The following is a 72,089-nucleotide window of genomic DNA, read 5'->3' as shown; positions in this document are numbered from 1 at the left end:
TTGCCCAAACAGAGAGGAAAAGAGAGCAGTGTACTGTGACTCCTTTAGGTACCTACTGTAAGGACTGAGGTCAGTGGCATTGGTGCATGTCTGTTGTAGACCTGCAGTTCTAGGACATTATTCTGAACCAGGAGATAGGTTGGCTGAGGAAAACATAGGAAATGGAGGGGCGAAAGGTATGGAGAGTGCCAGCAGAAGGATTCCAGAGCATGCAAGCAGGAACCAATTATAAAGTGAAATTGGAAGGAGGCAAGGCAAGGCAAATAAAATAAAGAAGTAGAGGAAACGGTGAAAGAGCTGAAGTTATGAACTGTGGTGGAACTGACCCAATGAGTGTAAGGATCACTCTCAGCTTTCCAAGATCTGGATGAATGGAGAATGCAGATGAGAGCACAAAGCTGCTCTCATCTAGGGAAAAGCAAAGTTCAGGAAGGAGCAGTTGAAGCAGAGATGTGGCTATAAGGGTGAAGGGTAATTACCCTTCAGCTGCGGGCCACTCTTTTTTTTGCTGCAGTTCTCACCACACATTCATCATCACCTCTCACTGTTTTGTTTGTATGCAGTTTCTCTATGGTAAAACTATGCTCAAAGCACCTTATTAGCAACATTAGAAGACTTTACATAATCAAATAAAACAACTACCAAGATTACTCAGTAACAATTGCCAATCAAGATTTAAATTCTTGTAGAAATATACTAAACACATCCCAGTGATAAATATACACCAAGATTAAACAGCACACTAATACTTCACACTAAAGCCTAACAAAAGAGAAATGCCAAAAATGACAAACATCCAAATAGCAGCAAGCTAAATATTGCCATAGCTAATTTCCAAACTCTGGAGGTTCTAAGTGTTCATTTCAAATTTTAAAGAGGAATAACAGAGCAGCAGTGAGCAGACTCTAGTCTTGCCATATTTACTTTATCTTTTTCACTAGAACCCAGGATCCACCGAGCAAGAGCCAGATGCAGAAGACAGATCCTAGTGGTATTAAGGAAGAAGCTGCTTTGGAACACATTATTTGTCTAGGTTTTGCTTTCAATGCCAGGACTGAACTGACCACACAGAAGTTTGTCCTGAGTTGATGCAAACGTCTCTACATCTCACTCTCTAATTTAAATCACTGCCATGTTCCACACAGAAATGTTTAATTATCCCAGGAAGATGCATTTCAAGTGTCCACACTGCACACGGCCCCTTTATCTCTCTTCCATGATTGCCACCATCTTAACCACTGCTTGTGGCAGCATTCAAACCCCTTCTTTTCTTTTTTAAAAAAAAAGGTTAGCAAGTGAAATAGCGCTGAACTGAGAAGACATGGTAAGCACTTGAATTAACGTTGTATCACGAAATATATTTTCAAAAATACAACTTACATGTTACGTTGTAGTTGTCATTCTTGCCATAACAAACAAAAGGCAGGCAAAAAGAGTCAGGTTCACTCACATACCATGCCTCCGCTCTGTGCATCATCACTGATGTCATCAGGAAATGCCCAAGAGTGGCCTTAAAGGGCCAATATAGGTGATCACACAAGAAAAAAAAATAGCTGAATGAAATAATACCGCATACTCATAGAAAAAGAGCAGATCTACTCTTGATTGGCATAAACATTGAGTAGTGAATTGAACTGAAAAAAAAACAGAAGCATGACAGAAACATCCATCTCTTTGCTCCCTGAGTTTGCAGTCTTTTGATACAAAAGTTCACTCATGGTTAACCCATGCTTACATTCTGTCATGAGCCTAATTTAGGCAGGAAAAGTAATGCTCTTGTCAAACGACAGGGAGCCCAATACACTTGCTGATCTATCAAGAGATCATCATCTATTCTCTGTCTTTCCCTTGTTCAGTCCTGAAGTTCACGGGTGGCAGACAAATCATGCCTGGCAATCATATTCATCACAGGGCATTGTTGGGAGGATAATCCACTCAGATACTCTTATTTGGCTTCATCAAACAATGACAACAAACTCAAGTTCAGAGCTTAGAGAAGTTACTTATTTGGACTACAGCTTTCAGAATCCCTCAATCAACACGGTCAAGAACGAGGTAACGCAATTTTTCCAGACTGTGCATGAGGGTTAAGCTAGAGGGGAAGCTTAATGTATTTTTAGGAGCTGACATCTGATGATCATAGCATATGAACCTCCTCAACTATGCACATTGTATTCAGCAGTATCTATTCTGTGATTGATCCCTAGAAGGTAAACACAAACTTAATTTCCAAGGCCAAAAATATTTCTGAGAAACCTCACTGTTAAAGGAAATACTGTAGGCATTCCCCCAATATCTAAGCTGACTATATTATAGTAATTTAGGATAATATAATAATTAGCCCTTTGCTATAAAAGTAGAGATATCAAGAGCCACTACCTCCAAAACAGTTAATGGCAGATTTTATGTCTATTGTTCACAATTGTTTGAACTTGTGCGTGTGCATGCACAAAGAGAGAGATCCTGCTATGATTCATCTCAGTTTTGGCAGTCCTGAACTGACATTTCATAGGCAAAAAGGCGGAATAAGTATTTTGTTCAGCATAGAGTTTGAATCCAACTATGGGACTGGTCCAACACATTTCATTCTGAACATTTTTGTAGCACAGAAGGACTGGGTCTACATACCAACGTAGCTTAAGTGTTCAAGTAAATAAATTGCATCAGCTGAAGAGGCAACTTCCCCTTTAGCACCCAAGCACATACATACCTATGACTCTTGGACAGGGAATCAGGGATAGATCTGACCTTTCCAGGAGCATATTAGAACAGGAGACCTTTACTGTTCTACAGCAGTGAGAATGCTAAGGGAGATTAAACTGTCACAACAACAAAGGTCTGTCTCAAACGCCATCCTTCGGATGCTTCGTTTAATCAAGAAAGATTTAATGAGCGGATTATTCTGCTTTGGAAAACTGTAATAAAAGATAGAAAGGGGGAGAAGTGCTGATCACTGTTGATATGAGAATATTTTCATTAGCTGAGTAGAGGATCTCACGTCCTAGCAGTGGGACTTTATAAAACAGAAAGCCTTTGAGAAATGAGACAATGGCATATCCCATGGCTACAGAAGAATACGAACTGGGTCAAGGAAATGTCTTCAGATTGAGAGTGAAGACCCAAGTCCAGCTGAAATGCATACGGGACTTCCTCTTCACCGATGATGCAGCCATTGTTGCCCACTCTGCTGAAGACCTCCAACAACTCGGATCATTTTAGTAAGGCCTGCCAAGACTTTGGACTAACAATCAACCTGAAGAAAACATAAGTCATGGGCCAGGATGTGGACTCACCTCCCTCTATTACCATCTCCACACAAGAACTGGAGGTTGTTCATGACTTTGTGTACGTTGGCTCAATGATCTCTGACACTCTCTCCCTAGATGTCGAGCTGGATAAACGCATTGGGAAAGCAGCTACCGTGTTCTCTAGGCTTAGAGTATGGCTTAATAAGAAGCTGACAGCATATACCAAGATCTAGGTCTATAGGGCCTGTGTCCTGAGCACACTCCTGTACTGCAGTGCACGGCAGGAGAAGAAGCTGAATACATTCCATATGCATTGTCTCCGAGGTATTTTTGGTATCACCTGGCAGGACAAAGTTCCAAAGAGAGCAGTCTTAGAATGAGCTGGAATTTTTAGCATGTATACATTACTGAAACAGCAACTTCTATATTGGCTTGGCCATGTTATGAGAATGGCTGATGGTTGGATTCCAAAAGATCTCCTGTATGGAGAATTAGTGCAGAGAAATCACCCAGAGGGAGACCACACCTGCAATACAAGGATATCTGCAAGCGGGATCTAAAGGCCTTAGGAATGGACCTCAACAGATGGGAAAACTTGACAATTTGAAGAGACCCTTGTCCAGCAGGCCAAGGCAAAGAGGCAGACCCGAAACAAGCAAAATCAGGGAGCTGGACAGGGGACAGATTGGATTTGTCTTCAGTGTGGAAGGAACTGTCACTCTCGAACTGACCTCTTCAGCCACACTAGAAGCTGTTCCAAGTCCTCCACACAGAGCACATTACCATAGTCTCTCGAGACTGAAGCATTCCCCAACCTAAACCAAGGAAATGTAAATTTGGACTGATAACTTAAGCACTTTAAAAAACACTTGAGAGGCATTAATACTCTCCTCCAAAGAACCTAGAAAGGAAGGACTGTGTGGAGTGAGTCTCCCAACATCCCCCTCTGACTTCTGATGGCCGAAGAGCTCTGAAGGGAAGTCCCCTTGAAGGAAGTGTTGTGGGGCAGGTAAAACAACACTTCACTTATTCTTTCTGTGTATCTGTAAAGTGAACTTAACTAGTCAGTGGGCCAGCTCTAGACATTTTCTAGATAAGAATAACATAACTACCTATTCATCATTGCTGAATCATCTGCCTCAGCCCCCACCACCTCCATCATCATTCTGGTACCGATTGAGCACTACAAGGCTTACATGTAATGTTGGTCCCAGCTGACATGGAAGCCAGACCAGTGTCTCTGCACATGCCCACGCCTGTCAGCTGATAGGCAGGCACATGCACAGAGACAGCAGGTCCGGCTCCCGAAAGGGAAGCTGGGCCACTGTCTCTGAAGATGGCAGTGTCAGAGGAAGAGGAGGAAGAGGAGGAGGCAGCAGCAGTGGGAAGCTAGGGAGGCAATGAGGGCAGTGGGAAGGGGCAGGTATCAAACAAAACAAGAATTTCATTCAGTCATTTTAAAACTTCATTGGTTTGGTTCATTGTGGTTTGTTGGTTTTGACAAATCCAAACCCATTCGCAAAATGACACCAAGCAAGGGAAAATCTCAGAAGCTGACTCCTTTTTCATCAGTTAACCACTTCTCACCTAAACACTAAGTAATTGTCATGACTATTTTTGAACAAGTATGAATAGATTCCTTCCAAATGTAATGAGAAGTACTTCATTATGTCTTATAAATTACATGCTAAGTCCTTGGAGATACATGGCAAAATGTCCAGTTTTGGAGGACTGTCATTTAAAGTATATCAGGTTGTTTTTAAATTGTTCAAAGAAAACCTATCATTTGTCTATTTCTATGACTTTTCATTGGACTTCAAACATCTCCCTTCCCAGCCCATGAAGCTATAACTACATTTCTACTTTTTGACACTCTTGCTGATAAGCTTATTCTCTCTAAGCTCAGTTTATAACAAAATCACTGTTTTACCCTTTTGAAAAGTCATTTTTGGGGATAAATATTTCAGCTCCTCCAATCTGGATTCTTTCCAAATTAAACAAGTTGATTGGGCCAACCTGTCTCTTTCAAGATAAGGAAGATAGGTGTTTTCAATTTATTTGATCTGTTTTAAATCTGGGGATGTATATGATTGCTTTTTCTCTGCACACTTGAATAAAACAGTTTTACCACAAGAGGAGACTGTCTGTTACATCTGTACCAAATGTGGTGCTGATATGAAGTCCAGTTTCAAAGTTATAAGTTTTGGTCTAGGCTGCCCCCATACTTAGAATTGCTTCCTATAATGTTGATTTGCTGTGCTGCACAATAACATCACTGCATTCCCATGCGGTGATGGTACCATTAAAAAAGATTTTGAGCACAGGGATTGACATTTGCCCACCATAAACCCCTACAGAATTATACTACCTTATGATTTAGCATAATTTCCACAAGTACTGAGAGGAGAAAGGTGATTCTAGTTCTTCTGCCCTCAGAAATGTTGTGATAAATAGTTCAGAAGAAACAGGAACCAACACCTGTGGCATCAACAACAGTAACCTCCAAGCAATCAACTGGCTTCATCCTAATAAGTCTTGGGATCTCTAATGTGATGAAATACTTAAAATTCTCTGCTGCCCATCTCGAGAAGTGAGGGAATCCCCTCCAGTGTTTGTCACCTCCAAGATGGATGAAAGAAATGGAAGGCTCTTTCAGTTCTGCTCTATCATGGGCCACTTCCCAAAGGCACACTGTCCTAGGTCTTTTTATTACCAAGCAACTCGTGCTGCTGCCAACAGTGCAAGAGATGGCAGAAGCACCATATTGAGGGCTTGAATCTTCTCAGCGCTTCAGGCTCACAAAAGTACTAAGGAATTAATTAATAAAACTGAACCCTAACAGAGAGGGGTGAAACAAGGCTACTTGGAGTACATGTGTGGTTTTAGATTATTTCTTTCTAATAATGACTGTTCACACAATGAATTTGTCTCAACTGTTAGACAGAGAGAATGATAAAGAAGGGTGAATAAACAAAGCTATGGAAAGAATCTCCCTTTGGCTTTTTGGGGTTGATTTTTATAGGGCTCGGATTATACAGAACAGAACTTCAGATGTCACTGTTTATTACTTTAGCACTGGGGAGGGGACCTGTAAACTTCACCACAGAATCTTTTTTTCCACAGCTTAGAAATGGCATTCTGCTAGAGAAGGGACTCCCGAAAATTTAGTAATTCCTTCACTTCCGCCTTTCTAGAGAGGGAATAATTATACTTATAAGTTATTTTTACTTTGTAAAAACGCATTGCGATATTTTAATCATCTTCTCATAGATAGACAGATAGACAAGACGCACACACCACTTGTCCTTTTTTCTATCTGTCGACCAACACAGCTGAGCTCTACTGATTCGCAAACTTTTGCTTCCATCATTATCATAGTGTTCTATTGCCCAGTATAGGAAGGCACTGTCAGCCAGTGCAGAGCTTAGCCAGTCTTGATGACCAGAACAGGGTAAAAGAGATGAAGAGTAACATCATGTAATACAACCACCCATTTTATGAGCCAGAAGGAAACTTGCAGCACAGAAAGCCTGGACTATATAACAAACAGATCCAGCAGTTTGGCTCAATCCTATATAATCCTCAGATTGGCAGCTTGATGTGGGGTATTTATAATGATCTGCTACAGACTCTAGCACTCCAACCCCTCCTGATCTGCAGCAAAGAATTCTAAGTACTTCATCAAGCTAGAGATCTGAAGGTTCCTTAGGGTGGAATTAAACCCCACATCAAGCTGCCACATCAAGATGTCAAACTGCAATAAATATGCAACACAGAGACTTTCCTGGTTACAGGATTTAATCTAATTAGGAGCTGACCTGGAATGAGGGGTGAAACTCAATGTCATCAACTAATGTTAAAGCTCCAGAGAGTGGGCAAAGCGCCCTCAAGTTCATTCCTTCTCCCTGTCCTTCCCTTCTTCCCTTCTGTCCTCTAATCCAAGAGCCATGCAGCTTCATTATTGTATTTCTTCAGTTCTGCAATGGAGATGCTGCAAAACACCCAAAGAGACAAGAAACACTGGACTTGATTTGCCCTGAAGGGTCCAAAGGCTGTGGTGTGCAATATCCCTTTAACATGTGTGTCTCTGTGGAGACTGTTTCAAACTATGGGGAGAGAGGCTCCAGAGTTCCCCAAGCACAAGGCAAAATAACAGCAACAAAAAATATTAGGGGGTGAGGATGCTTGTTTGCTTGCTCAGAGAGCTCATTGGTGGGAAAGCCTGTGGTATAAAATAAGAGCATGGCAGCAACGCAGAAGCCTCTTGGGTGGCAGTCTTGGAAAGTGTCCCAGCAAGGCAAAGAGGGGAAGGGGGGAGTTTTTTTGTACAGGGGAAGGAATAATCCCAGGTAGTAGCTTCACTTCCTCAGTCAGTAGAATACCTGTCCTGCCTGGAACATAGGAATATACAGCAGAAAAAGAAAAAGACAGAGTGCTTTTTTAAAAAAAGGCTACAGCAGGCATACAAAATTAAAGTGTAAATCAGGGAGCAGAGAGAGAGAGAGAAATGGCTACTGTGACTTACTGTGCTTAAATCCTACATGGAAAACTCAAGATATCCATGGCACATTCACACACAGAGGCACTCAACTTTGCCTTTTGCTTTGTACCAGGGTGACCTTCAAGCACTTAGAGCTTTAGTGCTAGCACAAATCCACAAATAAATAAACATCTAGCAAATGAAATCATTTTTAAAAGAATTTCCTCAGTGTCTTACCAAAAAGTTGATGTGTGAGATAGCTGATTACCAAAGATGAGGAGTGGCATACATCTCTGCCAGAAAGGGGTTAGATAGGAAGCTTACAAGGTTACCTCAGATCTATAAAATATACATACACACACAAACACATACACGCACCAAAAATATCCCATGCAGAAAATCATTTTTAAATACAGTAGTTTCTTCAACAATACATTACAAGTTGCTGATTTTGAGAGGAGAGGAGGAGAGAGGTTTTTTAGGAGTAAAGGTGGACAGAAACCCCAGTAAGGCTTGCACTCATTTGGCACCAAGCAGCCCCTACCAGCCCAAAGGAGAAAGGAATCCAATGATCTGGATGCACTCCTTGTTAAGCAACAGCCCGGTGCATTTGAATCACCTCTGTTCCTTTCTCAATAAATAATTACAATGCACAGTTCTTCTGAAAGTACAGTAGTATGTGCAAGCTTCAATAGCCCTTGGCATCTGAAGATTAGGAAGATTACGAAAGAAGAAAGAAATCCGTTCATAATCTTCCACCTTTGTTTATATATGACCACAAACTGCTAAAAAAAATCATTTGTTAGAATCTGCTCGGTGTTACAAACCAGAGAACAGAGGAATTGTTCTCTCATCCACTCTTCAGCACACTCACACTCTCTCAAATATCAACTGCTCGAGTAAGTATTCTGTATTCTGTATATAAACAATTGCTGCTCACTTGCCACTTCCCTGACCAGTGAAAAATTCCAGGGGCAGAGTGACCTGGGATTTGGTTTCCTTTAGATGAGAAAGAACTAGAGGCTTAATAGTGTCAATAATATTTTCTTCATTTAGAAACATACAATAGAGTGGAATCAGAAGGAAACAAGACAGATCACCCAAAGGAGAAAGAAGACAGGGTCCTATAGCCCAACAGTGCCTCAACTGATTCACATCTCTCTCTCTCTCTCTCTCTCTCTCTCTCTCTCTCTCTCTCTCTCTCTCTCTCTCTCTCACACACACACACACACACACACACACACACACACACACACACACACACACACACACACACACACACACACACACACACACACACACACACACCAAACTGGACACTTGAATGAAAAAACAGAGTTAAAACTGGTTGTTCTATATATTCGCGAAGGCTTTCACGGCTGGGATCTAATGGTTGTTGTGGATTTTTCGGGCTCTTTGGCCGTGTTCTGAAGGTTGTTCTTCCTGACGTTTCGCCAGTCTCTGTGACCGGCATCTTCAGAGGACAGCAACCTATACTCTGGTGTAGTTGGCTTGGGAGCGCAGTATTTATGGGAGAGTTAAAACTGTAGGGGAAAATATTTTTCTGCAGTCCACTTGGGTTATAAAATATAAAAGTGGTCATTAATGGCTGCACGATGGGCACCACCATTTTAGACATGCCCAGGCCCAGCCTCTCTCCCTGATGGAGGGACTCTGCAGAGGGATGTGCAGTGAAATAGTACGTAAGGGGACATTGGTGAAGGGATTTGGACGCAAACTATTTCTGGTGCAAACAAACATTCCAAGCCTCAATGAAACAAAGAAATTCTGATGCTGAAGCTTTCCTCTTGTAAATATCTGCTACTAATGTACTGGTTAAGAGATTCAACTATGACTCAGGAAGCTCCAGGTTATATCTGCTGTGGTCTCATAAGGTAGAAATATTATATTTTTTGTCTTCACTCTCTGTCTAAAAAATAAGGGGTGTTCATGTTGACCTATGCAGCAGGGTAGTTCTTAAAATTATCATATCACACAAAACATTATATGAACATACAAAAACTGCTTTAAAAAAATAACACTATTCCTTTTATAATAGTATGTTTCCCTCTTGGCCAAAATCCTATTGAATAAATTACACCTTAATTATTATTAAGGGTGCTGACATCACTGGCAGGGAGAAATTGCCATCTATTTTGGGGATCACCCATATTGCCCACAACTTGCCTGCAGTCTCACTGTGGATGAGTTAGCTGAGCCTCAGGACTGAAGCAGGACTCATTAATTAATGGCCATTTCACCCTGCTAGTGATGTCATTTCTTTTACGAAGGTATAATTTTTTGAACAGAATTTCATCCCTTGTTGCTGAAACTTTATTTTTCATTTTTGCTTTAAAAGTGATAGAATAAGGGCTTGTTTTTTTAAAAAATACAAGATTTTAAAGCATTATTATGACCATTCCATGCAGCTCACAAAGAGAAAGTGCCAATAAGGTATAGGACAAAGACCTATTAGCAGAGATAAGTCACATTCTTTGCCCATGTGCTCTCATGAGTATTGAAAAATGTCTATTGTGATAGCATGTGATTTTTCTGCATCCCAGTATCTTGTATTTAGTCTTTGTTTCATGACTGATTATTGGAAGGTTAACATAGAATTCATTAACAAGGCTGATGGTGCATATAACTGTGAAGAAATTCCATTGTAAGAGGGAAAATAGGTCCATTGTAGGGAAAACACACCACGTTAACATCAAGATGACTCTAAGGCCTGGTTCTATTCAAAAATGTCCAAAGTTATGAAGTGTGAGCGTTCAGGTAACACTACACAACAATGCAGAGAGGAAAGAGCAGGATTTTGAATACAGAATTGGGCAAGGAGAGTAAACTTCCCCTCTCATGCCACAGCTGTACTGAAACAATTGCATCTGGACCTGCAATTAACCCTTGAGAGGGAAGACTGCATCGGTAACAACTGGAGGAAACAGATTAAACAGCAGCAAAACAAACGGTTAATTTCTCATCCTGATTTGCTTTCGTTCTCCCAGCTGCTATGTTTCATTTTATTTAACTTATATGCCACCCACTCTACCCAAAGATCTCTGGGCGGCTTACATCATTTAAAATACAATAAAAAGACAAAACAATTTAAATGCAATTAAAATAGATACTCTAAAAATTGCCATCAGGACCCACAGTTGATGTTATTTCAATTAAAAGCCTTCTGGAACAGGAAGGGTTTGACCTGGCGCTGAAATGTCATCGGTGTCGGTGCCAGACGAATCTCAGTCAGGAGGGCATTCCATAGTCTGGGGGCAGCTGCCGAAAAGGCCCTTTGTCTACAAGCCGTCCCTCTTACCTCCTTGAGGGACGGCTCTTTCAAAAGTGCCCCCTGACTAGATCTTAACTGCCAGGTAGGCTCATATGGAAGGAGGCGGTCCTTCAGGTATCCAGGGCCCAAGCCATTCATGTACTGTATTTAACTTTACAGCTTTGGAGGTCAGCACTGTTCAGACCCAGGGTTTGAACGTGCTATTTCTTGGGTCAATGGCTCCCCAAATTCCCTTGCCAGGATGACTGCTGACCATGTTTGTCTGAGGGATTCTGGAAGTAGAGGCCAAAACAGGAATTTTCTAAAGACTTTCCAACTGCAAATTTTCCAAGCAAAATGGTAACATTTCCAAGACACAACAGAGGTCTTTATGCACTTTTCTGCTAAGGATATATCCCAGGGATAGGGATGGGACAAGGAAGGCAGGTGGAAACAGACCCGCCAATATGATGAGGAGACTTCCCCTTGCATACAGTATCTCTTGTGGTACAGCCTTCTCTTTCCATACATAGCTTTAATATCTGCTCTTTCTGAGCAGATAGGCGGGGTATAAATTAAATAAATAAATAAATAAAAATAAATATGTGTCTAAAAGCGGGTGATTGAACCCTCAGTGAGTGGACCAGGTAAAGCGGAAACCACTTCAAATTGAAGCACTAATGGTGAGACAGAGATGAATTGGCAAGAATATGTGTGTCTTAGGGCAGAACAAGGATGTTATAGAAAACTTGGAGGTGTCGCCACTGCTTGTCTCATTCCTCCCTCCTTCTTTGGAAGATCCAGATTAGCATCACATTTTTCACCCAATACAGCCACCTATAATTCAGAAATGTACAGCATGATGATGTCACTTCACAGGCTGTATTAAAAGCCACTTTATGGAGAAAAGAAAGAAAGGCATTTATATCTTCTGTAACGCCACGTTCCACTCTCAGTTTGACAACAATCTCCCTTTCAGAGGTTTAGAACATTCCTCCTAAAGAGTCCCATCCATTCATGTTGTCAACTTTGGCTTCTGGGGTTTACTGAAAACAGGGCATAACATTTACAGGGCTTGAATATGAAAGAGTATTAACCAGCCAGAACTGGAATTTGAGCTACAAAAATAATGTTTTTGGGAGCTTTTCCCTGGGTGAATTCCCTGGATCAAGTCTGGGACGGGCCCAGTTTGGAAGAAGGAGTGAAATGTGCTGCTTGTCCTTCCTTGTTTAGGGATTTCCTCCTTGTTTCCTTTGGCATTAAGCTCCCTCCTGACATCCATTAAAGTCCAGCTTCAGGATACAATGTCAGCTTCAAGTCTGATAAAATAGCTGGGATCTGATTTTATGTTGAACAAATCAGCTGCTGTAGACATCCTGGAGAAAGAGCATATCGTCCCATCACAGACTTTCTAGTGCTTATGTACCTGGCAAAACATAACAGGTTTCCCTCAAACGTCACAAAACATTACAGCTGAATTCTTGAAAGGGTTGCCTTCTGACCCCATGAACTATCGCGTCTGCTTTTCTTGCAGATGCTGAATAAATCTGAAGAAAGCTGTGGTCCCTCAAATATCCAGCTGAACACTCAGACTTCGGGAGACTTCACAGAACACTTCAGAAGTGTGAGCCAAGGCATTCTTTAGAAAACATGGAAACATTTCATCAGAGTCCACCCTCTGTGTAATCACCGTCCTTCTTACACCACCGCTTAGCATTCAAAGGTCTGCTGCCTGAAGCTTTGTTTTTTTTGGCTGGCATTCAGTGCTCCACAGAAACATCAGCTACAAGGCAGCACAGCAGCAAAGACCCATCCAGGACTTTCTCAGCAGCAACAAGTTTTATGCCATCATGACATGAGCAAATCATTTGTGTGACAGAGCAGAGTGGCTGCAGCATAAATAGCAGATCTCTTTTTCACCTCCAGTACCGTGGAGAAAAGATCTTACATCATTATAGAGCTTTCCCTTTTTATATCTTGTAATCCATATTCCTACATTGAAGTGCTACCAATCTTTGTAGCATTATCTGAAGGAGGAAAGCATTTTCTCCCTCTGTGTCCAAATGCAATATGACATGGATACCTATTATGATAACTACAGCCAGGCAACTACAATGCATTTGGAAATGACAAAGTTAGAAGCATTATCTGGATTATCTGGCCCCACTTCAGTCTGGTTTCATGCCACAGTTCAGTACTGGATAACCTTTAATTGCTCTGACTGATGATCTGCGATGGTCTAAAGGCAGAGAAAGTGTGGCCCTGCTGGTTCTCTTGGACCTCTTGGCAGCTTTTGATACCATTAATCATGATATCCTCTTGGACCGGCTCCATGGAATGGGAGTGGGAGGCACTTCACTATAATAGTTCCATGCTTATCTTTAGAACCACTTCCAAAGAGTGCCATTGTGGGACTTTGCTCAGCCCCATTCCAATTAAGCTGTGGGATGCTACAAGTTCCAATCTATCTCCCATGCTCTTTAATATCTATAGGAAGCCACTGGGAGAGGTTATTAGGAGTTTTGGGGTTGAGTTCCATCAACATGCTGATGACACTGAGTTCTACTTCTCCTTACCATCATGGTCATCTGAGGCTGTGCAAGTGCTGGACCACTGTCTAGCGGCTGTATTGGCTGGATGAGGTCCAACAAACTGAAGCTGAATCTCAACAGGATGGAGGCTCTGCGGTTCAGTGGTTCCCAGGTCCTGGAATTGGGCAAGATACCTGTTTTGAATGGAATTGTATTCCCTCTGAAAGAGCAGGTGCATAGTTTGGGGGGGTACTTAGAGGCTCATGTGAGCTCAGTGGCTCAGAGTGCCTGGGGCCAGCTTCAACCTGACCACCAGCTATGACTATCCTCGGACAGCAATAATCTGGCCACAGTAGTCCATGACCTGGTAACTTCTTGGTTAGATAACTGCAATGCACTCCTGAATATTACATTCATGCTGCAGTGAGTGCAGTATGCAGCAGCTAGACTGCCATAAGGAACACCTTTGACAACAGGTATGAAGGATTTGTACTGGCTGCCTAAATGCTTCTGGTCAGAGTTCAAGGTGTTGATGATGATTAGACATGGGGACAAATTAAAAAAAAAACAAATTGTGATATTCGTCAGAAATCACAAATTCATTCAATATTCATCCCTTCATATTCGTGGGTTCCAGAGGACCCCCCCCCATGAATATGAATATATCCCCATTTTAATTGTCCCCCTTACAAAGAGAGGCTAGCCTTCCCTCTCTTCCTATGGCTTTCCTATTCTGCCTACCAGCCTGCCAATCAGCTGACTGGCAAGCCAATAGGCAGCCACTCACCCCCCACAGCCTATCCACCACCCCTTTCATCTTTCTACCTTAGTTGCCGCCCCCACCCACACCGCCAAAACACCCCCAAACCAGCCAACGCACCCCCATCTACCTTAAGGGAATACAGGCTGCCCTTTGCAAAGATGGCAGCTGCAGCTTCCCTACCTAAAACCTGCAGCCCTCATTTTTGCAAAGGGCAGCCAGTGTCCCTTTCTACAGGCCATGGCTCTGGAAGTCAGCTGGAGATGGCAGCGGCGGCAGCAGTGATTACGGGGAGGCACATCGACGGGTGGCGGGGGTGCGGCAGTGGCACGAAAGGCAGCAGTGGCACAGGGAGCGGGGGGAGCAGTGGGGTCAGGGTTTTTTAGTAACCCCCATTAAATCAACAAATAAATTCATGCTTCGTCAATTCATGGGGGCGAGCTTTGACGAATCACGAAACAGGATGACTCACCAAAATAGTGAGTCACCCCATCTCTGATGACTTTAAAAGCCCTAAACAGCCTGGCCCCTGGATGTTTGATGGAGTACCTCCCCCTATATAAATCTCCCCAGTCACAAAGATCTGCTGGGGTGGCCTTTCTCTCTATCCCACAACTGAGAACAGTTTCTTATGTGGAAACATGGGAAGAGCTTTTTCTGCTGTAGCATCAGAGCTGTGGAATGGCCGCCCCTTGGATGCTCAATTGGTGCCACCATAGACATCCTTTCAGTACCAAGTCAAGACATACTTATTTATTAGAGCCTTTGAGAGTTGAAGATCATGTCCTGTCTAGGTGTTAGTGTGATGGTTTTAATCTTTTTAATGTTCACATGTTTTAATTTTTTTTTCAGTAGCTTGGGTGATTATAATGATCAGCGTGTTTTTGTTGTGGATGTATTGTTGTGATAAGGGGGAGAGATAATCTGTCACTGTGATTGATGGGTGTTGTTAGCTGGTCTTTCGTGTGCAGTAATCACTGGTCCTTGTGACTGAGTAGAGCTATAAATACTCAACTATCCAACAAACTTCTGACTCCTCTGAAGATGCCGGCCACAGAGACTGGCGAAACGTTAGGAAGAACAACCTTCAGAACATGACCAAAGAGCCCAAAATACCCATAGGAACCTTCAGATCCTGGTCGTGAAAGCCTTCAATAATACAATTTCATGTTACATTACAGTATCTTTTGCATTAATTCCTCATGAAAACTGATGGCCCGAATCCCATTACTTACTGACACCAGAGTAAATAGCATGAATCATTGTGACAAATCCCATTAGTTAAGGTGGCAAGACTTGTATTCATTGCCACACATCAAGTCACACAACTGGTGCATGATAAGGAATATAAGCTTCAACATCAGAATCAGGTCCATTTTGCCATTGTTTTTACTTTGATTTAGGTTGGCATCCATGAGTGATAGAATTCCAGCCCGTACATTGTGGTTCACAACAGAAATGCAGAGTGGCGTTCTGAAAATGGACCCCAACGTGCGCCACATCACATTATATTGCGCCTTGTACAAAGGAAAAGTGATCAGCAGGCTTAGATGGATCAGTTTTGGATTACCCTGACTTGAAGGCATGGGGCTCTAAACTTTTGAAGTTCCATATCCAAAGCCCTTTAAATGCCAGATCCATCTCATCACCATGGGTGACTCACCGTAGCAGCAAAAATTCAGTGTATGTCATAGCTGTGGATCTCATTTGCAAAGTCAATGTGGCATGTTCAAGCACACAAATGCAATGGAGAAAGGTAATCTTTTTATAGAAATAACCATAGAGATGGCCTCCTTATTATTCAGGGGTGTTTTGTGCTTCTTTAATTAAATGAGCTTGGGTGTACTAAATGAAGCAGTTGGATTGCCTTGAAGACATTCAATTAAAACTAAGTTAGTTAAGAATATTGCCTACTATCATTTGCTGGAGTTTAGGGGAAACAGGGAAACAAAAGAAAAACTTAAACTTTTGAATTTGTTCACATCTAAACATTTCTAAGGGGGATTTTGAAAGGAAGGAAGGAAGGAAGGAAGGAAGGAAGGAAGGAAGGAAGGAAGGAAGGAAGGAAGGAAGGAAGGAAGGAAGGAAGGAAGGAAGGAAGGAAGGAAGGAAGGAAGGAAAAGAAAGAAAGAAAGAAAGAAAGAAAGAAAGAAAGAAAGAAAGAAAGAAAGAAAGAAAGAAAGAAAGAAAGAAAGAAAGAAAGAAAGAAAGAAAGAAAGAAAGAAAGAAAGAAAGAAAGAAAGAAAGAGAACACAGTAGCATTTTCTTGGCAGGAAGCTCCTCATCTTAGGAAGTGAGCCACAAAGATGTGTCAGTTGCCACATAGCAATGATGATATTCTAATCCCAATGATCGGAAAACAAACTTCCAAGCATTCCTCCCACTTGGAAAATCTCGTATGAAAAATAAATTGTGCTCTCTTTGTAAGAAGATACAGATTGTCAGTGCAAGGTCCTTAAGCCACATGAACTGTGGGGATTTTTAACATTTTGCATCTCACTGTAGTCACAATCAGGTGGGGGGAGGGTTTGCATTGCAATAAATGTTGCACACACTTATTGCTTTGTCTACAACTACTCCTGTAAGCAAGATTGAAAGATGCTGGACAGATCATTTTTTCTCTAGTTGCTCTTCATTGCATTATAGATTCCAAACTGAGTGAGGCTAAGATTTCTTGTACTCTGTAAAAGCACCACATGCACCCTTGGTACTTAACAAACAAACAAGTATAACCATATTTGCTAAGAAGCTACTATATGAAGATCTTGGAATGACAGACTTGCCTATGAACACCTGTGGAATGTTTCAATTACCATCCATGCAGAACGACTAGTTCCTGAAGCATCTGTTGAATACCAACGGAATGGTGCCGATTATGATATTGCCAGCTGAGCAGAAAAAGTTCCTTGGATTACTCCATGGCCTTTACAATCTGCAACAACCAGCAGATGCCACTGTTTGTGGAGCAGATACAAGCATCATTGCCTGCCAACATATGTGGGTCAAGTTGCTGTTAAAAGAACATGAGTACAGACGATAAAATAAAAGTTAGCAATCCTAGTGCCAGTGGAATGAACTGCAAGCAGACTAAGGAGAGTGTACATTACAACAGACTATGAAGTTGAAATGGAAGCTATTTGTGAAATCATTTTCCATCTGCACTTAATTGGGAAAAACTTTTTTTATATAACTGCATAATGTTAAAGCTTCAGCATCTACTAAGATTGTTGCTCTGGAACAGGAAGATTAGTCTGTCCTATAATCACCTACAGATCTGTCAGCTTTCCTTTACAATAGGAGGGAAATCCTCTTGGTTTGTCTTTATAAGAAAGTTTTAAAATTCTAAGTTTGCATCCAAGAACAACGTGGCACTTGCATTTTCAATTTGCTCACTAAGAAATCTTGGTTTAATTTAATAAACAGATGGGATAACAAATCAGCAAGATGTAGAACCTATCATCAATCTAACCAGCTTTGTAAACACTGGCAAATCTTGCCTGCATTTGTTTTCAGCCAGATTAATCAAACAATTAATAAATGAGATATGCATGGATGTTGGTTGTGAATCTCAAGCCACTTACTCTAGAGTGATCTGTCTCACTGACAATACAAACTTTGGTATAAATGGTGAGGGGACCGGACAAGGCTGGGTCCTGTGATTGCTTCCAGGCTTGCCAATGAATTTGTGTGGACCATATGTTTTTCAGCCCAGGTGCCAGTTTCCAGATGAACGGGGCTGTGCGGGTTTCGTCACATAGGATGTGTCCTTGGCCACTGTGCAGACCAGACAACAAAATGCCAGACAAGTCCATGTACACATTGGGAAGACCTTGCTCTGGTAAACACAGCACCAGGTCTGTGTCCATGTACACCAGACACAGGCCTGGTGCTGCGTTTACCAGAACAAGGTCTTCCCAATGAGAAAACACTTTATTTATACTTCTTGCTCAGCTGGTGTATCAAAGAGGCAGGAGCCAAAAGAAGCCACAACTTGTCTTACCAAGAAAACAGAACAAAACAAAACAAAACAAAACCCAAAGAGGCCCATTGTGATAAGCACCAAATTCTAGTTTCTAAAGAAAGAGCTATGATGAATGCACTTAATGCTAGGTAATGCAGACAGAGGAGCAGCCATATTTGTCTGTAGGGTGGTCTTCTGGAGCAAAGCCATCCCAGAACCTTCGCTTGCAAGGCTGCTTTTTGAAGAAGTGGTCTGCAATCTATAGAAGCTTGTGCCAAATAAAGCATGCTTGTCAGTGAATGTCACACACCTCCATGTCAATACAATCGTGTTCTCTGGTCCAGATGAAGGGAGGAAGAGACAGAAGGCAACGTTTCACATGATTCTGGGAATTATAGGGTATGGTGCTAAACTCCCACTTCCATGCAATACATTCCTGGATTGCAAGCCAACACTCATCTGCAGCCTAAAAGCTCAATCGAAAGGCTGAAAAGGGTTTCTTATTTCCATTCACTGATCAGAGATAAGAGGAAATAAAACTGCCAGCCCCATGGAGAACCCCAATAGGCTATCTCAAGTTCATGGGCTGGAGGTCCCCCATCACTTTGCTAAAGGTATCGAATTGGGGACTCTGGCAGCAAAGCCCAGGGGTCTCTCATTCTTTGTATCTCCATGGTAGTTTGGGCAGGACAAACAGCAGAGCTGGGTTCTCTCATACATACGGCAACACTTCCACTGAGAATGATCAGAGATTTCATTGCATCCTGGATTCCCACAGGGATGAAACAACAACTGATATTGCCTACTCTTTCTCACCTAGCTCCTCATTGCTTGGATAAACACAGAGCTGACCTTCGGCTGCCTCTGCACTCACCTGCCTGCCTGACAAAGCACTGATGTAGCTAGTGGCTAACAGGCCTGAATATCTGCTATGTTTCCACACTGTCCATGAAGACATACCAAAAATATGGGGAAGTCCATGGACGTGGGACCAGAGCTGATGAAGAAGGAGTGTGTGTGTGTGTGCGCGCGTGCGCGTGCGCACATCCAATGAAAACACACACACACCCTGCCTGCGGAAAGTCCCCAGTCCCCACCCTGGCATCATGAATTAACCATGGAAGGCCTCTGCCTGAGAAACCATTACCTGGCAGGTACAGATTAACAGGCTAGAGAAGGAGTGGACAAAAACTAGGCCTGGTGTTGCTTCTGTGGTCCCCATTCCTCCCCAGATCCATCTTTGTTCTGGCACAGAACATTGCATTTCCTAAGCATTCTGCATTTGAGGCTATCTGTGTGTTTCTTCACACTCCAGAAGTTCCCAGAGCCTGAAAGTTGTCCCTCGCCCCAGACCTGCCAAAGATGCCCAGTACAAGGCTGGAGAGACAAACAGCTAGAGCCAATGGAAGTCCATGTCCTGTGCTCCAACCTAAGAGCCAGCAAGACCCTCTCAGAATCATTCCATTCTCAGAAACATTTCATTCTCAGAATCTTCCAGCCAGCAAAGGCAATGGCAAGGGGATTTTTCCAAGTGTGAGAAATCTCGCTTCTGACATTGTCCTTTTTTATTAATACACAAAACTTACAGGTTCCGCACAATCACAATCCCAGTATATGATGTCTCTTGGTTTGTTTCTTTCCAGGATCTCAAGTTGCCAGGTTCTGCATTAAGAGATTTAAAAGGCCTGCCAAATGTACCACAAAGGGTGGCAGGGGAGGGTTTGACTGTCTCTCTGAATTTCAGTAACCTAATGGAGACAAATAAGTGAGTTTGAGATCAAATCAAGCCTCAACTCTCACTGGAAGCTAAAATCACTAAACTGTGGCCATCACAATTGAACACAGCATGAGAAAACAAGTCTCATTAGAAAATACAATAATGCTCGGGAAAGTTGAAGGCAGCAGGAAAAGAGGAAGACCAACCATGAGATGGATTAACTCAATAAATGAGTTTGCAAGACCTGAGCAAAGCTGGACTTCTTGGAAGTCACAAGTGGAGGAGAAGGAGAAGGCGGAACATGTCGTCAAGTGGATTCCAACTTATGGAGACCCTTTCTAGTTTTTTCTAGGTATAAAGTACTCAGAAGTGGTTTACCATTCCCTGAGGGTGCTCTGGGACAGTGCAGCTTGCCCAAGACTGCACAGGTTGACTCTTCTCCTAGAAGGTACCGTGGAGAATCAAACTTCTAACCTAGGTGCAAAGCCAGGTAGCCAACTGACTAATTCATAGGGTTGTCAAACATCAGAAGCAACTTGAGGATACATAACAAGAAACTAAGCTCTAAGCATATCAAATTATGAACATGTGATAGTTTAATGTCAACTGCAAGATTGCATTCTACGGAGTGAATCTACAAAATGGACAAATATATGAGATCCCATGCTCAGGTTAAAATGATGGTCTTACTGTATACCAGGTGTTTGGATGAATCATAGTTCTCAGTTTCTTGTTCTGTGCACAGACATTTTGGAGGACATCTGCTTACAAAATGGAAGTCCAGTTCAGTTTAAATTCTCTTCCATCTTCTTTTTGTGTAATCATGGCCTCTTCCATAACAAATTTAAAGCCATTTTTATTTCTGTCAGTAGCCCAGCTACTGCTTTATCATCAGAATGAAAGAGTATAATGCAAAGCATATTTTCAACTTCATTGGAGCCACTGACAATACAGAAACTTTTTATTTTCTTTTGAGATAGATTTACTGTATTTTTCGCTCCATAAGACGCACCTCTTCATAAGATGCACCAAATTTTTAGGAGAAAACAGGGAAAAAATCTGTTTTCTTCTCTTAAAAATTGGTGACCCTTATGGAGAGGTCCATCTCATGGAACACACCCTAGGACCCTTTGGGGGCTCACCCCCCCGGGTGTCAGAGGGGGTGAAATCGCCACCTTCTGGGACTCTTCTGAAGCTTCCCAAGCCTCAAAAGAGTCCCAGAAGGTGGCGATTTAGCCCCCTCTGGCCTCTGGGGGGGCAGGGTGAGTCTCTAAAGGGTCCTGGAACAAACCCTAGGACCCTTTGGAGGCTCACCCTGCCCCCCCCCGCCGGGCCAGAGGGGGCAAAATCACCACCTTCTGGGACTCTTTTGAGGCTTTGGAAACTTCAGAAGAATCCCAGAAGGTGGTGATTTCGCTCCCTCTGACTCATGGGGGGGCAGGGTGAGTCTCTAAAGTGTCCTGGGGGTGTTCCAGGACCCTTTAGAGACTCAGCCTGCCCCCCCAGGGGTCAGAGGGGGTGAAATCGCCACCTTCTGGGATTCTTCTGAAGCTTCCCAAGCCTCAAAAGACTCCCAGAAGGTGACAATTTTGTCCGCGCTGGCCCCGTGGGGGTGGGGGTGGTGGAGCATCGCAAGGGTCCTGGAAGGCTCACTCGGACCCTTGCAACGCTCCCCCCACCCCCACGGGGCCAGCAGGGGCGAAATCGCCAGCCTTCGCTCCATAAGACACACATACTTCCCCCCCACAATTTTTTTGGGGGGGAGTGCGTCTTATGGAGCAAAAAATACAGTATATACATGTGCCAGTCAGTCACTGTTTCTCTAACTTTAATATCAGTTCATGGTTCTGTGGAGGCTGCTGATTTACACAATTAAGGGTGGCTACATGGGCTGTTTGGTCCCCTGGAGGGGCAGGTTGCTTCACTTCTTTTGCCAGTAACCTGATGACATGAGTGCCAATGAAAACCAGCCTGTCACCAGTAACTTCCTACATGTATTTTTCTGGCTTGCTGTCGGGGACTACTTTTGTTAAAAGTGTGGGAAGGATTGCTACATTGTATTCATTGGCAGCATGTATAATTGCTGGGATCAAACCAAAACAGAGCTTGCTGCTTTAAATTTCCCTTACACTTTCAATTTCCAGTATCATTAAGTGGTTTAAAGAGACAGGTTAGCTATTTCACATTATTGGGAAATCGAAAACTTCCTCTGCTCCCCCATGGAGGGGCAGAGGAAGCAAGAAAAGTGGATTTTTTTAAAAAGCCTCCTATGGCAGTGGTGATGCATTGTACCTTGTGGGGGGGAGAAGACAGGAGAAGGCAAGGAGGAAGGTTATTTTTGTTTTGCTTTGTTCTGTTTTGTTCATTTTCTTTCTTTTCTTAAGGGAAGCGGACCAAATAGAGTCACTTGAGGTGCAGATGCCATGTAGATGCAAGGACTACACCAAATGATCTACTGGAACTCTACAAGGCTGTAAGTGACCCTGTTTACCCCAATCCAGCCTGCTGCAATTGAGCTACCTAGCCAGGCCCTCACCTTAAATTTCACAGTCTGTATTGGTCAGCTTAAGCAGCAGCACAATGCCTGTCTCAGAGTATCATCAGGAAGATGGAAAGCCATGCTCTTCAGCTATCCACTGGACACTAGACATACCCATCTAGGATCCCAAACTCCAGAGGAGATTGTGCAATTACATAAAATATGCCACCTTCACATCCTATGCTGAAATTCAGATTAAGCACTGGTTCAAATCTTGAGTCTCCTTGCCATCAGCCTCAGGATTGCAGGACAAACTGAAAAGAAGAGATGTTATTCCTTTTGGTCTAAATGGAAATCATGTATACATACACCAACTGCTATTGTCCCCTAGGAAAAGCTCTCATTGGGACTAATGGAACCTTTCCTCCCTTGGCTGATAGCAACTCTTGAGGGAAATTTTTGACTGAGGGTTAATCTACTTTCCTATGCATATCAGTCTAGATCAGGAATTCTGAATTCCTAGCCATCCAAAGGTTGCTGGAGACAAGTTGTATGATTAGCTTGTGACTGTCATGGTGAAATTAAGAGAAAGTGAGTACCTAAAGACATTAATTCATACTGCAGATGCCACACTGAAATTCCCTACTCATTTCTGCACAACGTCCCAGACAGGCCAAGACAGTCACAGTGGTGGGTTAGCTTATTGCAGGCCTTCACTCTGAAGACTGGCCTCTATATGCTTACAACAGGTGGGAAACAAGCCTGAGCTCTATAGAACAGTTCAGATTGTACATGACCCACATTTCAGCGACAACAAGCAGAGAGGAGCTCCCGCATTCAAACACAGCAGAAAGTGTCAGGGAGAGGTGTCAATCTGATTCCTTTTTCAGAATGTAAAAGGAGCCCGAATGCTCAGACCGAAGGACCATCTAGTCCTGCATTCTATTCTCATAGAGGCCAGTCAGCTGCTTATCGGAAGCAAACAAGCAGGATATAGAACATACGTAGAACTGGCTGAAGAGCTCAGGGGTTTAGGTATCTGGCTAGAAATTTTCGATTCCCTGGTGTGTCTCCTTGACAGGGGCTGGACTTGATGATCCATTGGGTCCCTTCCACCTGTGCAGTTCTTTTTTTATTTTTTATTACTACTCACACATACAAAACATACAGAACAACAAAATAAAGACATATCAAAAATAAGAAAGGACAGTAATGCTAAACATCCATACTACATATATAGATCAGAGATTTCGCCACCCATATTTCTGTCCTTTTCATATCTTGATTCTGATTTCAGTATTGACCACCAGTCTGTTGATAGACCCAATTTCTCTAAATCTTGTTTATTTTTCAGAGTTATATCTTTAATGAACAAGTCTTTATACATCAGCAAAGTTCCCTCCAGCTCTGCAGTTCTAAGATGGTGCTGCTGCTGCTGCTGCTGCTGCAGAGTACAATACCCTTCCAGTGACTAGTGCCTGAAATCCTGTTGCACATCTCTGCATGGAAAACAGGGATGATGTCATCATCAGCTGCAAATCACTGCTGATTAAAAGTGATTTGGGGGTACACACAAGTTTTACACAATGCAACAAAGTTGTGGGCACCCCAAAACTCTCAAGGAAGACTTTAATCAGTAGCAATTTGCCACTGCTGCTGACAACATCCCCTCTGCACACACAGAGCTGAGCAACAGGATTTCAACCACTGCTTCTGACCTTAGAGACAGTTATATAGCTATTGTTGACAGGTGAACATTGTTAAAATTATGTCACAGGAATTCACTCTCAGCAAACCACATGAACAATTCCTCCTTCACTATTGGGTGCCGATTTGGGTCATCTTCTATATCCCATCATGGTCCTGAGGGAAGGACAGGTTTGTTACCCTCCATCTCACTTATTTAGTTGCCCATTTGGTTGCTACAGAAGAAAGTTTCTGCCACTCTAGCAGATGCACTCGCACATCATTTCACCAATGCAAAACAACTTCATCTTGATTCATTTTTTTTTTTTTTTGATATTTTGTGGCTATTCCTCCCCAGACAAACATTTTGCCTGCGGAATATATTTAGTCGGCTTAACTTAGGTTTCCCTAGTTAATTAGGAGCTTACTGATATCCATAAATAATTTGGGTGTGTTTCCCTCAAAGGTTAAATGCAATCCTCACACCATGCTCTTTATGGCACAGGCATTGGGAGGGCAAATCCAGATTCTAAAGGCTTTAGAAAAGCAATGAAATATTTCCTGAAAGGCTGCTGAAAATAAACACAGGTACTAATGCATTAAAAACCGTAGCTCCTCTCATTTGACTCTGGCTGTTCTGCATCATTAGCCAAAGCAGCAGACCTTTGGCAGCAATGCTAGGTAGCCACAGAAGGGGCTTTTAATTGAGGCAGGTGGTGCTTTTCCCTTTTTTGATGATTTTTAAATTTTGTTTTAAATGATCTAATGTTGTAATTAATCTGCTTTATGTCCCACCTGTACTTTTCTTTGATTTTATTTTGACTGTTGACTTTTAAAAGTCAGTTTTAAAAACTAAGTCTGATCACAAGGAGAAATATGTAGATCACAGTCTAATCACTTGTGAACCAGTCCAGTGCAATCTTTTTCCTGACAATCACAAAACAATGTATTCTCAAAGTCTTTCACAGCCGGGATCCAATGGTTGTTGCAGGTTTTTCGGGTCATTTGGCCGTGTTCTTAAGGTATTTCTTCCTAACATTTCGCCAGTCTCTGTGGCCGGCATCTTCAGAGGACAGGAGTCAGATAAAAGTACAGTGGTGCCTCGCATAGCGAGGTTAATCCGTTCCGGATTAACCTTCGCTATGCTGAAGCATCGCTGAACGGGGCAGCGATTTCCATTGGAACGCATTAAACATCGTTTAATGCGTTCCAAATAGGCCAAATACTCACCGTTCAGCGAAGCTTCAGGATGGCCGGCAGCCATTTTCGCGCCCTCGCCTCGCTTAACGAGGGCGCGAAAACGCTGCGCGCGGCCATTTTAGGCCATTTCCCGGCTTCCGGCGGCCATTTTGGCCGCCGAACAGCTGATCGGCGGGGGTCGTTTTGCGAAGATCGGTAAGCGAAACGCTTACCGGTCTTCGCAAAGCGAATTTTTCCCTATTGGAACAACGTTGTGCGATCGCATTAGCGATCCGAAAAAACGGATCGCTATGCGATTTAATCGTTATACGGTGCGCTCGTTAAGCGAGGCACCACTGTACAGATAGAGTTCCGACTCCTGTCCTCTGAAGATGCCAGCCACAGAGACTGGTGAAACATTAGGAAGAAAAAACTTAAGAACACGGAAAAACAGCCCAAAAAACCTACAACAACCAATCACAAAACACATGGGGAAATGCCCTCCAACCAACCCCAGTCTATTCCTTAGTTGGACCCTTAGAGCTTCTTCTTGAGGGGGTGGGGTGATGAGTAATTCCCCAGCAAATGGAAGAATCACTTTAAGGAAGTATCTCCCATTAGACAAGCCTTTCTGGTGTGATCAGAGGCACCTTTGCAGCCATCTGATCACATCCTAAGTTCCTACAGAAACAAGTATCCCAATCCTGTTGCCACTCTTGCTTCCAAGAAAGACATAGCATCTACTAAAAAATCTATACAGTAGCTAGGCTTACAGTAAGCGTTGTCTATCTGAATGAAGGAACAGTGGGCTGGATCTAGACTTCCCCACATAAAGAGTATATCCTCTGAAATCAATGGAACTTAAATAAATTACTGAGGATGTGAACAGACAGTTGCAAAGGGACCTGCTTGACTGCACTAGAAAAGGTCATTTTAATGGCAGGAATCTTCCTTAAAGTGACCCTTTGGTCTGCCAGTCCTATTACTCCATGTGATCACACCCTGACTTAAATTTCAGTTATTTCCAGCTATCAGCCCCAGCCAACATGGTCAATATTCAGAAATAAGGAGAAATAATGTTCACCAAAATATCTGAAGGGTATCCTGCTGAGGAAGGTTGGGCCAGATGAGCAAGAAGCTTGACATGGAGTAAGGCAGCTTCCCATTTTCAAATACCTTTATCATTTACTGCCATTCTGGAACAGCTGAAACAACTACACTTGAGCCTTTTGGCAGCTGATTTAGCCCAGACTCACAGCACAGAGATTGTCATATTACCTACCTACCCACCTACTTACCCCCCACATCCACACACACACACACACACACACACAATGCTGCATCATATACTTTTAAAAAAGCAAAAGATGCAAGAAACACTGAGGGAATCCAGACAGCGCTACTTATCACGTGGTGTTCCATGAAAGCTGTGTGTCATGTCAGTTCTAACAATCTTTGGCTTCCAAAGAGATGCCCCTCCACCTTTCCACCCTTTCTGGTTCTGCCAGGTATCTCATGGCCACATTAGCTGGCATTTCTCACTTGGGTAAGGACATTACACCCGTGGTTGGCAGGCTGAAGTCTTCCTAATACTACTTCCACCCTCACAGGCCTCCTCCTTTCTCCACTCCATGTATTCAGAGGGGGTGCTGCAATTACTGCTCTGGACTGAGCTGCCTGGTAATAATATATAGGACAGTGCAGCAATGTTTTTTGGGGGGAAAATTAAAAGATTTAGTGGTTTTAATAGCGGTTTTAATATGGATAGATGTTTGAACATTTTTTGGTATCATTCTTATGGTGTTCTAAATACTGTATTGTGTTGTTGCAATTGTGGAGAAAGTGGCAAATCAATCAATCAATCTGTCAATCATTTTTCATAGTGATTCTGCACCTCACAATATACTGGCCCTTATATATCTGTTGCAACAATTGTTTCTATACTCCATGATGTGCTGCCATGTTACCAGGTTGGCATGGTAAGGTTATAAAAGAGTAGTGGCACCCACTGGGATCTGTTTTCACCTTCAGGTCATTGTAATGGCATGCCTCCATAATTAAAGGTGACCTGATGGCCATTGATGTCCCTGATTTTCACAAGGGGGGGTATTGTGCCCACTGGCACAGCAGCCCAAAGTAAAAAGTTCCCTAGTAGGCTTGGTGAAGAAGCCATGCATAACACAAAGGCATGCCTACAACATGATCAGAGTTGTTTCCAAGATCAGAGGATGTTAACTTGCTCACACAAAGGATCTTGGTAGGACTGAGGAGAAAGACAGTAGGACTGTAGAAGACTAAAAGAAGAGTTTTGGGAGAAGCCACTCAGGAAAATGGGACAGCAATCAGTAAATGAGCACTAGATATAGGAAGAAGAGCATGAGGGGTGGAGACAGATCACATTTCCATCAAGGCAAATGCCTACTATGGAATCATCACTTGATTGCAAAACAAAATGTAATCAAGGCTTTTCCTGCACAGCCCTGATCACTGGGGTGCTTTATGGGATAGTGGATTCCACTTTGCTGTCAAAAGGGATAGGAAGTCAGAAAAGACCAAGAAATAGCTGAATGGATGGCTCTGTTACTTGAGGTGTGTTGGAAAGAGAAGCTGGTGTTAATGAGTCTCAAATTCACAATGGCTTAAGACTCTTCTTCAGCTTATTTTCAAGAATCTGAAAACTAAGATATCTCCTGGAGTATGAGGTGATCCGAATCTCTTCGTATGTTTCCAAATAATCAGAGCAAAGAGGCAAACGCACTCTCTCAAAATATTAGAACTCAGGGGACATCCACTGCCTTTTATGTCTTTCTTTGCTGAGTTATCTTCAGAGGGGGAAGATGATCCTTTGCAGTCAGAGAAAGCCAGTACACAGGGGGAACTCAATGGTCCAGCAGATAGCACCCTCTCAGAAGCTTAGGAGGAGGGAAGGTAGATGCTGTTTCTACTGAAGTATCAGAGGACAAAAAAAGTCTGGATGATTTGAGGCCCATTTGCCCAATAGAACATCAAGAGATCAAAGGGCTGGGACAGCAATAGAAGATTTTTGATAACGAACTGGAGATATCTTGGGAGATGCATACTAAGAACTATGAATTCCATGAATTCAGACAGCTGGGTGTCAACTTGTAAAGCTGACTCTTTCTTGTTACCCATTTCTGTCTGCCAAGTCTCCTTCAAGTTTCCTTCAACATGGATTGCCTGACAGCTGTGCCTCTTCTCACTCCTTGTGAATATGGACTGATCTCTTAGACCCCCACCTATGGCTTGTCCCACAAACTGTGAAAAACTGTCCCACACTTGAGAAAGGAGCACCCTTGATGACACAGCTCAGCACTTGCTGCCATCAACATAACACTGCCACTGAATGCTGAGAGATTCAAAACCAATTAGTGAAGGTACTTCACATACTACATAGATAACCAATGCAATCCACTACCACAGGAAGAAGTGATAGCCACCACATTTGCCGGTTTTAAAGGAGGATTAGGTAAAATCATGGTGACTGTAGCTGTCCTCACTGATCATGATAACTCTGGAATATGAAAGAGATTATGCCTCTCAAAATCAGCTGGTGGTGAACATGAGTGGGAGGATGTTCTATAGCTGTGTCTGGCTTTAGATATCTCAGTAACATCAGTTGGGCCACTTGCAACTACAGAATGCTAGGTTTCTGTTCATTCCAAGAGGACTGGTCTTCTCATGCTCTTCCAAAAGAAGATAAACCAGACAGAGGCTCATTTTGCAATCTGAAATGGGCTTGTTGGAAAGATGCTCATGTGAATTGAGTTAGGCTTATGCTTACATTGGGCAGGAAGCAACATGAACTTCATAGGACAGGGATCTCAAACTCAATTTACCTGGGGGCCGCTGGAGACAGAGGCTGGGTGAGACTGGGCCACATCAGATTTTCCACCAATCGGAGCAAGAGCCCGAGGAAGCCACCAGGAGTTTCCTTAGCCTGGCTGGGGTTCCGAGGAGGAGGAGGAGGAGGAGCGTGTGAGCCCTCATCGCTGGTCACTACCCCCTCCGGCTTCGTCTTCACTACCACCAACAACACCACCAGCAGGATGAAGAAGCAAAGAAGGGAGGGAGCGCCGGTAACCGCCTAGCAAGGGGGGAGGAGGGCACGACATAAAATTTTTAAAAACCCTCACAGAATTGCCTTGCCAAAGGAGAAAAGCCCCCCATCGGTACCCATGAAATTAAACAGAATGAGGTGGGCTCCCCACAGGCACATGCACGCATGCATGTGCACATGCATACACACACATGCACGCACACACAGAGGTCCGGCAACCTTCCTTTGAGGGCCCCCCTCAAAAAAGGCGCACTCAGCAGCAGCAGCTACCCCCACCATGACAGAGGAGAAAACTTTGTGAGGCGAGCCCAGGCAGCCTCCAGAGCCAAGGCGGCTGAAGCAGTACAAGGAGGAGGAGGAAGCATCGCTGGGCTCTGAGGCAGCCGCTGGCCGGGCTGGTGCTGGGGGTGCCAAGAGAGAAAGAGCCAGAGAGCCACTTCCCCAGAAGAGGTGGCAGCGTGTCACGTTCCCGGGGGTTACGATAGCCGAAGTCCTGTAAACCAGTCCAGGGTCAGACATACCAAGAATGCAAACCAGAGTTCCAAAACAAACTTACAGAGTGCAGTCCAAAGTCAAAGTCCAGGGTCAGATACACAGTCAGAGTCTAGAGTTCAGAGTACATAGTCCAGGGCCAAGGGCCAAAGTTCAATACCAGTGCAAGTCCAGGGTCAAGGTCCAGAGTTCAGGAACAAGAGACGTGGATGGCAGCCAAGATGTTGACTCCTTGCTTCCACAAAGTTTCTGGCTTCGCTGAAGCTGGTTTTATCCTAAAGCAGCTCCCTGAGCTGTTGGAACACTCTCTATTCTGCTAGTACTCAGGGCTAGGTGAATGCAGGTCCCTGTGGAAAGCTTTAGAGCGATCCTCTGCTCTTCTTTCCCTGAGTCTTTTCCGAAGCCTGCCCTGAAGCCTGTCTGCTGTGGAGGGAGAACCTGGAGGCTGCTCAGCTGTTTCCAATCTCTCCACATTCTCCTCAGCCACAGTTAACCCTTCTGGGTTCAGATCTTCGGATGTACTCATGACACAGCGGCAGCTGCTGTTGGCGGTTTGGAGGCGCTCTTCGAGGACGGGCCAGGAGCAAGCTCCGCTCTCAGGCATTGTGTGGCAGCAGCTCGGGCGCTCGGGGAAAAGGGCCAGCAGTGTGCCTTGCTCACTGGCTCTCCCCCAAGACAGTGCCTCTTGCACCCTCCATCCAGAACTGCAGCCTGCTAGCCAGCAGACCAGTGGGCTGGCTGGCAGGCTGCATTTCTGGATGGAGGGTGCAAGAGGCACTGTCTTGGGAGACAGCCGGCGAGCAAGGCGATGCTTTTTTTGACTCTTGACAGCAGAGGACACATGGGCGCTTTGGGGGGGCAGGCAAGGCGGGGGCCACAAACTATCGTCTGGTGGCCCGCAAATGGCCCCCGGGCCACATGTTTGAGACCCCTGTCATAGGATCTAATAAGCAAGCATAGGATTGCATTGATACACTTCGACTTTTACTTCAGGTAAGCATATTATCATATTTTATCATCTTACTTTTCTCCAAAATTAAGTTTTACCTGAAGTATTGTTTTTAAATGTTAGCATAACCACTAAAACAGGAATGAGGAACTTGTAGCCCTCCAGATGCTACTGACCTACAGCCCCCATTATGCCTGACCTTTGGCTATGCTGGTTAAACCTGAGTCCAACAGCAGCCGTGGGACCACAGTTAGAACACCCTTGCCCTTGAAACACCCACCAGTGCCCCTCCTGTTTACATAAAAACAAATTGCTTCTCTTGCATTGTGGATCATGTCACATCAGCACAAACAACAAGCAGATTGAGAATAACAGTTGCTAAAAACAGAACCCCTGGAGCCACCATGTCCAGCTTGGGTGACAATAGAGCATAATGTTCTGAGACACCAGCGACTGTAGTTCCCTTCTGCCTATCTGTGTCACACACGCGCACATTATCATGCTCTTTATTTCTGAGGAACACAACAGTTTTTACTTCTGGAACATCCATCCCAGTGACAAATGATGACATGGTGTCCAATAAACTGTCTCGTTAAATTAAATTCCCATGGTTATCGGGTAATTTCCACCTTCTCCACCTTGTAATGGTTGTTTGCATCTCTGAAAGTGAAATAATTCCAGGGAGTTGGACATTATTATGCAGTTTCTCTTTTTACTGTCAGTGTTTTCAGGATCTAGTTTACCACTCTGTGCAGTGACATCTCATTTGTCAAGCCTCTCATTGTTGAGCTGTTAATCTGCATAAATCAGTCAAAGACAGAAACTGTTTCAACCATGAGACATCTTTGTTATGCTAACAACATGCTGCATTTCCACTAAATATTGACAAGAGATGTTGGAAGGAACTTTCAGTTTCTTACACTATGCAAGCAAAAAGATGTTCATGTCGCCTGGACTGGGTAATTTTGGAAATCCGGGGAATTTCCCTTCCAAACCACTACCCTCTCCCCCCCCCCCACAAAAATATGCATCTAGCATAGTGGACAGACTCGCCCAATATGAGAGACTAAGAGCCATGACTCCAAATAAGGTGTTAGTTTGAGATGTGGTGGTGCCCCATCTCTAAGCAGCTTGGGACCTTTAACCCAAAACCCATGGCTTCCCATTGGCAAGGGTTTCAAACAAGGGTATCTCCCTGTCAATTCAATCTGTGCACAGAGCATGCCATATGGAAAGCTGGATTAGATTCAGATGAAGGATCAGTGAAAATTAATGAATAATTTAGAGTATGTGGATGACACCACATTACTGACAGAATGCAACAATGCACTAGGCCTTAGATTCTATATTGGTGAGATGCCCTGCGTAGCCTATCCATGAAATGAACAAGACAAATCAGAGCTGAGGCCAGGCACTAAAGAAGAAGACGGATACTTAGAGGTAGGTAAGTGACTATTTGACTTCTGGCAGAGGTCTTAGCTAGGGGCAATGGAGGGAATGTGTGACACCAATGCCAGGCCAAAAAAAATGAGGTACTGTAGGTGTTCAGAGGCAGGCAGGGTGCTGCTGGACTGGGTTGATTGAGGTGAGAGTGAGAAGTACACCATGTCCCACAATATTCTTGTCAAGGCCAAGTATCAGATAAACCTGAGATTTTCATGAAGGAATAGGGTGCCAAATCTGAGAAAGAAAAGAGAACCAAGCCTTATGAGGAAGGACTGGAAGGACTGGGCATGTTTAGCCTTGAGAAAAGAAGACTCAGGGGAGATACGATTCTTGTTGTTTAGTCATTAATGTGTGTCCGGCTCTTTGTGACCACATGGACCAGAGCACGCCAGGCCCTCCTGTCTTCCACTGCCTCCCAGAGTTGAGTCAAATTCATGTTGGTAGCTTCAATGACACTGTCCCATCCATCTCATCCTCTCTAGTTCCATTCTCCTCTTCCCCTCACACTTTCCCAACATCATGGTCTTTTCCAGGGAGTCTTCTCTTCTCATGAGATGGCCAAATTATTGAGGCCTCAGCTGCAGGATTTATCCTTCCATTGAGCACTCAGGGTTGATTTCCTTCAAAATGGATAGGTTTTGTCTCCTTGCAGTTCAGGGGACTCTCAAGAGTCTCCTCCAGCACCACAATTCAAAAGCATCAATTCTTCAGCTGTCAGGCTTCTTTATGATCCAGCTCTCACTTCTGTACAACACTACTTGGAAAACCATAGCTTTGACTATGCAGACGTTTGTCAGCAAGGTGTTGTCTCTGCTTTTTAAGATGATGTCTAGGTTTGTCATCGCTTTCCTCCCAAGAAGCAGGTGTCTTTTAATTTCGGGGCTGCTGTCACCATCTGCACTGATCACGGAGCCCAAGAAAGTAAAATCTTTCACTGCCTCCATATCTTCCCCTTCTATTTACCAGGAGGTGATGGGGCCAGTGGCCATGATCTTTGTTTTAGTGATGTTGAGCTTCAGACCATTCTTTGCGCTCTCCTCTTTCACCCTCATTAAGAGGTTCTTTAATTCCTCCCCACTTTCTGCTAAGTGAGGAGGATTCCTCCCCACTTTCTGCTAAGTGAGGAGGACTTAAGGAACCTTGTAATGAGGGTGAAAGAGAAGAGTGCAAAAAATGGTCTGAAACTCAACATCAAAAAAAACTAAGATCATGGCCACTGGTCCCATCACCTCCTGGCAAATAGAAGGGGAAGATATGGAGGCAGTGACAGATTTTACTTTTTTGGGCTCCATGATCACTACAGTCTCCTGGACTGCAAGGAGAACAAACCTATCAATTCTAAAGGAAATCAACCCTGAGTGCTCACTGGAAGGACAGATCCTGAAGCTGAGACTCCAATACTTTGGCCATCTCATGAGAAGAGAAGACTCCTTGGAAAAGCCCCTGATGTTGGGAAAGTGTGAAGGCAAGAGGAAAAGGGGATGGCAGAGGATAAGATGGTTGGACAGTGTCATCAGAGCAACCAACATGAATTTAACACAACTCCGGGAGGCAGTGGAGGATAGGAGGGCCTGGCATGCTCTGGTCCATGGGGTCACGAAGAGTCGGACACAACAGAACGACTGAATGAACGAACGATTCTGCTATCAAGAGTGGTATCATCTGCATATCTGGGGTTGTTGATATTTCTTCCAGCAATCTTGATTCCAGCTTGGGAATCATCCAGTGCTGCCTTTCGCATGATGTATTCTGCATATAAGTTAAATAAGCAGGGAAATGATATACAGCCTTGTCGTACTCCTTTCCCATTTAAAAAAAATCAGTTTTTCCATATCCAGTTCTAACTGTTGCTTCCTGTCCCACATATAGGAGATATGATAGCACTTTTCAAATCCTTGAAAGGATGCCATACAGAGAAGGGGCAGGATCTATTCTCAATCCTTCCAGAGTACAGGACACGCAACAATGGGCTCAAGTTACAGGAATCCAGATTTCAGTTGAATATCAGGAAAAACTTCCTCACTGTTAGAGCAGTAAAACAATGGAACCAATTACCTTGAGAGGTGCTGAGTGCTCCAACACTGGAAGCATTCAAGAAAAATTTAAACAACCACCTGGTAGATATCCTTTGATTTGTATTCTTGTTTTGAGCAGGGGATTGGACTCGATGGCCTTCCAACTTCATATTTCTATGATTCTATGATATTTCCCAAAGGCCTATTCCAGGTAGGCAATGCCTATTTGTTGCAAAACATTGCTCAGTAGGACTATCATGCTGATGTCTAAGAGGAGAGAGGTGATAAAAGCAGCCAATTGAGATGTTGAGAGGGAAACTGGTAAAGTCAAAGAAGTGTTCTCACCCTGGGGGGATATCAAACGAAATTGCTCTCTATAGGGATAGGAGAGCAACGAGGTTGGAGAAAACCAGCTTGGAGTCACAGGGAGAAGCACAGAAAGATTTCAGTTCTGGCAACACAAGTACCCTTCTCACAATTGCAAAAAGACCAACAAGGCCAGAGACATACTTCAAGATGCATCAAAGGAGGCAGATCTCACTGGTATTAAATGACCATCCAATATTGTTCAGTTATAAGACAGAGGACCTGTCCAGACTGAAGCAAAGGAGAATAGCTGCATACGATTTCCTTCATGGAAATCTCAGGTTTATCTGGTTTTTGGCTGTGACAAGGATATTGTGGAATATGATGTTCTGTATTCAATTTTTATCTGGATTGTGTGGTCTGTAGTCTTACTGTCTATACTGTATCAAGAGCTATAGCTAAATGCAAATGTAGTGCAAATCAACATTTCCGACACATCAGGCACTTTGTATTCTAGCCCTGCATGTTGTTAGTCTTTTTAAATTTCCCTTTGAATTAAGATATGCTCATTTGAACACCACCAATACTCTACTGAAGATCTGTTTAAACAGACTCCCTCTGTTTACTCTCCTCTATAGAAAAAATACTCTTTGGTCATCTGGGATGGAGCAAAGGTGGAAAGATTTTGCACTGCCAGATGTTCTTGCACTCTGACTGTCATTGGACCCAGACAACATGGACATTGGTCAGATATGACGGAGGTTATAGCCCAACGTGTGAAGGATTGTAAGTTCCAAATTCCTCACTTGGCAGTCATCAAAAGTTAGATCTGAATCAAATACACCTGCCTGAAGTTACACAGAGTGGACTGTAGGGACATTGTTGCCTAAATATCAGGCAACTTTGCATTAAATCAGGCTTGTCCAACCTGCGGCCCAGTGCAATTTTTTATTTTTAAAGAAATTCCAAAGTTTCAAGTTACACTGCCGGCGCTTGCGGCCGGAATGCGAATGCGGCCGGGGCACGTCACAGTGGTATGTTCTTCCTGAAAGGAAGGACTGGCACAAAGAACATGTGAAGGGGAGTCCCCATTTTAGGATGAGACACATACATGTGCATGCATGAATGCATGCACAGTTCAGGCCATTGGCCATTCCTGAATATTAAGAATTGGGAATTCTGGCCTAATTTGGCACTTTTCATCTCTCATGCAAAATAGGTACATAATGTTCTTCTTGTTGCTTTATACCCCTGATATTTTATCTTTCCTGAGTAACATCTTCTTGCGCTGAAGAAACGTCTGCAGTTTGCTTTCAGTATTTTGAAGCTCTAACCAAAACTGACTGAACCCCTTCACATAAATTCATATATGTATCTTGTGGAGTGGTGAACCATAGAACAGGTAAGCCCTGTAAAGAAATATGTAGATTAACAGTTTCTGCTGGAGTTAGGCATCCATACCTGGCAGGTTATAAATATCTTGTCATATTATTGAGTCCTCATTGTTGGCAGCTATTCCAGATCAGAACTGATCCAATACATAATCTGAATAATAATAATAGATCCAAAAGGTGGAACCTTCCTGTTTCAGGATGGAAAGTACTGTGAGTAACCTTGGAAGTGTACATTTTCTTTAATCAGATATTAAAGTTATTTGTTTTGAGCCCTTTACTACATGCTCCCTAGGGCACTTGTTAAGTCCAATTAATATTTCTTGCACAGCGTGGCATAGCAGCAGCAACGGCCATAAATCAAAATGCTACTAAACTGTAGCTTGACACTTGGCACCCTCTAGGGGCCTAATGTGACCTTGGTAGTAGGTACTGACTCCCATCCTGGATTAGATCAGTGCCTCAATTAATACCTTCCCTAAATAAGAGGAGAGGTTTGGAGAGAAGGCAGTATCAGATCTCTGCATGGTAGAACAATATTCTTATGGGAGAGTAATGTTCTTGTTGGTATGAGAGTTTTCAGAGGGACAGAGGTTTATTGGACAAGCGTACATATTTCTATTTTTTTTCTCTCTACACCCCTGCCCGCATGTCCTTTCCCCCCAGAAGGGTCAACTGCACATCTGCACTTCTGGAATTGAAGTTTTACTCAACAAGGTGCTCAGCTAAAATCAACATAATTTTATGTGCAGCTACTCCAAACCAAGCACCATTGCATTCAGGGATGGGAATTAACTGCCATCTCATTGTGTATAGAATTGTAATTTAAAATGTTTGGTCAGTGACCTTTCCTGAACCGAGTGATAAACGATATCAGACAAAGTCTGTTTTGCATTACAGACTTTGATGCATTTAGGCCATATCAAAGTCTGTAATGCAAAACTATCCAAACACCGTCTGATTTTGCAAATCATGATTTATTGTTCAGCAGGGCTGGCCCTACCATTAAGCAAACAGACTTGGAGTGTAATGAAGGGCAGTGAGTTGGTTGTCAGTTGATTTATTATATCTATATTTTTAGTTCCAGGAAGAGGGAGAGGTGCTTGTGAGACGATCTGCCTCAGGTGCCAAAAGAACTGGAGTAGCCAAAAGCACAACGTCCCCTGATTTGGGAGTGGCAGGTACAGTTTGCTCCTCTGCTTTTCTGCCTCTGGAGGCAACATGTCTTGGGCCAGATCAGAACTGTCATCCCTATGTTTGAAACATCCCTCCGTGAACAATTGCATTACAGTTGATGCACAACATTTGTTTAGACTTCAAACACAGAATAATGTACATAGTGTAGCAATTTCATCCTTAAAAGAGATTTTACAGCATAGTGCATTTGCAAGCTTTCCTTTCCCCCTTGGAAGTCAAGCTGGGTTTTGACCCAAGAGGAATAATAAAAAGTGTGCTGAATGGATTCTCGAAGGCTTTCACGGCCGGGATCTAATGGTTGTTGTGGGGTTTTCGGGCTCTTTGGCCGTGTTCTGAAGGTTGTTCTTCCTAACGTTTTGCCAGTCTCTGTGGCCGGCATCTTCAGAGGACAGCACTCTGTGCTCTGGTGTAGTTTGGCTTTGGGAGTGCCTGTGCTGAATGGGTTCACCCGTGTTTATCCCAGTATTTTAATCTTTGACAAATATTGCTTCAAAACATTCATTGCATTTTCATCTCCTGCCTTGGAAAGGGGTACCTGAGTGATGTCTGAACTTGAAATGTAGAAGTGCAACACAAATGTATATGCACCAAATTTCCAGTATATTAGTGTCCAAAAGGAATAACTGTTTTGCAGCCAAACTAAAGAACTGAAATGGCCAAGCACATGAGTTAAACTAAAACCCTCATTTTGCTTAGCCAGTAAATATAGGCTACAGAGTTTAATAGAGAGTGAAATTATGATACCCAGACATAGCGTAAGCTTTATTGCAGATCTGAACTGGTTTTCTGAAAAACCCATGCTGAAATGTAAAGACCTCGTCTGTGGTCCTCTGATCATTGGGAAGCAGCTCAAAGGTCACAGGATTATTCAGATCTCTGTCTCTAGGGGAGAGTAAGTAAGAGATGTCTACCCATGGAGTGGGAAGTATGATCTCAGATTTCTGCCCAGATCTCTCTGGGTTCAGATGTCACCTCCCAGCACCGACAAACACAGCACTTACATAATTGGTATCCATTAGCAGAGGTTAAAAGGTGGCATGGCATGGACTGATTCAAAAGTGTTTCAGAAGTGATGTCAAGAATTTCCCTTCCGTTGCTTCCAGTGGGAAGGAAATAGACTCTTATCGCCAGCACCCCTGATCAGGAAGGAAGGGGTGGAGGGAAAAGCCTCTCCTTTCCCACCTCCACTCTGTTGGCATGGATCTGTCAGAGTGGATAGTATGTCAAAGGTTCCAGCAACAAGCACGCCAGAGAGGCAGGTACAATTGGTCTCGTGCTGTGTACCTAGTCACATGCTATATCCAAATTAATATCTGTGGGATTATGGGCTTCCTTACTTTATCAATTAATTGCATTAAACTCAGAGACCAACTCATAAGAAAGACATCTGCCTTCCTTGTTTTTCGTATGTTTGCTCTACTGCACCTGTTCTGTCACATTGAATGACAGATAGTAGGGGTCCCTAACCTGTGGCCTATAGGCCATGTATGGCCCTCTGACCTGCTTGTTTGCTGTTATCACCCTCAAAGCATTCTCCCTCAGGCCCCCACTGTTCTTCCTGCCTCAAGCAGCACCATTTACAGCTGCTTTTCCTGCCCCTTCTAAAAACAATTGTATCTTCTGGTTCTCCATAGTATTTATTGGAAGTAGTACAAGAAGATGCAAGTCACTTTTTTCAAATTGAACGAATTGATTTGTAAACCAATGATAATCTCAGAGACATTTACAAAGAAAAAGTCTGTTAGATTTCTTAGATTTCACCTGATATATTTATCAACCTAAAAAAAAATACTACAGGCATGTTCACAGTCTTTGGCCCCACATACATCTGTGAAAAAACTTTTTCCCAGATGAAAATTGTGAAATCCAAGTGCAGGACAAGATTTAGAGGTGAATATTTACATGACCTTTTAAGGGTGTCTGTTACAAATCTTGACTTGGACATTAATGCATTGGCTAACAGAAAACAGCCACAAGAATCACACTCACTAGGTAAGCTAGTTTAGCTGGATAAAAGGATTCCACAGTAAAATATTGTTCCAAAATGGATTGCATTCAAGTTAATGCTTCTTCATTGACCCCTGAATGTTTACTTTTGATCTAAACTGGTAGGTTAATAAAATTTGTTACATGTTGATTTAAGACATTGTCCTCTTTAGGCATTGGGTATTCTAATGCAACCCTCATGTCCCAGAAGGTTGGGGACCCCTGACCTATAGCAATGTAACCTGTTGTAATACACTCTAAGGATCTCTTCTCCCTCCCTCCCTCTTGCTAATCTTGCAGGAAGGAGACAAGGAACAGAATGCCCATCAAAATCAGAATCAGAATCACCATATCCCTCCTATCTGGACAGATGGAGAACAAATGAGTAGATTTACGCACATTTTTGCAGGTCATACTAATTTCACTTCCTGTTATTGTTACCTAGCTTCAAGTGGTCTCCAGTTTACGGAAACCTTAATAGAAGATCTTGGAGAGTAAGGTGTTCAAGGAATGGTTTACTATTGCCACCCCCAAGGAGTTTCGATTGCCAAGTGGGGACTTGAACTCAAGTCCCTTGGGTTCTAGTCTGGTACTCTTTCCACTCTACAATAGTGGCATTTTGTTTCACTGTTAATATGGAGCAGTGATACAACATATTCCTTTGCATCTCTGTGCACTGCAGGGTTTTTTTTTTTATTGCTTTGCTTTTATTTGTCCAAAAGAATCCTGAATGTTTGCAATTGTAAAATGAATTGTATGCTTGCAGCACACATCTTTGTTTGAGATGCCTTTGTGTGTCAGTCACCAATGTTTATGCTGGAAAAAGACTAAGCTTTGCAGTAACCCCACCCCACCCCATGGGTATGTGCACGTAGACCTTAAAGCAAAGGAAAATCCTCTTGATGAATCTAATGATACACCTGGAAAACCCAGAGCTTCTCCAGGCCGACATGGAGTAGTGGAATGATGCCCCGTCTTGCTTAGGTCATGGACTAGTTATGGGCAGCGGGCTGTACACAGAATACAGATGACTAGGTTGATTTTTCCCCTCTCTCCAGAAGGATGATTTTTTTTCTCTCCCCACTGAAAAGGAAGGTGGTAGGATTTAATCTTATAAGGTCCACAATATCTGTATTCAAATTAGCATGTTTTTGCTTTTTTATTGCTTTTTATTACTATTATTTATGTCATTTATTATTAATAATAATAACCTACCCTCTTTAGCTGGGATTTCATCAACCCCTTTCTTTTAGGTGTTCAGAAAATCTCCAGAGATCGCTGTTCCATTCTTAAAGAAGATCTGAAAAATTAGAAACAAATTCAAGGGCATGTCTGTCCTCATTGCCCACAGTTTGAGCCTTACTGTCACTTTTGATGGCTGCTTTATCTAATACAGGTGGAGGGTCAGGAAAAGCTATGAAAGGAATGCTGGGATTTGTATTCATTTCATACAGCCTGTTCCAAGGGCAAAATGCTTACCTGAATGCTCAGTAACATCAACCCACAGCATAACTATAAAACTGAACAGTCCAGTGCCCATAGTGTCATTCTGGCTATATCTGAGCTATAAATATCCTAGATCTGACACTACTGCTATTTTGCTTGTTTCTCACCTCTCTAAATATACTTGGGCTCACTGCTTTCCTTTCTCTGTAAACCAGCTGTGATAATAAATCTGGATTGAGCTCTTTCTCCTGCTGAGTAATAAGATCTAGGCTTACAGAAGATTTTTCTAGTATGTTGATTACTCAATTCCAAAAATGCAGAAGTTGTGTGAATTCCTTCCCATGGTAAGTTGTTGCCCCCCACCCCTCTCAGGAAGGAAGGAAGGTTGAAACTGCAAGCTTTCCTTCTGCCTGAGGCAGAAGTAGAAGCACCATGCTACCTTCACTTTTCGATCCTTTATGAATTAATTCCTTGGCTGTTTCCCTGATATGTCCTTTTAAATGGGGGTGGTATAGTCCTATCATTGGCAGCTCTCTGTCAAGGTGTGCCTGCTGCTTCAAATGACAGGTGCTTTATAAATTGGGTGGCATGGGCAGGAGGGGTCACGGTCCAGAATACCTGGGGCAGAGGTATTCCATTTCTTTTATAATTAGTGGAGACAACGAGATTGAGCTCCATAAGAAAGGGTTTAAATGATTTCCTGGAGGGAAGGAATGTGACCCTTAAAACTTCTGTTTGACCACCAATTTTCATAAGCGTCATTCTTGTTCAGAACATCCAGTGACCAATCATGACTAGATGGGATAGAATTTTTATCCCACCTGGATCAACTCTCTGTTACTCAAAACAGAAAAGAAATACCCAAGAACTGTAGAAAGCAAAAGCTATACTCCTTCAGAATACATCATGCAAAAGGCTGGACTGGATGAATCCCAAGACAAAATTGAGATTGCCAGAAGAAATATCAACAACCTCAGATGATACCACTCTGATGGCAGAAAGTGAAAAGGAATTAAAGAACCTCTTAATGAGGGTGAAAGAGGAGAGTGCAAAAAATAGTCTGAAGCTCAATATCAAAAAAGCTAAGATCATGGCCACTGGTCCCATCACCTCCTGGTAAATAGAAGGGGAAGATATGGAGGCAGTGACAGACTTTACTTTCTTGGGTTCCATGATCACTGCAGATGATGATGGGAGCCACAAAGTTAAAAGATGCCTGCTTCTTGGAAGGAAAGCGATAACAAACCTAGACATCTTAAAAAACAGATACATCACCTTACCAACAAAGGTCCACATAGTCAAAGCTTTGGTTTTTCCAGTAGCGATGTATGGAAGTGACAGCTGCACCATAAAGAAAGCCGACCGCTGAAGAATTGATGCTTTTGAATTGTGGTGCTGGATGAGGCTCTTGAGAATCCCCTGGACTGCAAGGAGAACAAACCTATCCATTTTGCAGGAAATCAACCCTGAGTGCTCACTGGAAGGACAGATCCTGAAGCTGAGGCTCCAATATTTTGGTCATCTCATGAGAAGAGAAGACTCCCTGGAAAACACCCTGATGTTGGGAAAGTGTGAAGGCAAGAGGAGAAGGGGACGACAGGGGATAAGATGGTTAGACAGTGTCATCGAAGCTACCAACATTAATTTGACCACTCAGGCAGTGGAAGACAGGAGGGCCTGGCATGCTCTCGTCCATGGGGTCATGAAGAGTCGCATACGACTTAACAACTAAACAACAACAACATACTCCTGACAGAATTCACCTCACTTAACCCCAGTGCTGCTTCCTTAGCTGCTGGAATGCCTGTTCTTACAACTCAGATATTGACAGAGCTCTACCTCAAAGCACAGGGTTTCGGTTATTCAACAAAAGTGTCCTGAAGAAGTCTTTGCATTTAGCATGTACTAATCAGCTTAGTACTCACTGTACTACTGTCTCTATATAGAAGTGTTTCCTTGTGCCTCCCACTTGTGGTTACCCCTTCCACTGCTTTCCGTATAAGAAGCTGGAAGCTCTAGAATATCTTTTGGAGGGTACAAATGATTGTGCTTAAGCCTGGGCTTATCCTTTTCACCGTCATTTTATCTTTCCTAGTAATCAATATGCCTGTAGATTATGAAATCTCAACCCCTCTAATAAATTTAGGGTGACCACTCTTCCAAATATGGGCCCGGGTTTCCATTCATGTCACTCAGGAATGAACATTTTAGTCTGAGTCTGGGCTATCTACATTCCAAGCAGGAGAGTGTAAGCATTGCTTTCTATCTATATCACTTTCACTCATGCTTGCAGTTCAGAAGCCCAGGATGAAATCAAAGTAAGGACACTTGGAATAAGCTATGATATTCACTCCTACTTGGCCTGCCTACAATAATGCCCAATCATGTCGCCTACCTTGATCACTAGCTGGCAGTTGTCATCTTCACCATCTACCACTTTGGACTGCTGCAGAACCTTCAGGTGCATTGTCTCAGCATTTAGCTGAGAAACCTGTCTCGCCTTATGGCATCAGAAACAAAACAACCCTTTTTTACCCTGTATTTGTTCTCCACCCAGTCTGCACATGTCATTTCTCCTGATTAAAATGTGCCAATGATTAGAAGACGATTGGAGGGCATCCTATTGCTTTGGACTAGCAGTAACCTCTGTCAGCCAGCTGCATCAGCCAGAAATATACAACGTATGGCTAACGATGGAAGGCCTATCATGGCCCAATTCAGTGAGCCAAATACTGTATAGCTTAGGGCAGGGGTGTCAAACTCAAATTCATTGGGGGCTGCATCAGCAGTTTGGTCCCCATCAAAGGGCCGGTTCTATCTGTACTGATGGCCTTGCAAGGACCCCATCCGACTTGGTGGGAAAAGGAAGGAAGAGAAAGTGTGTGTGTGTGTGTGTGTGTGTGTGTGTGTGTGTGTGTGTGTGTGTGTGTGTGTGTGTGAAGGAAGAGAAAGTGGCTCTGTGTGTGTGTGTGTGAGAAAGAGAGATACAGGAAGAGAACGTGTGTGTGTGTGTTTGTGTGTGTGAAGGAAGAGAAAGTGTCGGGGTCTCTCTGTGTGTGTGTGTGTTTCTGTGTGTGAGAGAGATACAGGAAGGAAGAGAACGTGTGTGTGTGTGTGTGTGTGTGTGTGTGTGTGTGCGTGCGTGCGTGCGTGCGTGCGTGCGTGCGTGCGTGCGTGCGTGCGTGCGTGCGTGAAGGAAGAGAAAGTGCCGGGTTCTGTGTGTGTGAGAGAGAAAGAGAGAGAGAGACAGAGAGAGTTACAGGAAGGAAGAGAATGTGTATGTGTGTGTGAAGGAAGGGAAAGTGCCGGTGTGTGTGTGTGTGTGTGTGTGTGTGTGTGTGTGTGTGTGTGTGTGTGTGTGTGTGTGTGTGTGTGTGTGTGAGAGAGTGAGAGAGAGAGAGAGAGAGAGAGAGAGAGAGAGAGAGAGAGAGAGTTATTTAGTATATGCAACTCTGCTTGGATCTTGCAAAAAAAACGCATTCTTCGGTCCTTTCAAATCCTCAGGCATTCCAATCGAGCAAGAGAGAGAACGGAACATCAGGGAAGGGAAGGGAAGGGAAGGGAAGCGAGCAACCAGCCAGCCCTCCCGCCCTCCCTCCCTTCTCTCCGCGGCTGGGTCGAACGGCCGCCTCCGACGTTACCCAACCGGGCTGGCGCATCGCTCCGCGTTCCCTCTTCTCTCCCTCTCTTCAGGGCCGCGCTGGCCGCTGCCTCCTGCGTCCCCCCAGCATCTCCTCCCTCCGCCTCGGAGCCCGGCCAGGAACTCCCACCGCTCCCCTTCCCTTCCCTTCCCTTCCCCTCGGGGCGACAGAGGCGGCGCGGAGCCCCCTCTTCGCGCGGCCTTGGGAACAGCTCTCGCCTCAGGCCGAGAGCGAGCGAGGAACAGGCACGGGAGGGAGGGAGGGGGAGCGGGGGGCGGAGGGAGAGGAAAGGAGTGACAGTGCCACAGCCAATCGGAAGGAGGACGTAGCCTTGTTAACTTGAGCCATTTTTTCAATGAATTTACTCCGAGCAGGCACGGAGTAAATTCATTGAAAAAAAAGGGGGGGAGGCTGCAAGGCTGGCGGCGGCTCCGCGGGCCATCAGTCGAGGTCTGGCGGGCCGGATTTGGCCCGCGGGCCTTGTTTTTGACACCTGTGGCTTAGGGATTTAAATCCTCACTTGTCTCAATCTTGAGTGCAAGAATGAGAAACTAACAAAACAAAACACACCACCCCCCAAAAAAGCTCTGCCTGCAAGGTATTTTCCACCAGTCTTGATTACAGTTTTCACATTTGCAAGAACAATGTTGGAGAAATAGCACCAGTTGTGCAAACCAATGATGACTGCTGCTTTGATTTGTTGAGTTCTAAGAATTAAAAGTATCAGATGGGTTCTCTGAATCTTTTTTCAATAAGCACCCAATCCTTTTGTGATTATGCTCTGTGTGCACTTCATTTCTCAAAGGAAAGGACACTCATTTTGTGCAGAGACATTTTGTTCTAGCTCTGTCAGGCTCAGGCCCATGCTGCCCTGGGAGCTGCAGGATCGGGGCCAACCTGAGCCAGGAGTGGCTTGGTGTTTCCAGGCTCAGGCCCTGGCCTGCGTACCAGCTGCTGGGCCACTCATGAGGCTCACCTGGAGGCCTGGAGGGAAGGCCTATTTAAGGAGTGGTTCTCCCTCCCAGAACTTGCCTTACCAACAGAGGTTGTTTTTGGCTGTGCTTGCTGCTCATGAGTTCTGACATTTCTGCCTTGGTTCCTGCTCTTGCTGCTGCTTGCTCACTGCATCTTGGCACCTGGTTCCTGCTCCGTGTTCTCAGCCTTATTTTCCTGCCTTTGCTTAGTCACTACCAACTGCACAGTGAGTCCCATGGGACTTGATACTCTGTGTGGTAGACTGGGTCCTGGTGCCCTTGTGCCTGGTGTGGGACTGCCTGGGATACCCTGGACTATGACAAACTGGAGGACTTGATGTTGGAGAGGGATGGCAGGGAGAGTTCTTGGTCTCATGTTGGAAGACTTAAAGGATTTTGATATTCTTTGTCAAGGAATCTCATATCACGATAGTCTAAACTGGCAAGTACTGTACAAGGAATTTAGGAAGTGTACTTCACATCCTTGGGATAGCTTTTGAATACTCATATGGACCCTAGTACAAAGGACAATATGAAAAAAAAAGAAGGACCCATAAAAGAGCCATGTAAACTGTTCAAGTCAGTGGCCTACCATAGACAGTAACAACTGAGAAACAGCTGATCAGTAGATAAAAATGGCAAAGGCAAGCCAAGAGTCCACCCTATCGGAACTGATAAGTGGAGCTCATTGACAGGTTGATTTCTATAAATCTAGCTTTAGGCTGGAGGAAGTCTTAGTCAAAAAGCCTGGACCCTGCTCTCTATGGGTAGTCTTGGGTGCCCACTTGAAAGCCGTGCCAGGCAGCTGCAACACTCCATGTAGCCCCAGATGGTGGGGTTAACATATAAAGTAACTGTGCCCTCCATACCAAGGTAGGTAACTAGTGCATTCCATAGCAAGTAGAACTAGATTTGCCAAAAGCTTTATACTTTTTGAACTACACATTGCAAAAACTCCAGCCAGCATGACCACTGCTCAGTGGGAGTCGCCTACAATTGGATAGCAGTCTGAAATTATCTGGAGGACATGAAAATTCCTACCCATCCTCCAGGGTGATACTATGACAGAGTGTGATGTTCACCTCTATGAAGCACTTACTTTTTGTGCCCTCACAAAGGTTCCAGTCTTTGTTTCCCTCCTTCTGCTTGTTATTTGTTAGTGACGTCTGCTTTAAGTCTGGCTCAGGGCTTCACTTACTCAGCTGGGGAAAAGGTAGGCAGTTCCCTCTCCTCCTTCCGAATCTCTCTGGATGCATCCCTCTTCAAGACGTCAGGGCTTACGCCTTCCTCCTCACTCCCACATTCACGCACAGGTATTTTCATTGAAATGTTTTCCCTATGTGGGGGACCACTATCATGGGTCACTTTAGTATTCTCCTTCAAGTTTCTCTTAAGTGCAATCAACGATTGGTTTGTTTTAGATGCACTGACTTTGTTAGCAGATTCTATTTCTTTATTCAGTGATAATAAAGAATTATTATTCTTAAGTTTAGAAAGGGGGTTGCCTTGCAAGGATTTAAGGACTACTTGTTCTGCCCCTGCCAAAAGCAATTTTCTCCCCTCTATAGTTCTCAGTTCTGCTACTAGGTTCTCAGGACAGAATACTCTTTCCTGGGCCTCATACAAGCCTTTCTCTTTTTCAGGAGTACTTCCCTAGCTTGGCTCTGCCACTTCTAAGGATTTTTTTCCATGTGTAGCCTGTATAATTAAAATTGTAAACCGCCCGGAGAGTGCTTGTAGCGCTATGGGGCGGTATATAAGTCCAATAAATAAATAAATAAATATAAAAGCTCCTTATCCAGGCAAGACATTTCAGGGCATTCAGGAGATAATAAAGTGGGTGTACTGGTGGCTGCTTCAAAGTAATCTACCAAACGAACTTCCTCCTCCTGCTCGTGAGCCAAACTAATTTTATTTGGGGTTTTCAAAAGTATGAGATCAGTTTCTAAGAGACTTTCTCCCTCCAGCTTCCCTTTGCTACTGTATCCATTTCTGCTGCAGTTAGTGATTTCTGGCCTCTTTGTGAGCGTGTAAGTACAAAAGCACTCTTAACATGCTTTGTCAAATGTAAACCCTCTCTGTCAGGTTTTTATCAGTCATAGACCTCTCTGGGTGTTCAGGGGTCAGTGGAATGGGATTCTCTCTAACTTTTGTAGTACAATCTTCCATCTGTTCCTCAATACAGGAAGAATCATTAGGGGTTTTCAAAATAACCTCATCAGCCATTTCTGCTTCCTCATGGTTCTTTTCTAACTTTGGGCATCCCTGATTTGAGTCAGAGGTTTGGGATTCCATTTTTCCCTCGGGGATTGTTAACTGCTCTTTCAGGGAACCTGTTACTTCACAAGCACTCTGCACATGCTTAGTGAGATTTAGCCCAATTAAACAAGAAGCAGGAATTTGATCAGAAATTGCCACATCCCAAATTCCAATCCAATCTCTATAGTTTATTTTCACTTTAGCCATGGGTAAAATCACTGAAGTCGAACTTATTCCCTTGATGGTTTGGGAGAATTTGTTCTTTAGGAATCACATCAGGATTACATAAGGTTATGTTAGAACAAGTATCAACCATCCTACACAAGACTTTTCATTAATAAGAATCCTCTCACCAGGGTTATGAACTAAAATATCTTCTGCCTTTACTAGAAAACAATGAACGACCTGGACTAGTGGCAGATCAGAATTTTCTGTCATGCCAGTTGCCATGGAGACAGAACTACCATTGTTACTGCTTCTCTCAATTGCTTCAGCTGCTTTTAAACAATAAACCTCCTTGGTCTCACCATCATCCTTCCCAATATTAAGTTTATTTTTCATACAATTGAATTGTAAATGACCAAACTCTCCAGAGTTATAACACTTGTAAGACCTTATCTCATTCTGATGAGTTCTGTTCAACTTTAACTTTTCCTCAGGGTTCATTTGGGTCTGAGAACTAGGCAGTGCTAATTAAGGTGAAGTACTACCCTGGCCTTCTTTCCCTGATGCTTTGCTGAGGTAATATTTACTAAAGGGTTTCTTATTATTGTCCCAGTTCTGCTTGTTAAATTTAACCTCAGACAACCTGTAGTTCTAATCTCCCCAATGTAATCCACTGTTTCACCTGTTTCTAATAGATTTTTGGTATTTTTGTCCTTAACTAAATAATGCAATTCCCCATGCAAAATAGAATAAAACTGTTCCAACCCAATCACATTTTTCATCTGCTCAAGAGAAGTGACATTTTCACATTCCATCCATTTCTCCAAACATTGCAGCAGCCTAGCTGAGAATAAGATTCCTCAGGCTTTTTCGTCAGGGAACAAAATTTTCACCTCAGGTGTTCTGCATTGATACCAAATATAGAAAATACAATTTTTCTATATACAGTGGTGCCTCGCTTAACGAGCGCCTCGCTGAGCGATGAAATTGCTTAACGAGCACCTCGCTGAGCGATGAAATCGCTTAACGAGGCGCTCTGGGCCATCGCTGGAGCATTCGCTCAGCGATGGCCCCTATGGGGATTTTTCGGTTTGAGATATTCGCTAAGCGTTTCGCTTAGCGAATATCGCATAACAAAGCCGGGAGAACAGCTGATCGGCGGTTCCAAAATGGCCGCCGGAAGGTCCGCGCCGCATTTTCGCGCCCTGCCCTCGCTTACCGAGGGCGCGAAAATGGTGGCGCTATGGCAGAACATCGCTTAACGGTGAGTTTTAAAGCCATAGGAACGCATTGAACAAAGTTCAGTGCGTTTCTATGGCTTTTTTATTCCTGTTTAGCGATGTTTTCGCATAGCGAAGGTTAATCCGGAACGGATTAACCTCGCTATGCGAGGCACCACTGTACTTCAAAATCTCTAGCCTGCTCCAGAGGCATCAGAATACAGCTCAGCTAAATCTCCACTTATTTGGGCTCTCAACACCATCATCCTTTCATCATCCTTAACATTAAAGTCCCAGCATGCCCTTTCAAATGATATAAGGAAAGATTCAGGGCAGTCTCCTTTTCTATATTGGGGAAATTTCTTTAGATCAATCTTTGAGAGATTTCCCTCACTAGTGCGGTAATTATTGTTATTATTTTGAGCAGTAATTTCTAATTGTTTCATCTATATTTGAAATTCAATTTCTCTTTGTCTTAATTCTATTTGTCTAGCCTCTTGCTCTGCTTTCTCTCTCATCTCTAGCTCCCTATCTCTCTCCTCAGCTCTCTTTCTCCCTATTTTCTAATTCCTTCAGCTGTAGTTCTTGAGCTTTTTCCTCAGCCCTGGCTTTAATTTCTAGTTCCTTTAATTTAAATTCCTGTTCCACCTTCCATTTTTCAAAAACTGGGCAGCTTAGAACACCTTTTCTTCCTGAGGCACCCTCATGAGTCTCCTCCTGTTCCACAGCTAGAGGGTCTCCATTTTCCTCCACTTCCTAGGGTAAACTTTGTGCCTCTTGAGGATCAATTACCTCTATTCTTAGATTTCTAATTATTTTGGTTGCCATAAGCATGTGCACTTCTTTGATAAGAGCTGGTTTCTATTTCAAAGTTAGTCAGCCCCCCCCCCCCCCCATTTTAAAACACTATTTTACTGTTTTCCTTTCCCAGTGTTTTTCTGGGGTACTATGTAGTTCTCAATCAGCAGCTAAAGATGGCTACTCTTTTTCTGGCACCATGCTAGCCATGATGTTTCTTGATCTGAGACAACTTTCTTGGCTCCAGACACAAAACAAATTCTGTTTTCAAGCCTCTGCTTTTTATGTTCCTTTCACCTCCGACCTGTTCTGACCCTGGCTTCTGCTTTTTATCCACAAGCGCTCCCTTAACTCTCAGAGCCTTGGATTTTAAGCTAGCCCACTGGGACTGTTCAAATTCTGAGGTAACCTCAAAAGGAATTTTCCCTTCAGAGTCATTCCCTATTTTAGTCCCCCCAGATCTGGGATCAGAAGCCCCGCCATTAAGCTTTACCACTACTAAACAACCTACTTCTTTACCACTGACCTCTGACTAAAAGATACCCTTGATCCAAAGAAAATTCACTTTTAACTCTGGCTTGACTGGATTATTTTGGATCCCACCGTTGGACAGGTGACGTTCACCTCTATGAAGCACCTACTTTTTGTGCCCTCACAAAGGTTCTAGTCTTTGTTTCCCTCACTGCCACCAGTGGATTACCTCTTGTTTGTCCAAACACTTGTCTGATAAATGCAAACAGAACTTATTTATTGAAGTATAGCAAAGTTAATAATAATCACAGATGTTCTTCAGATGTTCTTTGTACACGAACAAATCATTCACAGGTGTCTGTATACATACTTCTTGCCATATAATTACCACCTTCTCTATATATTTATCTTAACCACCTTAGCTCTATTAATATCTGTTCCTTCTCTCTCTGACTCTGACTCTCTTGACTAACTCCTCCTCTCAGGCTCTGCCTTTCAATCTCTCTCTCTCTCTCTCTCTCTCTCTCTCTCTCTCTCCCCACCACCACCACATTAGCAAAGACATGAATAATGCATGACTTGTTTTGCATAACAAGGGGTGAATACTACACAGATCATTGTGGGTAATTATAAGATCACCTAAGTTCAGTTGCCATGACTCAACTTCCAGATGACTGAGAATCTTCACAGATATATGATCGCCTAGGCTCTAGGTGATCCATATACCACCAGGATGGGGAAAGGAAGAAAAGAAAAAGAAAAAACAAAGAGGGCTGAGATCAGGAGCCAGCAGTGGGTCCTATCATGGCCCTGAAGCCAGGCAGCAATGCCTACTGTGACCTCACCAATTGTTCCTACGTGACAGACACCCAGTCTGACTAGGCAGGGGTATCAGAACATCTGTGAGAGGTCAACAGATAGGGCATCAAGAATAAAGGGGCACTCGAGGATGAGGTGCCTGGGTGCCTCACAATCTATAGTAGCACGTGAACTCAGTCTGGCTCTGACCCACAGTAGAACAAGGTAGTATCCAGCCAAGGGAAAACAAAAGAAGGGAAAATAGCCTGAATACACTGCAGCAGAACTGGCTTCCACCACACCAAGTGGAAGTCTCTTCCTGATCTGTCAGGCAACAGGGCTTTTAGGCAGAACTCTCTCCTATCTGCCCTGGAGCACCCGCTCACATTTTGGACTGAAACCAAGATCCCATAAACTGAGGTAATTTCTTGACTGTATCTAACTTGTAGAAGCAGCCATCCATAGACCTGTTAGTCAGATTTGTGTCCTTCAAGGTGTGTCCTGTAGCACTTGTCTGATGTAGGTAAAGGTGCCAAAAGGAAATTTGCTTATTACGTTTCTCTGTTTTGACAGCAGTTATCATGTTCACTGCTGCCTAAGACATGCATGGAGATATCTGATTCTCTCAGCTGAGGTTTGCCAAAGTAAACATATTTCCGTATACATGAAAAGAGTGGCCCACAATGATGTTAAAATGGTTGAGTGTTTCCTTCCATTTGCAGATCCCAAATTGGGCTGTCTCTGTAAAAATGTGATTTTTAATCTTCATCTCTCTTCTGACTACAAAGATCTGAAGCAGGTCTCTTGTGCTCTGCACTTTTCATCAGGACCCGGAATGCCCAAGTTGGCTTAAAAGCACTTCAGTGCTCTCAGACCAGGAATCCAAGCAACCAGATCCAGGTGCCTTACATCATCTACTATTGGCTTGTAAAAAGTGGGAGCTGGTAGCCTATTCGGTATTGCTTTTGTTGTTACATGCCATCAAGTAGCTGACTTAGAACAAGCCTGGTAGAGTTTTAAAAGTATGGGAGATATTTAAGGAGTAGATTTACTACTGCCACCCTACCGTTAGTGTCCATGGTCAAGCAAGCATTTGAACCCAGTTCTTCTGAGTTCTAGTTCCTCAGTCTACCCACTACACCACATTGGTTCAATATTGTTAGGCACAACCAATGAAGCAACCCAGAGTATAGGACTGTAAATTGTATAATTCAGCTTTCCCCAAGTGAAGTGCCTCTTAAATGTGTTGAACTGTCATTCCTGTAATTCCCATATAGCAGTGCTACCTGGGGTGGTGGAGCTTGGTGGGTTGGAGTGTCTTGCAGAACCAGTGGCTGGGAGTTTGAATTCCCATTCTGCCTCCTAGAAAAGGAGGCAGCCACGATTACTTGCAGCATGTGTGGCTGATGGGATTACATACAGTGCCCCCCTTTACAGCCTTGGGCAAGCTGCACAGTCCCAGAGTAGCACCAGAGCGAGGGGCTGATAAACCTCTCCTGGGCTCTTTATTCCTAGAAGACCCTGAGAAGATTGCCATAAGTTGGAATTGTCATAATAATTGTCTCATTGTGAGGGTTACCCCACGTCACTCCTGTCATTCACAGTCTGGGTCTCATTTGGATGAGCCTATGAGAGGAGTGGGGGGCAGAGTCAGCAGAATATAAGAAGGTGGCAGGGAGAAATAGAATAAGCAGAGGGAAGCAGAGAAAGAAATAGAGAGAGATAGTCAAGGAGATAGTGAGAAATAATAATACTAGAGCTAAACTGCTCAAGATAAATAGAGCAGGTGGTGAAGGTGGCAAGAGATAGGATAATTGAATGATTAGATTATATGCATTGAATAAATAACATATACCTTTCAATAAATCAGTCCTGTTGGCAGCAACGTATAAAATTCTTTATACGTTGTGGATAAAGGAGATCCACTGGTGGTACTGAAAAAAGGGGGAACATCCCAATTGTTATCTGCTGGTGAGAAGACATAGTGTAAACCCTTTGTTTGGGGAAAACAAGCAGGGGTTACATGGAAAACGTCACACTCATTATTAATAATTATGGGGGGAAATGGGTCTAGGTTGGTCTATAAGAACTATCTGATAAGGCTTAAATGTGTGTAGATAAACAGATTATTATCAAACATTTTTAAAAATGATCTTTGCACTGTTAACCCAGAATGAAGAATTATAATACCCTGTTTCCCTGAAGATAAGACAGGGTCTTTTATATATTTTTGCATTAGGGCTTATTTTCGGGGGATTTTTTTTTTTCATGTACAACAATCTACACTTATTCAAATACAGTCCTGTCATCTTCTGGTTGCTGCACAATGGTGGAGGGCAGGGTTTCACTTAACTGGTGCTTATTTTGGGGGTAGGGCTTATATTACGAGCATCCTGAAAAATCATACTAGGGCTTATTTTCAGGTTAGGTCTTATTTTGGGGAAAACAGGGTAGTTAGCAAGCCATTGATCTTTTACTCAACTGTCAGATCCTGGTTAGGATGTCTGATTTCTCTATTAGTCCTACAGGCAAAGAACAGAAACCTATGGTTCATCATAGCTGACATTACCCCAGTAAAAGGCTAATCCCAGAATGAAACCAAACAATCAATTTGTAAGCATTTCCAAACTTTTAAAAGTAAAAATATATAAGGTTAAAAAAAAAGTATTTGGCTCTAAGCATGTTACGACACACAGAAAAATATTTCTAAAAGGAAAGGAGTTAATCCAGTCAAATCAGCCCTGTGCTAGTTTACATCTATGGAGGAGATTCATCCATAATGATTGCTGTTCCTTGATGTCATTATTAAGCAAGTTTGTTAAAATGAGGAGGCAGATAGTTGACATAGTTTTACTGCCTCTTGACATGCTTGCCATACAGCTTCACTGTTTATAAAGGAGGGATAGGATATCTGTGTTTCTGCAGTTGTTGCTAATCTACAACTCCTGTCACCTGGAACACTTTCCATGCCTGCTCCTGCAGATGGGAGTTGAAGTCCATGAATTGTCTGGATAGCTACAATTCTTCACTTTTGGCTTCAATGTTCTTCACTCCCGCTACAAAATGAACAGAAAAGCCCTTATGTTATTGAGTGGGACATCAGGAAGGAAATCTATACATTATGAGGGTTGACACTTAATTTTAAAAAATAGTCAGAAAGTAATACTGATTTGAATTGATTTAATTTGCAATGTCACATAGGAATAAAACAATATTTGTAAAGGGAACAAGACATTCTTTCTTTAGATAAGGCATGCGTGTGAAGTACTGACAAACACTAACTTAGAATTTCCTTCACAGAAAGGGCTACTTCCTGCAAGATGGCCCTTTTCCAGGGCCCTCCCCTCAGATTTTATGTGTTTGTATTCATTAAAGTGGTACATTCTAATCTGTCAGAAGGTAGCAATCAACCTTTAGTAATTCACTGACATAGGCTGCAATCCAATCACACTTCTTTAAAAATAAAACCTCACTTGAGACTTAATTCTGAGAAAATAGTCTTCGTATTGGACTGCAAACACTGAGGCAATTAATAGGTAGACGTGTATTGAAACACTTTTCCATGCTAACTAAGGCCTGTGATCTGCTGGAACAACTTTTCTGCATGCCACAGATAAGGAGTTTTTCATTTACTATATGTGTACATACGGAGTGATACAGGATAACTGGGGACTCAGAGTTATCAGTGCTCATTCAGCTACAGCAGCAGGTTGTTTCTAAAGAATTAGTGAGAAAACATGAGAAAATTACAAATGCAAGATACCACCATCCAGTTGCCACATAATATTCTGTGAATTGAACAGGGCAGTTGTATAAGAATAACTTCCAGAAGCACAAAACCTGAAAACCTAGATTTTGAAGCAACTTCCCAAATGCTCATTGGTTGTTGGTTTCTTTGAGTAAATGGCACGCATTTGTCACTTTTGAGACTTACCGTCAAGTGCTGTACTTGGATCATTGCATGTGGCCAAGTCAATGGCCCTTCTGCAAGAATGCTGGAAAAGGGGAATGAAGAGGAGGCGGCTACTTTGACTTGCACCTTGCTGGCCCATGAACTTTGCTCTGGTTGTAAGGTGAGAGGGATGCAACTTAATGAGGCAGAGAACTTTTGTGACTGATTTGCAAACTTAGAGCGTGGAGTAGTTACTTTTCTTCATGCTATTTCTCCCAGGATCCTTCAGCCAGCATGGCCACTGTTTGCAGCTGACCACAACATGACTTACAGTCTTCCAGCTAAAGTTGGCTAATCAGATTTCCATCTCACACTGAATTTAGCCAAGTTTTAATAAACTCCTCCTTAAATTAGAGTATTTCCCAATGCAGCTTCTCAGCATCCCATAAGAAGGAAACAATTTAAGCAATCATATTTTGGGCTTGGTTTTCATTTCAGGCAGATTTTGGATCTTTTCCTGCTTGGAGGAAATAGCTGGCTAAGAAGGCTGTATGACTCTCCCCTCAAGCTTTAAGCAGAAGCTGTCAGCCTATACCAAGTCAGCTGTGCTGATTCTTTATGCTTCTCCTCAGCAGCTGAAGCAAGGTTTACATTACCTGTTCACATTTAGCCTAGGCCAGCTATCCTGGCTCAGCCTTCCCCATACTAGTTCCCTCCAAAGGTACTGGTCTAGAATTCCCACCACCCCCAGTCAACATGGCCACTGATTGTCCTGAATTGACAGGGTTAAGTAAAAGGAGATTGTATACAATCTAGCCTTGAAGAGGTCAGAATGCTATCTATAGAGTTAATTGCCCATCTGCCAGGTACAATGACCAAGACTGAGAACACAACACTGATTTTCTTCCTAGTTCAGAATTTCTGGTAGGAGTCCTTAGAGAAGAAATTCATAGAAGAGCAGTACATTTTCCAGCAGAATTCTTAATACAATAATCATATTAGAATCATAAAATAATTGACATGGAAGGGGCCTATAAAGCCATCAAGTCCAAACCCCCTGCTCAATGCAGGAAAATAAATCAAAGTAGATCTGACAGATGGTTGTCCAATTTTCTCTTGAATGCCTCCAGTGCTGGAGTGCTTACCACCTCCTGAGCTAAGTGGTTCCACTGTCATACTGCTCTAACAGTTAAGATGTTTTTTTTCCTGACATTCAGCCTAAATCTGGCTTCTTGTAGCTTGACCCATTGTTCCATGTCTTGGACTTTTCGGTTAATGATTAAGAACAGGCCCTGCCCCCCCCCATATGACAGGCTTCCAATTATTTGAAAGGTGCTATCATATCTCCTCTCAGTCTTCTTTTCTAAAGGCTAAATATACCCAGTTCTTTCTGTTTTTCCTCACAGGGCTTTGTTTCTAGTCCCCTGTACAATTCCACAGAACTACGTTTTGTCCCCATGAGTCTACCACAAGAAGGGGTCAATTTGTGGCCCACTAGATGTTGTTGGACTACAACTCCCATCAGTCCTAGCCAGCATAGACAGTAGTGAGGGATGACCAGAGTTTGTAATCCAGAAACATCTGAAGATCTCAGGTTGCTAACTCTTTGTGGATAGATCACCCAGACAGCACCACAAATATCTTCACAAAGTCTAGATAGGGCCTTTCCTTTAGGGCGAATATGAATGCTTCGTGAAAGTATCCTGGTAAGAGAATCCTGTCTATTATTCTGAATTTGCAACTCATAGCCATAGCCAACCAAGACTCATTTTTTTAATAACCAGAACACAATGAAGGTTTATTCTTTCCAGATCCACCTCAAACTCTTTGATAATGACTTGTTTTGAGTTGCATACATTGGTGGGAAACCAGAGCCAGGTCTGTAGGCTCAGAAACAGTGACATTCTTTCCCTTCCTGTGCACTTGACTTTAATGAACAATGTTGGGTTGCACAGAAATCATGCTGTTTTCTCCACCCAGCGAAACTGAAATTCTTTCCTCCCGCACACTGGAGATCACAGTGGCTCTGCAAACTATAAAGGTGAAAGAGAACCTTTTTCCTTCTAGGGAGAAGATTCTTTCCATGTTGCCCTAGTGCTGAGATCCATGCCAGTGGTACAGCTTTAACTGTCTTTCCAGCAGGGCATTTTCACTCCCATCTCCAACTCTTGGAGGACAAGAGTGTGATCAATGGAAAAGATGATGATGAATGCATGACTCAGACATAGCATCACTTGACAAACCTATAAAACCTGGGCAACTGAATCTAGAATTACATTGTCAAAGAAGCAAGTTATTTTTCCAAAACACAGTTCTCCATGGTAGTGACATGAAAACACTGCATACCAGCTGATTCATCACCCACTTATAGTTCTGCCCCAGCAAGTCAAAGTTCATATATATCAGTTCGAAGTTTCCCCCCCCCCCATCTTATCCTACATGCTATTAGTGTACCAGCTATTAGGTTGCAATCTTCTACCCACCAAGTAGGAATTACTGCTGAGTAAACAGGCATAGGATCATCCTGTTAGTTGTATACCCATGTTGCAATAGGATAACTGATAAGCAGTAAGCTCAAAAATAGCTAAATTAAATATCCAGCTCAAAAATAGCTAAATTAAATATCTGCTGACATTTTTCCTGCCTTATATCCCTAAAAGAATACAGTAGGAGCAGATGGGCTCTTCCTCATGACTTACAAAAGGTTATTTCAAATTTTAGGGACCACTGAAGCCAAAGTTCAGGTATGTTCTGCCCCTTCTCTAGGCAATATGGCAAGGAAGGGAAAGAAAAAGCACCTCAGTTCACTGGGATAGAAAGATCCCTACTGTAGGACTAAGGGGTTTCAAATCCACAGGAAGGTGGACACCTCTGTCAGTTGACAGTAATGTAGACCAGCCTTTCCTAATCTCATGTCTTCCAGGGACTAGCTAGAAAACAAACCCCATGCATTTCATCTCTCACAAAGTAGAGCTACAACCATTCCTAGCATAGCTGCTTCAGTGCTAGGCAATTTATCATTCTGCCCCATTCATTTTGCATCAAGGAAGACACTGGATTATGCAAGAGAGAGTCATAATCAGTGAAGTTTACTTCTGGCACTTTATTTACAAGTGGGGTCCAGAAATACATTGTACTTGACACAATTTCAGACTTCAAGCAGAGTGCTTCCAGCGGCTGTCTAGTAGACCTAGGCTGGAAAAATATACCCATATATAGGGAAAGAGGGGTGGAAAGTACACTCAGGACTTGTTTACATTAAAGCAATAGTTTAGAGTATGTGCCAATATAAATGAATATGTGTTAAATGGACTCATTTAACAGTGCCTTAGTCTTGAAGGTGCCATAATCCTCCTGCAGTCACGGGGTGTTTAAATCACAGTTTGTGTTCCCTATCCGCACTTTTGTTCTCTCTCTACACAAGAGGGAGGACTGAGATTGAAATTGCTGGGCCCACACTATACAACTAGACTGAGATCCATGCATTAGGTGCAGGGTCCAAGCCGTGTTGGCATGAATTGTGCGAATGTGGATACTCTGTCTGGTGCGGTAGAGGTCATTGTTTATATCTATGTAGGTAAGCCTCTCTGGAGAAGTGAAATCCAAAAAGTGGATGTCAGGTATACTGTGTCCAGAACATATCCTGGCCAGGTCACAAGCAAGGTTGGCATACAGCAGTTACAACCTCCAGGTCTGTTTCTGTCCTCTGCACCAACCCAGTTCTAGGTGATTTGCTGAAGTCCTCAGGAGGCTAACATCTCCTGGCTAATTCTGTGACTATAGAATGACCATTTAGGAGAGCCCCCTGCTGGTGACAGATTTAAATGCTACAGAACATGTCTGCTGGCTTCCAGATGCAGTGGGTAGCACTGTAGATCTTGTCCGTGAATGTCCCCGAGCATTTCGGCAGATTTCCCAGCACTTCCCAAGTTCTGAAGAGTCTGCACTGTACAGTGTTGAAGATGTTACTTATAATGTGAAAGTTCTTAGCTATGTGAGCAATTAAATATTGCCAAATTTCAGAAGCTAGGTTTTTATCAGGTGCTTTCACACTTTAGACATTCTTGCTATCATAACTGGCACCACCTAAAAGGGGAATAATACCTAAATAATGTTATGATACCTTTATGCTTTGCTTTGTTTGATCACTTATAATAGGTGTATAACAAAAAACATAATTTAAGAGCAGGAGGATTATGGCACCTTCAAGACTAAGGCATTTATTTCAGAGCAAGGTCTTGTGAATTACAATCAACCTCCTCATATACATATATAGAAATACAGAAATATTTAGCCACAAGTCTATATGCAATATACATTGTGGAGGTGGGCAGCTAGTGAAGAGGAATGTAGACCTAGACAATGCCATTTCAAAGTGACAATACCATTGTCAACACAAGCAATAAAGCCATTATTAGAGTGATTGCCTCTCTGTCAAGTCAGCATAGATTGGCCTTTGAAGTGCAAAGATAAGTCAAGGAGAAGCTTGTTTGCTTTTTCCCTGCATCAACATCTGGTTCTGAATTCAGAGTCAATAACTCTGACCATACATAAGACTATAGAATGAACTACATATTAATATACACAGACCAAAATCATGTTGCATAGCTATGGTTGCATATCTCGAAGTAGTGGAAGCCATTGCAATATTGCACCCAGGTGAAAGACCAAAATCATGTTGCGTAGGTGTGGTTGCATATCTTGAAGCAGTGCAAGCCAGGAGCAATTTTGCATCCAGGAAGCAGTTCCACAGGTGCAGTTGTGCAGTCAGGTGCACATTTAGAGCACAGTTAGTAGTACATGGTCAGTTGCAGTGTTCATCGTGCAATCAGATATGTGGGCTGCTTGGGTGTAACTCCCTGTGCATTTATGCAGTTGCAACTTTATACTACCCCAAGTCTAACAGGATTTCAGCCACAGTGAGCTAAGGACCTTTGGCCTACACTTAAACCTTTAGACATCCTGGAATTTCTGTTGTTATTTTTGATAGCAGATCTGTAGCCATTTCTTCTCTTGTTTGTTTATATAGAATGCAGAGAGGTACTGGTCGCAAAGGATGGCATAGATCATATGGGCAGATGTAAAAGAGTTGGAGACACTGTTGTTGTGGAAGATATTGCTGAGGTCCCACAGTGGAATAGTCAAAAGAAATGTGGGAACATAATGGATATCCTGTTGACCTGTAAAATTTGCTGCCTTTTCATGTTACCCAAAACCTGTGGTGGCTGCCTTGCTCTACCTCATGGAAAGGCATGCTTCGGAGGCAGGAAGCTACATACATAGTGCCTGCTACATCTTCTGGTGGGATTTTCTCTTGCCATCCATCTGCCCCACTATTCTACCTCAAGATACAGCAGAGGATAGTATATAGCTGGCTTTTCTTGCAAAACAATTTCCATTCCAGATATTGGCAAGTCTTGCATCTTTAGAAAGAGAATTATATCCAATTCCAATTATTCTTCAGCCAGAAAAACCAGGAAACACAGTATATGCCGAGGGAAGTACAGCATAGGTAAGTATTTACAAATGAATGCTTGGAAGCTGTCTGGTTGCTCTTTCAGTGCATTTTCAGAATATTGATGTCTTCAGGCAGAATAAATACTAAAAAGGAGAGTGTTGCTATAGATAAAGTGAAAAGCAAAGCATTTGGATACAAGCAGAATTGAAGCATAACATCTATGCACTGTAAAAAAAACTTTAAAAGGAAAGGGGGGGGGAAGCAAGGATAACTTATTCATCCTCACACCCTGCCTGTTCCAGTGTCAGTTTTGCGAAGCTCAAAAGCTTAGCTAGCTCAACCCAAAACCAAAAGGATGAGGACAGAAGAGGCCCAGTAAAGAAATACCAAGAAAGGAAACTTATGAAAAAGGGAGTTCTGACTCCGTGGATGATATTGTATTAAGCTGAATTCCTGGGGCAGATATAAGGACGTGCTCCGTTAGCAGGAGATGAATAACTGACAGAGCGGAAGCAAGCTTGTCTCCTGCTGTGCACAATTGAGAGAAGAATAAGCTTAGCACTTATCAACAGTCAGCCAAAGGAATCTGACCCTCTTATCACAGATGAATCTGCAGTGAAATGAATACAATTAGGGCCTTAATGGGATTGCTGCCATGTACAGCTTTGCATTTCTAACATAACTGTGGAAAGGATTATTTGACACCAATCCTGGGTTAATTTATTGGATTTCAGGAAGGAAAGGGCCGGGCTGACTGTGGCTAACAGAAAGCAATCAAATCAGCCTCTTGAGTAAAAGGGGTTTCATTGCCTGATGAGTGGGTAAATTCATTGTTAAAGGGTTAGTGCTCCTCCAAGCAGCCAGATGTTCCTAGGGAGGATTTGGAGTAGCATTGTACTTAAGCTCTACTTTCTCTATTTAACCTTTCGTCTACTGAGCAACCACAGCATACAGTACTTTGAAACAGAAAGCTGCATCATAAACTTCAAAAAAAAGTGTGGACAGGAGGAGACAGAGAACTGAGTAACATCACCATTTTTGCTCTTACTACCGCTCCTAGAATCCACCATTCAAAAAGTAACATTCCAAGTTCTGAGAAGAAGGCATGACGATCAGCACAGAAGACCACAAGAGCACATGTTACTGCTTCTGCATTTAGCCGAGGGCTTCCTAGGTCTAAAACAAAGTCTAAACCCACCAGACCCATAACTACAGCATATGCTGATTAGAAATGGGCCATACTTGAGCCATCATGCAAAAGCAAGCTTGACAGCCTCCTTGCCCTACCAGGTGTTCTTTGGAGATTAATAGACTAATAAATAAATAGTGTTTTTCTGTTCTGTTTCAACTCTATAAGCAATGCATTTGAACTTTGTGAATCTGTTCTGGGATATTTACTACTAGGATGCTGACTTGGAATTATCTGCTGTTTTTTGTTTGTTTGTTTGTTTGATCATTTTTCTGTTTCTAAAGTTTGCATTGAGACCTGTGTACTGTGTGTGTGTGACCCTGATCTTCACCTGAAAAGGAAAAAGGTAGAAAATTATACATCAAGGAAGGCTAGCAAGCAAGCATCTAGAAGAAAAGAGAAAGAACAGGAAAGTCAGAAACAGATTTTGGATTTTGAAATGGCCTGCGCCAAAGTAGTGGCACCTGCCTTTTTAAGAGTATTTCTCATAGAGTCCAATATTGCTCATGTATACTATACTTTACTGGGAAAAATCAGATTATGAGGAGGAAATTAGGGCTTTTACTAAAATATCATGGGAAAGGGGACTTTTAACAGAGCAAAGTTATCCACTTCTAAGTTACCTAAGTAGCATTCATATTATCACATTTAAGATACCTGTAATGTTTGTTTATTTATTTATTCGATCTTTATACTGCTTATCTGGTCACCCAGGTTTACAATTACAAAATATAAATAATGCACAAACAATAAACAGCAACTGAAACAATGTTATCCCATATTTACATGCAAGTTGGTGAATACACTTTCTTGTTACAAGAAGCAGAAATAACAAGACATTTGAGCACTCACTCCATTTATATTTCCAATCTTGCCACCTTCTTTCCTAAAGAATATTACCCAAGCACCATTAAATGAAATCTGTTATTATTATACAGTATTTCTGTTTGTTCCATTTATATTTGACTTTCCTCTAAAGAGCTAAAGCTAATGCATATAATGTTGCTCCCCATTTTTATTTTCACACTAAACTTTGGGGTCAGTTAGGGTGGCAGATAATGACTAGCCCAGGATCATTGTGCGGGCTTCACAGCTGGAGTGGAGACTTGAATTCCAGTTCCCCAATCCCTGGTTGAGTACTATGACTACAAAACCACATGTCTCAAAACTAGTGTTAATCATTCAAGTGGGTTTAGATTTGAGTATTTGCATTCTACTCCAAGTGTGTGTGTGTGTGTGTTTGTTTCAGATTTCATGTTTTAAGTTACAACCATGTGATTGTTCAAATAGAGCCTGTTAAATAATGAAAATGAAGGAATTCTGATTACAGGCATTTGTTTTCAGCATTAGGAAAAATGGGTTGGAGTGGAATTTTGCATAACATATCTTGTTTCACAGTAGTACATTAAAATTGTGAAAAATAGATAATCTAAGAACGAATGGTAGCCACTTCGCAATATCAGAAGGAGACAGATAAAATAGAGTAGCTTGAGCTCTGATATGCCCTTTGGATCACATCCAAATGACATATTGCACTTCCAACTACCTGAAGCAACCTTATGTAGTCCACACCAACCCACTTCAAAAGAGCAAGTATAGATGAGCTCTGTGTCTCTGTCTTAGGGCCAAACCAGATGTAACATGTGATTGCTATCCATATAGCAGCCACAAATGTTCTCCTTTGCTATTCTGCATAGATCAATATCCCAGTGACTTCAATGGAGCAGAAAGTCCTAACGACATGGTAATGCAGGATCACACCTCTTGAACAAATCACTGGGAAATGGAAGGCAGTTTTTCTTCCTGCATATGAGTATAAGTGCAATGGCAACACTTGTGCAAATAGCATGATCCGGTGTTATTATAATCCTATGCCTTTCTGCTCAGTGGATGTCAATGGGATACTGACCTCAATGTGTAGCAGAATATGCTCATGTTATTTTTTTTTCAAAACTATTTGGAGATGGGGAAGGGATACAGAAGGTAAGGGGCATGGAAAGGGTGGAAAGGGGGGCTTTGAGTATAAGAGAACATCAAATATATAATCATTCAACCTTTTCATATTAAGTATATAAACATATTATCTATTCATATTCCAATACAAGCTCATCTTTCTTCTTCTTCTTCTTCTTCTTCTTCTTCTTCTTCTTCTTCTTCTTCTTCTTCTTCTTCTTCTTCTTCTAGCTATTTGTCTATGTATTTACCCCTTTAGCTTTCAACTTACAATTGTAGTGAATTATAACACATCTTACATCTAAGTTATTCCAACACCATCAGAATACCAAGACCAATTATGAAATACATCCTCTCTTTCACCCTCCTTTTGTCTTAAAAGTACACTCGACAGGTCTAAAATAGTATCTATTCTGTTCACTTTCCCCTTTTTCTCCCTATGCTTCTTTTTTTTTCTGTGACTCTGTTTTCTTCCGTATTTTAAAAGGGGGAACAACCCCTAAAGCAGTAATTCTCTTTTCAACCTCAATTTTCTTGGCTATTATGGCTACATTTGTATTATCTGGTATTGTTTTCAATATACCCGGCTCTGGCCTTTCTCTTAGGTATGATTTGACCTCTGCTATTTTCCTTGGGATCTTTAATAAGATCTTGTATCTGATCAAGACGAAAAATTATCTGCTCAAATCCTTCCAATACCGACTTTTGAATGGAGATTTTCCAATCTAGCCATTGATCTCTATTTTCCCCAAGGAGAAGTTCCATTTTTCCAATATATCTCCTCTCTCTATGTATAAAATCTCTTCAATTCCCACTCTTTTATCCCTCACTTAGAATTCCCTCTCCCCTTTGCCCACATATACATATTATATAAGTTACCCTCAAAACCAATGTTTTACATTAAAACTATTGCAGTGTTAGCAATGAAGTAGCAGGCAAACTCAAACAAGAAGATGGGATTTAAAACATGAGTCCCTCAAGTGTTTTTATAGTCCAATCTCTTTTCTCGTTGCCAGCCGCCAAACCGGAAGATGTTCTTTTCTCTTCTCAAGATTTATTTTTACCTTCACCCAGCCGGGCTATGTTATCAGAGTGCCATTTAAATCATTAGTTCAGTTCAAACGCAGCTCACAGTCTATTTTTTTAACTTCCAAAGGCTTCCTTCTCCTCCCCCAGACAGGGAGGGCCAACAATCAGAGTCCCAGCAAATGTGTTTTCCACAGCAGACGGAGTCCCACACAGTCTAAGAATTGTATATCCAAAAGGAGAGAAGGTCCAACTCGTTGCCAGCCGCCAAACTGGAAGATGTTCTTTTCTCTTCTCAAGATTTATTTTTACCTTCACCCAGCCGGGCTATGTTATCTCAAACGCAGCTCACAGTCTATTTTTTTTTTACTTCTAAAGGCTTCCTTCTCCTCCCCCAAACAGGGAGGGCCAACAATCAGAGTCCCAGCAAATGTGTTTTCCACCACAAACAGAGTCACACACAGCCTAAGAATTATATATCCAAAAGGAGAGAAGGTCCAAAGTGTACAGCTTGCAGCAGATTTCATTCTCTCAAAGCCTGTCCAGTGTCCAAAAACTTTTCCCTTAATAAAAACACAAGCTGTTTCTGCCTGGCTGTTTTCTTAAAATCCACACGACCTTGATCAGCTTAATTGCAAGCTGACATGCTAAATACGCCGCTCCCTTATCTCATTTCGGTCATAAAATTTCACACAGTCACTAGTTCTTCATTTTAATGGGGTTTTTCATAGAACAAGGGCTCCCACTTACTTTATTTATATTTTCGCCGTGCTTCGTTCTCTTATTCTCGGCGCTGGAGCTGTCCTGGCTTGTTGCCAAAAATGGCACCCGTCTTCGTCTGTGCTATTGTGAATTTCCAGAAGAAAGAAAAATCGAGTTGCTGCTCAATCTTCTAACTTCTGCAGCTCACACAAGCTTCAGGAGGGTCCCTCCTGACCCCCCCTAAATCCCCCCATTCCTAGGGGGATCCCAGACTGAAGCGGTTCTAGCTTCTCCGGGAGCTATTCCCAAGAGCTGCTAGCTTCACCAGGACGAAGCTCCTCCCCAGAATATGCTCATGTTATGATGTCCTTTACAGCCTAGAGCCACTAGCAGCAGAGTGAGATGTACAACAGAATTGGGAAAATTCAATGATGATGTTGGTGCACAAAGAACATTCTACCAGATTTAATTCTTTTGTTGTTGTTGTTTAGTCGCTAAGTAGTGTCTGACTCTTAGTGACCCCATGGACAAGAGCATTCCAGGCCCTCCTGTCTTCCACTGCCTCCCAGAGTTTGGTCAAATTTATTTTGGTAGCTTCAATGACACTGTCCAACCATCTCATCCTCTGTCGTCCCCTTCTCCTCTTGCTTTCACTCTTTCCCAACATCAGGGTCTTTTCCAGGGAGTCTTCTCTTCTCATGAGATGGCCAAAATATTGAAGCCTCAGCTTCAGGATCTGTCATTCCAGTGAGCACTCAGGGCTGATTTCCTTCAGAATGGATAGGTTTGGTCTCCTTGCAGTCCAGGGGACTCTCAAGAGCCTCCTCCTGCACCACAATTCAAAAGCATCAGTTCTTCAGCAGTCAGCTTTCTTTATGGTCCAGCTCTCACTTCCATACATTGCTACTGGAAAAACCGTAGTTTTGACTACGCAGACCTTTGTCGGCAAGGTGATGTCTGCTTTTTAAGATGCTGTCTAGGTTTGTCATTGCTTTCCTCCCAAGAAGCAGGCGTCTTTTAATTTTGTGGCTGCTTTCCCCATCTGCAGTGATCATTGGAGCCCAAGAAAGTAAAATCTGTCATTGCCTCCATATCTTCCCCTTCTATTTGCCAGGAGGTGATGGGACCAGTGGCCATGATCATCGTTTTTTTTTTAATGTTGATCTTTAGAACATTTTTTGCACTCTCCTCTTTCACCCTCATTAAGAGGTTCTTTAATTCCTCCTCACTTTCTGCCATCAGAGTGATATCATCTGCATATCTGAGGTTTTTGATATTTCTTCTGGCAATCTTAATTCTGGCTTGGGAATCCTTCAGTCCAGCCTTTCAGCTGATGTATTCTGCATACAAGTTAAACAAGCAGGGAGACAATATACAGCCTTGTTGTACTCCTTTCCCAATTTTGAACCAGTCAGTTGTTCCATATCCACTTCTAACTGTTGCTTCCTCTCTGACATATAGATTTCTCAGGAGATAGATAACATGGTGAGGCACTCCCATTTCTTTAAGGACTTGCTATAGTTTGCTTTGGTCCACACAGTCAAAGGCTTTTGCGTAGTCAACGAAGCAGAAGTAGATGTTTTTCTAGAACTCTCTGGCTTTCTCCATAATCCAGCACATGTTAGCAATTTAGCTTAAATCAATTACAGATGGTTTCAAAAATATAAATGAAATTATCTTCATAACTTCTTGACTCAACAAAACACTACCACTGCGAGAAAACAGACCTACATTTGCTTGACTCTCAGTTTTAAAGTAATTTACGCCAGACAGGTATCTGACCTAGAAGCATAAATATACAGTACTATATTGCTGATTAAGCATATGTCAGCCTTGGCCAAGATTTTATTGGATGCTGAAGAACAATCACAAAAATTGTCATGTTGATTGATGAGCTTCTGGTCACATGTTGTGCCTAAATCATGTGCCAAATTCCATGCCTAGCATATGTCTGGCACATGCTCAGCAGCTTTTCAGTTAGTCACAATTAGTCTTGGCATGCATGCATAAATGACCTCTCACATGCATAAATGACCTCTCACATGCATAAATGACTGATAGTCTTTTGGCCATTATAATCAAGTATGTAGAAAGCCTTCAAACTGCAAGTTGATTCCATCTACCTTTTTATCTGCAGAACAAAAGAGGAAATATTGGTGACAAATAGAAATAGAAACTTTATTTTCTCTTAACTTACAAACTACCAAACAATTTGACTTCAGTATAATGCCACTGGGGCTTGTCTTTCCCCCATTACTTTCTAGATGTCATCACATTTGAGTTGTGTAACTCTTTTTAAAAAAAACTTCTGTTTGTTATTACATTCAAGGAAAATAATGAAAAACTTCACATTATGGACTGTCTTCCTTAGGAACAGGTACTTTCCTGCAGATCATGTATGTATACATGAACAAACTTTATTCTCCCAAGACTTTCTTGCGTTTTTATAATTTATCTTGCTGCGTAGATAAGGATGAGTTGCTGTTGTAGACTTTTAGATATTTGGAGGAATAAAAAGAAATTATTTTAATGATGTTTTTTTCATAGTAAAGGCATAGAAATTTAAATGGGGGTTAGCAGTGTTAGTCTGTTGCAGCAAAAACAAAAAACAAGCTCGTGACACTTGAAAGATTAACAATTTTCATTCAGCACCAGTTTTCATGGTGACTGAGTGAAAGCCCATTTCATCGGACTTACTCACTATTCCGTACACCTCATGAAGTTGGCTGCAGATCATGGAAGCTTATGCTGAATAAAACTCAGCAGTCTTTAAGCCTCCTCTAGGGCAGCTTAGGGGACTAAAACTGGTGGAACACCATAGTAGCTGACCACCACTTCACTAGAGAGTGAGCTACCTATGCTCTTTATCGTTTAAGGGAAAAAGATGTATCCTGTTTTATATGCAAACCAAATATATTGGAGTTAGAAGGAAAACATTCTTCTACACTAAATCCATTTTGTTTAGGGTTCACATTAATCCCTTTCATTCAGGTTTTGATTATGTATTCAGCAGCAGTATTGTAAACATGTTTGAGGCCTTGTACACTTAAACTGCTATGTGTTATTTTTAGTCCTAACGTAGACTTTCACTGTGGAATCTAATTGAATTTTGCTAATCCAAATTACCTCTCTGAGTACAAAAGTGACACTGGCTCAGGATTTAGCCTTCACTCAGAAGACAAGCACTGTCTGCCATTCACCTGTTTAATGGACTTCAAACAAACTCTGACTGTGCTTGCTTTCCACTGTAAGCTTTTTGACTTGTCTAAGCAACAGTTTGCTGGCAGGTGTGTTAGTATCCAGGGAGCTCAAGACTTGCTGTTGACACAGCGGTGCTATTTTGGTGGTAGAGATTGATAAAGCACAGCTTCTAGTCCAGTGTAAATGGGAGGGAGGGGGAAGTCAAAGGAAAGAATCACATTTGCCTGTCCCCTGCAGATGGTTTATTTCAACAGAACTTCAATGGTATGTAAAATAAGCCAGATATATTTCTATCTCTGTCCTAACTGTTAGAGCAGTACAGCAGTGGGACCAACTACCTCAGGAGGTGGTACATGTTCCAACACTGGAGGCATTCAAGAAAAAAAAAACTAGACAACTGTCTCTCATATATACTTGATATATATTCCTGCACTGTGCAGGGGGTTGGACTCAATGGCCTTATATAAGCCCCTTCCAATTCCATTATTCTATCATTATATGAGTCTATAGCCACAACTTGCAAAACTCCCAGAATCCCATTCAGTTAGACTGGCTAGTGGTTTCTGCATCCAAAAAGTAACTTTTCCAAGCCGCAGCTATATAGAGTATTTGGCCAAAAAGTAGGCTGCTAAGAATGAACATTGTGTATGATTCTAGGCCCACTAGAACAACCCTATGTTAAGCCTGGGTCATAAGAACCACATTCTGGTATTATATATATTACACATCTTCTACTCAGAAGTCAGCTCAGCAGATTAGTCTAAAGCCTGACCATGCAGAACAAGCTTGTTTGTGGATGGTTATTGCCAACAGTGAGGGTAACACATTTTGTTATTTAGGAATTTACAGTTTGATAGATATTGGCTGGTTTCTTGATATATGTGTTGCTGTGGGTTAGATTTGCTGGCTAATGTCTCTGCCTGTGTCTTGGGGGCGGAGTTTGAAATAATTAACTGTTACATAATTAATGATGCAGTATATCTTAATAGGAAGGGAGAATGTGACCATGTGCCTTCAATGCTTGCTCAGACTGTTGTGCCGGTACTTCCTTCTCAAGGGCAATTTCAAGTCCCCTCTCTGCGAAGACGAAGATGTCTTTAGATGGTTGATTACACTCTGCAAAATAGGAGACTTGGTCACCCAACAGACTGGGGATCAGAAGTGTCGGCTATGTAAGGTGACGACACAGAGCCAGCCCCATGTTGCTCCCTGCTGGGAAGCGCTTAGGTCTCTTGCTCTAAGTCTGAGCAACTTGCCATTAAGTTCCTACCAGATGATCACTTTGTGCTTCCAGCCCACCGGCCCTCTGACTAGTCAAGCTAATAGGCAGCCCTTGAGACTGCCAGGTAGAGTCCTAGAGAGATAACATTAGCAGCACACCTGCTTCATCTACTGTTGTGTAAATAAATGGTCCTTTTACCTGTGGCCACAGAGTACTTCATTAATATTCTCCAACTGGATTCAGCAGCTACAGGATGACTTCTGAAGAAGCAAACATCTGAAGCACCGAGGAGAAGTGCACATCCAGCATTCAGTGTACCAATAACATACATCTGTCCATTCAATGGTAAAGATGAGAGGAAGTAAGCACAGTTCTTCTTCTGATCTATACTAGCCTTTCCCCAACAGTGGCCCCAAAATGTCTCGTAATTGTTGGGATTCAACATGAATTTGACTCAACTCTGGGAGGCAGTGGGAGACAGGAGGGCCCGCCATGCTCTGGTCCATGGGGTCAGGACTAAACAAGAGTCGGACACGACTAAACAACAACAACAATTGTTGGGGGAACCTTCTGAAATGGGATGGTTACTGTTACATAACAGCACTGATGTTACCTGTCTGTCATGGGTTTGGAGGGAAAGTTCCATCCTATGGGGAGTGGAAGGCGGGACATCAGGAGGAGGGGCTGTACTGTATAAATATGTGATGCCGGTGTGTGAGAGGGAGATGCTGAGACAGACTGTGAGACACTGGGTTGGGACGAAGCAGCAGCTGGGGAAGAAGAAGCTGTTGTGGGAGTCTGGGTGTCTGACAGGGTACTACTGTGTGTCAGAGTACCAGCCTGAAAGGTTCAGGGGTCTGTTGGTTAGCCAGAACTGATGGGTTCAGGGTCTGTGCTTTAAGTTAAAGGTTCTAGGTGAACCAAACTGTATGCTTGTGTGTGTGAGAATAAGCCACGTTACTTTATTTTATTCACCTGATTGTTTTATTTACCCTGTTTGTATTTAAAATAAACCTTATTCTTTTATTGTTTAAAAATCCATCCCTGGTCTGTGTGACTTATTATAGGGAATGGTTGGTGGCAGCTTAGTAACTGTGTGATAGATCCCAGTAGGTCTGGGTTTGTCACATTGATTGGTGTCCAGCGTGTGGGATACGACTGGTCCAGTTGTCCAGCGGTCCAGCAAAGCCTTGGCAAGTGTGCCCAGAGCAAGGGGGGTCTAGTCAGGGACAGTCTGAGGCGCGTAGGTAATCTTCTAGGTGTACCTCACGGGGAGGTGCACTAGTGGAAGAACGTGCCAACTGGGGAGACTTAGATTAAGGTGCTCTGAGGCAGCCTAGTTTTGGCGGGAAAACGCTGAGGCAAAACTGCGTAGCAACAGCGAGCTAGCTTGCCAGCTGAGAGGCCCAGCAGAGGGGGGTAGGCTCTGACTCGATACTGTTACAAATTTAGTGCTGAAGAACAGCAGCCTAGGGAGAGCTGGTTCTGAGGCAAAAAGGAAAAAAGTGGTCGTTTTATTTTGAGGCTTGACTTTTTAAAGCAGCCTGTTCTGAGGGGGGTTATGCCCTTGACTCGAAGCCAAGTAGCAGACATGAGTGAAGTGAAAGACCCCCAGATTGACCAAGGTTCTGAGGATGAATTTGGCTCAGTGCAGGGTGACAGCACAGGAGAGCAGGACCCAGAACTCAGGAAAATACTCCTAGCCCAACAGCATGAACTGAGGGTGAGGGAAATGGAGGAAAGGTTAGAGAGAGCGAGAATGGAGAGGGAAGAAAGAATGGAGAGAGAGAGAATGGCGTTTGAATTAAGAAAACTGGAACTGATGAACCAGAACAATAATAATAATAGGGATTCTGAGGGAGGCCAACTGTCTAAGGCTGACCTGAAGAAATTCCCTGTGTACCACAAGGGAGATTGTCCTGAGGTGTTCTTTTCCTTAGTGGAAAGAGCGTTTGTGGACTTCTCAGTGAGGGAAACTGAGAAGATGACCATCATGCGATCTTTAATCAGTGGTAGCCTGGCTGAGGTTTATGCCGAGATGCCTGAGGAATTGATGAAAGATTTTGCAGAGTTTAAAAAACTGGTGTTTGCAAGACATGGGATAAATGCAGAGCAGCTGAGACAAAGGTTCAGGTCCCTCACTAAAAAACCAGAACAAACTTTTACCCAAGTGGGGGCCCAATTGGTGAGGCTGCTTGAGAAATGGCTATCGCAGGAGGGAATAGAGACCTATGAGCAGCTTAAAGATTTGATAGCGCTGGAGCAGTTCTATTCAGTCCTGCAGGGGGAATTGAAATTCCAGGTGAGGGAAAGGAAACCGAAATCTGTGGCAGCAGCCGCAGAGATCGCAGATTTTATCTCCCAAATAAGAAAGCCCTTGGGAGAGGGGAAATCTGTAGGTAAACCCAAAGAAACCTACAGCAAGTACTCTCAGGGACCAGGGAAAAGCCAGCAAGGGGGAGGGGCCCATGGTGAAGGGAAGCCCTCAGACATGAAACAAAG

The 72,089-nt window shown here is 42.8% G+C and overlaps 1 long non-coding RNA gene across 3 annotated transcripts; it reads right to left on the bottom strand.

Annotated features, from left to right (window-relative positions):
- Positions 1-31,516: 31,516 nt before the first annotated feature.
- LOC110086339 (uncharacterized) lies at positions 31,517-70,169 on the bottom strand. Of its 3 annotated transcripts, none has more exons than XR_012083737.2 (5): positions 54,879-70,169; positions 53,897-54,000; positions 52,800-52,912; positions 40,388-40,472; positions 31,517-40,255 (listed from the first exon to the last, which is right to left on the bottom strand). It is a non-coding gene; the product is annotated as an uncharacterized LOC110086339 (long non-coding RNA). The 3 variants fall into 3 exon arrangements; XR_012083738.2 differs by having other exon boundaries at positions 52,800-52,909; XR_012083736.2 differs by lacking the exons at positions 31,517-40,255; positions 40,388-40,472; positions 52,800-52,912 and having other exon boundaries at positions 53,310-54,000.
- Positions 70,170-72,089: the final 1,920 nt, after the last annotated feature.

This window comes from Pogona vitticeps, chromosome 2 (genome assembly GCF_051106095.1).
Source record: "Pogona vitticeps strain Pit_001003342236 chromosome 2, PviZW2.1, whole genome shotgun sequence".
In the NCBI taxonomy this organism is placed as follows: Eukaryota; Metazoa; Chordata; class Lepidosauria; order Squamata; family Agamidae; genus Pogona; species Pogona vitticeps.
This window is presented reverse-complemented; position numbering and strand designations above follow the sequence as displayed.